This window comes from Grampus griseus, assembly GCF_964374135.1.
Source record: "Grampus griseus genome assembly, chromosome: 6".
Classification (NCBI taxonomy): Eukaryota; Metazoa; Chordata; class Mammalia; order Artiodactyla; family Delphinidae; genus Grampus; species Grampus griseus.
In genome coordinates, this window is record NC_139000.1 from 1,392,088 (window position 1) to 1,461,017 (window position 68,930).

Genomic DNA, 68,930 nt, shown 5'->3' on the forward strand with positions numbered 1-68,930 from the left:
GGAGGCGTGACCAGGGGGCTGGAGGAGGGGCGAGTCGGTGCCTGGCGCTCAGGGTCCGGGACTGAGGGGCGCCTGGGAGCCGGGGCCGGGAGCGGGCGGAGCTGGGGGCGGGGCCTGGTCTCCGGCGGTGGGGGCGGGGCCGGGCGCTGGAGGAGGGGCCGGGCGCGCGCGGCGCACGTGACGGCGGTTGCCAGGGTGAAAGGTCAGGCGCGGCGCGGCACTCCCAACATGGCGGCGGCCGGGGCGTCGGTGTCGGCGGCGCGCAGCCCGGGAGCCCCGGCGGGGTCGGAGGCCCGAGTCCGGCGCCCGCCCCCGGCGCGGCCCTCGCGGCTGCCCCCACTGCTCGTGCTGCTGGCGGCGGCGGCGGGGCCAGGCGCGGGTGGCGCGGCGCGGCTGTACCGCGCGGGCGAGGACGCCGTGTGGGTGCTGGACAGCGGCAGCGTGCGCGGGGCCACGGCCAACAGCTCCGCCGCGTGGCTCGTGCAGTTCTACTCCTCGTGGTGCGGCCACTGCATCGGCTACGCGCCCACCTGGCGGGCCCTGGCCGGGGACGTGCGAGGTGAGGCGCGCCCCCGCGCGGGACTCGACCCCGGCCGCTCGGCCTGGCACCTGCCCTCCGGCTCGCGGCAGCCTCTCAGGCCCCTTTCCCGTTGCCCTACGGGGGCACCTCGCATAGGCCGCCGCTGGCCCGCACCCCGGGGTATATCTCCCATCTGACCGGTGAGATCTTGGGAAGTCGGTCGTCTTAAGTCAGAATGACAAGAACCCTTCTCCTCCAGCCCTCACTCCACAGCTAGGGACAGGGAGGCCTTCCCATTATCGCCTAGCTCTCCAGACCCCTAGTTTTGAGCCCCTAAGACCTTCATTAACGCCCCAGGCCTTTATCCCAGCTGTGTCCCGACGTGCACGCCATCCTCAGTAATTCCACTCCAGTGCCTAGACGACTCATTCTTTGAGCATCCCCATTCCTCTTCCAAGCTATTTTCCCTGTAAGTCCTTCTTCCTCCTTTTCAGGTTTGGTTAGCTGAGCATATATAGTGGATACTCAGAGTGTCCACAACATAGATGTCCAACTGTGCTGGAGACTTCTCTATAGAAGCAGAAAAAGACCTTCAAAGCCTTTCATTGGTTGGTTCCTTGTTCATGGACGTGCAGCCTTGGATAAATCTGTCACCCACCAAACTTCTGGTCATGTTCCCACAGTTTATTGATGTTTGGCACCTTTGTCACGTTGCAAATTGCTAATCGGTCACTAGGCTATTGGCCGCTCTAAATGGCAGAGTTGTAGCCAGTTAGGCGTTTTGCTGCAGCCTCCCTGCAAGCGGGCCACGCTTCAGAACGGAATGCGAATTGCTCTGAAGTGGGAGCTGGTCTCCGGCAAGAGCTGGGTTTGGCAGGGCTCTTGCTGAGGTTGAGCTGACCTCTAATTATGTATTTCAGCGGGCAAGAGAGCAACAAATTGCTAGGTTCTCTTCCTGCACTTTAGTTTTACATCCAACCCTGTTGTGATTTTTTCATATCTAGACAGACTCATAAGGAAACTTTAAAAAAGTCTAAATAGGGCTTTTGTGCATGACTGTAAATGATTATTTTTAGATGCGCCTCCTTTTGCCTTAGGGTGTTGGGGCCTGTTGATTCTAAAGGGTCTGTTCTTTGATCTAATGTTTTCTTGAGTCCCTAGTGTTTGGCACTGGTCAGAACTGAAATCAGAGACTATGAAACGGACGTTTTACTCCTTAGTAGGTTTTTTTTTTTAAGCCTTTGCTTTGACACCAAACAGAGGACTTTGCAATTCTCTTTTGTCACTGGGCGGCGGAAACACAGGTAAATTAAAACGCGGGTTGCTCTGGCAAGACGTTTGTCACCTATTCTGTGCATATTTTGATTGTTGCAGTTTAGTGTCTGAAATATAAATGTTATAAACCAGCTTTGAGTGTCGCAAACTATTTCATAGTTGAACCAGCATGTAAGGAGCCTTGAAAATTGTCCCTGGAACTCAGAAGGAAAGTTGTTTTTGGAACCGAAACTAGTAAAACCCATACCTAATGGTGTGATTAACTTAACTGTTAGCTAAATAAGGTTATCTTAAATGAGTTGGACATCCTACAAGTCAAAGCAGGAAGAGCAGGCCTGAGACAGGAGATGTGGCTGAGTGAGAAACAGCTGTGGCTCGGAAGACAGGGCAGGCGGGGCAGGGTGAGGGCAGCGGCGGCCAGGGGGCCCTGAGAGCCAAACTGCCTGGGGGGCTCCCGAGCACCAGCTCTGACTGGAGGCAGAGCCTTGGCACTTGGGGTCCCCAGAGAGAGCTCACCTGGGGACTTGGTCGGCCCAGCCCAGGCCTGCTGGATCAGAAGCTCTGGGCGTGAGGCCTGGCGTCCCGTCAGCACGAGCCCCAGAGGTGGAGGATTTCTGTGCTCAGGGACAGTAACCCTGCAGGACAACTGCAGGGATGGGCCTGTGCCCAAAGGGGGCGGAAGCGTGGCTTATGCAATACCCCCTCGTGGCTGTCCACACACGAGAACTCCCCAGTAAAGGAACCCGTTACTTGGCCCTGGGGTCCCACGTGACTGGCCACAGGGCCCTTCCGGTGCCTCATTCCCGCGAAGTCCCCGTGGAACGCGTTGGGAAGAAGTGCTCTCGCCCTCACTGAGGAGGCTGGCGCAGCCCCTCTGCCCAGCGTCTTCTTCTGGCCGCGGGCCGCCACGCAGGGGAGGGGGCGCCCAGCGCCCACAGGGGCCAGTCTGAGCGCAGTCATCACTCCCGCTGTCACTGCTTTGGGCCGGCTCAGTCACTTGTGAATTGGAGTGTCCGGTGAGTCCCCGGGGCACGCAGGCCTTGGACTAGGCCCGTCAGGTGCCTCTTCCTACCCCTCTTGAAATGCAGTGTCCAGCCAGCTTGCCCCATCTGCCCCCCACCCCAGTCTCGACAGCACTGTGGCTTCTAGAAGGTGGGTGGTTACAGTACAGCCTCTACTCCCTGGCTTGAGATTGCCTGGGGGGGTGGTCACTGAGCTAGAGGAGCACCTGCTTCCCCTGCTGTCCCCCCACGAGCGCCTCCTAAGTGGCCTCTTCCACTTGCTCAGAGTGGGTGGGGGTCTGCAGAAGGCGGGACTCCTCCGCTCGGCAGGGCCTCTCTGTGCACAGCTTAGGGACACCTTTGTTTTCCTAAAAGGTTTGGATTGAACTTTAGCTCTTCGCTGATATTTTCAAGGTTTAAAAATAATTGTTTTTCCTTCGAAGAAGATGGCTTAACCAACAGAAGATCTGCTGTTGGGTGCCAGCTGTCCTCCCAGCGTTTGTGTAGATCTGGCTCAGGCCTGTCACTTCTAAGTCCTTCGCAAAACAAAACCCTGCCGCGTCCCTGAAAACCCTTTTGCCCAGAGCTGTGATGTTAGCTCAGCTGGTGGTGCTGCTTCCTCTTGAGGTGGGAGCTGAGACACCTGTGTGGGGGGCAGCCCGCCACCGCCGAGATTTGTCAAGGCAAGGAGTGTCCCTGTCATCATCACCGGGTCCTGGTGTCTGTCCCGGCCCATCTCTCCTCCGCTCTGTCTTTGGGGAAGAGCGCCAGGGAAGCAGGGACAGGTTTTCTGTCATTGGCCCCAGAATTCTTGATGAGAGACTCAGAGGGGCGCCCGGAGCTGGCAGGCAGGCACCCGCCGCACACCCCTTCTCTTCCCGTCACCCACGTGTGGTCACACGGTTGAGTGGCAGGCCGGGGGCACCAGAGCCCTGACGGCTCGCTCCTGGCATCTGCGGGGACAGCCGGGCCCCTTCTTGCTGCCGGGCTTGGTCTCACCTCCCAGTGAGCTCTTCATCACCAGCAGTCTCCTGGTCAGCGTGGCCGCAGGCTTCGTGGACGTGAACTAGACCACCTGGTGTTCCCCACGGGTCATTACCTGTGCACCGCAGAAGGAAGCGGGACTGAGGGAGGAGGGGGTGCTGTTGGAACGGGAGCTCACCTGGACCCCAGAGAGGTGGGTGGGCAGGGGTGCTCCCCCTCCCTCCCCCGTTACGGGCCCAGCAAAGCTTGTCGTGGGCTCCCGCCACCAAGACTTGTCTGCAAGACCCAGACTTCATTGCGACCAGGTCCAGAGGGACACCGCCGCTGTGTGAAGCCCGCGACACTGAGTGAAGGAGCCCTGGTGGTAAATGCCGCCGGCCTGCCTGGGCTTTGCAGGCGAGTCAGGGACCTTACCCATCTTGGGGGCTTTTCCTGCCTCGCGATGCACAGCCTCCAGCCAGCAGGAGCCTGTCCGCGTCCAGTGGGCTCACTGCAAAGCCTGCGGGACCACGTACAGTGTCAGCTTAACCACACCGGGTGAACTCGGGGGATGAAAGGACGCTGGAGACCCAGTCCCGGCCCTCTGCCCCGTGGCGAGGCTGAGGCAGGGCGCCCAACTCCAGGCTGCTCTGGGGGCTCGTGTGTAACGCGTGCTCCTTAGCGTGAGGCTTAGTTTCTGCCGAGGCCTGTGTGTCCTGGTTTGCAGCCTGAACTTGGAGCTTGTCTAAGCAGCCCTTTGCTCGTCCAGGAAGGGGCGTGTGCAGGGACCAGAGCGTCCTCCAGCAGCTGGAATGTGGGATCAGAAAGGCCAGCGTTGCCCTGACTTGCCGAGGGCCAGGAGGGCGAGGAGGCCGGGATGGAGCCGGGCCTTAAGCACTGCGCTCGGCTGCGCCCGTTCAGGCCTCGGAGGTCACTTCATCTGCACCGTAATCATCTTCTAGAGCAGTTGTTGCTTAACCGTAAATCAGACTTTTATAGATGTTTTATTAGAACTTGACAAGTAACGGTGAAAAGTTTAATCCTGTTAGGTTAAGTAATATGGTTACTTGACAAGGAAACTTGAAATAAATTTTAGTCCACTGTGCATAAAAGCTTAATTGTTTCACGAGTATTTTTTAAGCCTGTGGTACTGAAAACAGACGGGCTCACGAGTGGGAGTGCGGAACGGGCGCGGGCCTCACCACTGCTCCCTGTGGAGGCTCTGGCGGCCTCCCTGCCTCGCAGCTGGCGCGCTTCACCCCCGTGTCTAGTTGGGGGTGGCTGACGCTGTCTCGTGCTGAAAGCAGGCAATTTGCATTCGGTTTAGAGCGCTTCTCTCCTTTGTGTGGTGGGGTCCCAACAGGTGGGAGAGGCAGGAGGAGGGGAGGGTACCAGCTGAATGGGCGAAGACCCTGAAGCTCAACCTCTGAAGTGGTTTGCATTTTATTTGATAAAATAGACTGTCTCCCTTTTGTGTGGCGTGAATGCCGTCCATCTGCTGGGATACTTGCAGTGGCTGCTGGCGCCTCTATAACCGAAATTCTCCCTCATTTGCCTCCTTCCGGGCCTTCCCACGGCTCCGTGTGTGGTGTGGGCAGGCCCCGCCCCAGGCTGCCCCCCGACGGGGTTCGCCGTCTGGAGTGGAGCCCCGGCCGCCTGTGGACGCGGGAGCCCTCGGGCCGGGCAGGGGGCTGTCCTCTGCCCGCCAGCGTGCGCCCTGCCGGAGCAGCGTCGGACTCCGGCTCTGCATTAATCCAAGTGCGTTCCCCCTCCCATGGACCCCGTCCTTGGGGGGAGGTGCGGACAGTGAACAGAAAGCGGGCAGCACGGGCAGTGGGTTGGGGGGGTAAGTCCTGGGAAGGGGAGTGGGGCGGTGGGAGCGGCGCAGGGCAGGGCCGCTGAGCGAGGGGCCCGCCACGTAGGGGCACGGCAGGGCTGGGGCGCGCCCAGAGGGTCCAGCTCGAAAGGGGCCGGGGGAGCCGTGCTCTCCCTCCTCCAGGCCAGCAGAGGAGGAGTAGCTTTCAGCCGGGGCCGCACAACCTGCTTCCTCTGGAGGATCCCCAGCTGCTCCCTGGAGGACTGAGGGCCAGAGGCCCACTGGCCGGCGGGAGTGTCACGGGAATGGGAGGTGCCCCACCCCGCGCCAGCTCACTTCGTGAGGGGCTGAGGGGCTCGGGGGGTGGGTTGTGGAGGGTAGTAGCGCTTGTCGTCCAGAGCGTTCAGGTGTTTGGGGGGTAGCGTCCTTTTGCGAACGGGAGGAAGGACGGCCTTCCAGGTGGAGTGCACTCTGGGGTAGATGGGGTTTGGCCCAGACTTGCCAAGTGAAACAGCTGGCAGCCCGGGGCTCTGTGGCCGCACTGTCGTGTTCGTTTCCAGGGCCCAGCTGCCGTTCCTGCCCTTGGCCAGGCACTGCCCAGTCGGGCTAGTTTTCTTCCACATCCTGCTGTTGAGACACACGTAAAACTTGGACAGAAGGGTGGGACTCGTGTCCTCTCAGTGTCATGTGGCCTCATCCCCAGGTTCTGACCTTTGCTTAATGACTGTTAGTTCAGGGCTCAGACCCAGCCTCAGTGAACTCACAGACCTGATTGGGCAGAGATGCAAATCCCTTCTGTCCAGTGGGAAAGGGAACCCTGCTGGCGCTGGCCAGCTCTGTCTCAGCTGGGCTGGTGCTGGTGGCCATGTGCTTGGTCCTCTCTCACCCCGAACGGGTCCTTCAGTCACCAGGTCAAGGGCATGTGTGACACCTGTTCCCTCTGCAATGTATGAGTCATGCTCTTAGCTTTTTGAAACTTATACCTGATACTGACTTAGGATGGACTCAGTGTAGGGACCCCTCATGCTAGTAACTTTACCGAGCATTCCATCTATTAGAGGTGTCCAAGGAAGGACTAGGCCAGTGTAAGTTTTTCTTAAACGTCCCACAAAGCATTTCAGCGCGGCCGGACTGCTCCTGAGGCACCGTTGCTTTTTCAGGTAACACCTCAACTTTTTTTTCTTTTTCATTTCGAAGCCACTGGCAGCTGTACCCTATTTTGAAGGGCTGGGTCTACCTACTGGGTGCCTGGGACACTTGAAGGCGCTTTGGAGGCCAAAAACCTGAGTAGGAAGGTGTAATCTAGTCTCTGTTTTACAGCTGGGGTGACACAGGCACAAGGAGACTCCTAAGCTTCCCAGCTCCTCGAAACCTGGTGGCAGAGTGGGTGTGGGCCGGACGCTCTGCCTCTGGCCGGGTGTCCTTATGCTGTCCGGCACTGCCTGCCGCATTGGGGTGGGACACAGTGAGGCTGGGGGACCTTCGGGGTCCATTCAGGGCGGCGGCCCGGTCCCAGCTTGAAGGGATGGTGGGTGCACACTGACTCCCTCCCAGGAGGGCTCCTAGGGTGCCGGTGCATGCGGGCGCCCACCCCCAGCAAAGCCTGTTTCCCCACCCGAGCATCCCCTGCGTCAGGCCAAGAAGAATTTTCCACCTTTTCACTGGGAAGGTGCGAGTTGATGCAGAGCTGGACGAGGGTGACCTGCCAGTTGAGGGCGGGCTGCCCTGCCTGGAGACTTCGTAGAGAAGCACGCTTGGGCCTTCCCTGGCAGTCCAGCGGTTAAGACCCTGCGCTTCCACTGCAGAGGGCGCGGGTTTGGTCCCTGGTCGGGGAACTAGGATCCCACATGCCATGTGGCCAAAAGCAAGGAAAAGCGAGCTCGAGGTCCGTGTGTCATGAATGTAACAGGAGGTGGGGAGGTTCCCTGCCTGGCGGTCTCCTCTGCCCTCCTGGCTACTGCCCAGAGGTCCGGCCCGGCACAGCTCCAGGGCAGAACGCCCCGCCCCCCTCGGCCATCCCGTGGGGACCTGGAGCCGCTTCCTCGCCGGTAGAGCAGGAAGGGAGACAGTCGCCTCCCAGGCTTGGCTGTGAGGCTTGCCCGGGGTCGCGAGCAGTAGAGCTGCCTTGAGAGCTGAGTCCTGAGCAGGAGGGAGGAGGTGACAGCGGCCCTCGCGGCACAGGCGCGTCGTGCGGGTCGGCCTGGCCCCGTCCATGCGTTCCGGCCCGTGACGTGGCTGCATCCTGTGGTCGGGGTGGGATGCCACGCTCGCGAACGGGCTCCTGCCCTCTGGGGTGGCCCACGTCTAGTGAAGAGAAGGTGTGAGATGTGTTGGGAGTACAAGGGTTGTCTGTACGTTTAAGAAGGGGCCACGTTGTGCAGGGCCTTTTAAAGAAGTTGTCAGAGGAAACGGCTGCTTCATTCCACGTGTGACCGTCTGAGGGTTTGGGGGGGCGGGCGTTAGGGTGGCAGCGTCGGGGGGTGCCGAGTTGGAAGTGGAGCATGTCTTTGTCTGGAGGCAGCAGGACCAAGCGTGGAGAAGATCCTGGGGGGACCCTCCGCTTCGGTGGAGGGTGGGCCGGGCGCCTGGGGTGCGGCGTCTTCTCTGCCTGCCTGGACGGCGGGCCGCGGGCTCTGCAGCCACCGAGCCGACTGGACCTCGGGCGGAGCTCCAGGACCCTCCTGCGTAAGAGCCAGCTGCCCGCCAGGCAGGCCCCACAGCGCGTGACCTGTGAACTTGCTCCGCTTGGGAAGAGAGGCTGGCGGGGCTTCTCTTGCCCTGGCGACCGCTCCTGGGCAGGGCCAGGGATGGCCCCTGTGAGGAGGCGACGTGTGTGACACTGAGGAGGAACGTGGCCGGCCACTCAGAGGACAGCGTCCGCCCGAGGACTGTGTCCTGTGGGCTGAGAGCCGGGCGCGTCGTGGTGGGGCCGGTGTCCCCGCGCTGGCCGGGCAGAGTCTCAGGCTGGGGTGGGCACCGGGCCCCGACTCGGCTCTGCGGGCCAAGCAGCCCGTGGAGCCCGCGGTTCTCGTTTGCAGTCGCGGAGCTGTTGAAGTGGGGCCGTGTGTGAAGCCAGCGCCGTGTTAGAGTTGGGAGGGCCGGCACCCGGGCCTGCGGCCTCCTCTCCCTGCGGCCGCGCGTGGCAGCTGTGCTGGGTGCTGTCTGCAGCCTCCTGCACCGGGAATCCTGGGAGGTGTGAGCTGAGGAACAGGACGCGCGGCCTGCGGTGCACAGACGCGTAACACGCGGCCCCCGCAGGTACCCTGAGGTTCCCAAGTTTTCTACATTTATTTCTATAACACATGCTTATTAAGAAAAATCTGAAAAACAAAAAAGTGGGCCCAAGTCCCACCGTGAAAACTGCACCCTCGTGAACGGCTTTTTCTGTCCGGGGCTGGCTTCCTTGTGTGCATAATGTCAGCTCTTGAAGCAGTTTTCCGTTTTCTTTCTGTCTGGGTCCTAGAGCACTTTTTTTGAAGATGGAGTGAAAGTGTGCCATGGAGATTCTCAGTAAGCCCTGAAGCCCTGTGTCTGTGCGCCGGGGAGGAGGTAGCAGGAGCGCGGTGGCGAGTACACCCACAGCCCGGCCGCCGGGGCGGAGGTGGCCCTGGGAGCCCAGCAACCTGCCAGCCGTGCATCTTGTCCTGCGTCTGGGCCTCTGCCGCACTAAGTGGATGAGAGTATTAACTGTTCTTCCTCAGGTCCTTGTAATTGGAGACTGCAGAAAGATGTGACCTGTGATTTGGGAGGGCTCTGTGATTTTTGTTTTCCATCCATTTAAATGTCCTCGAGATGAACCGGTTTCACTGAGGCCACATTAAGTGCAACACTATTCGGTCATTGACTGTGAAAGCAGAACTTTGGTTTTGTTTTTTGTTTTTACTTGATTCTTTGCATTATATTAACGTCGGTAAATATTTTGTATAATTACAGAGGAAAAAGGCATGTTTTTTTATGATTTTTTTTTTTAATGTGGACCGTTTTTGAAATCTTTACTGAGTTTGTTACAATATTGCTTCTATTCTGTGTTTTGGTTTTTTGGCCCTGAGGCATGTGGGATCTTAGCTCCCCGACCAGGGATCGAACCTGCACCCCCTGCATTGGAAGGTGAAATCTTAACCACTGGACCTCCAGGGAAGTCCCAAAGGCATGTATTTTTAAGCAAAAGTAGTGTATGAGGTGGAAAAAAAAAGTAATGATTGAATTGCTGGTATGTAGAAGCCGTCATGTTTGCATAATACTTAGTGATGGGCAGCATTTTCTCTCTCCTTCCAGGCATGCTTTTAATACAACCTCTGGAGTCTCAGGTCATAGCAACACTCAGAGAAAACCTGTTTGGCGTGATTTATAACCAGATGACTAGTTTAGATGGGCGGTGTCTGTCGGAACTCACCAGCGCCTCAGGGATGGACCGTTGTCAGTTCCCACTCAGAAGTCACATGGTGCAGACGGCAGCTAGCGGGACTCGCCCCGTCCCTGGCCCGTCCCCTCCGGCCGGTCCTGCCCGGGTGCTTCTCTGCTCCTCTGTGTGTCTGCAGAGGCCGCCAGCTCATCTTGCTTCCCCTGCAGCCCATCCCCCTGTAGGCAAGGAGCCAGGAAACATTTGGGAATCTTACCGTCCCAGAGGAAGGGAGCAAATCTTTAAAGGGAAAACCTCACTGGAGGATGCTGGGGAGACCGCTCCTTGGAAGCTGGTGACCGAAGGGACGAGCTCCGCCCTTACCGCTGGGTGAGCCGCGCCTCGGGGTCTCCAGGGCACAGCTTCGTCTGTACAAACTGCCCCCGCCCGCCGTCTGGCCTGCAGCGGGCGGGGGAGGGGAGGTGTCAGCAAGAAGGAAGGCAGCCAGAGGTCACCCATCTCCTGTTGGAAGGATGCCACACCACCTGGGAACTGTTCTCCCCCAAAGCTGAGATCTAGGTCCGCGTGTTTACAGAAAACCCCGGGGGCAGGGGGTACTCACAAAATCCAGATGGTGGGAGACCGCGGGTGTAGAAGACGGGCCTTGTTTGGACGCGATTTAAACAAAGTAAGCAAAAATGGGACAGTTAGGAAGATTGGACTCCCGACCAGATGTTTGTTGCTGCTGAAGCATGTTGGTCTGAGCTGGTGTGGCGCCCGGAGGACGCTTGTGCTGGGAAAGCAGCTCTTCCCTTTTGGAGGCGCGGGGTCGGCTATGTTGAAACGACTGGCTGGCGGAGGCCCACTTGGCACCGCTGGGAAGGGGCTCAGGGTTTGAGTGAAACAGGACTCAACTGTGAGCTGGTTAAGTGTTGATATTAAAGGTAGGAAAAAAGATATTTGAAACCGCTCCTTTTCTACTCCCGAGAACGGCAGCAGTGTCTGAGGGTGTGGGAAGGGCCTCGGGGAAAGGGTTCGGAACCACTTCCTTGGTGTTTGCACACAGCTAGCTGTGTCTCTGGCCTGAAAGACCGGGGGCCAGACGCTGCCGGCCTTTCCTTTCGTTCGAGTGAGTACACGGGAACGTTCTGGCTAAATGGCCTGGACCACGTGCGTCCAGTTAAACTGTAAACACTGGCTCGGTGTCCCTGACGGAGGGCCGGCCACGGGCTGATGGCCGCCCTCTGTTCCCAGCGCTCTCATCCGTCTCGGCGTCGTTTAATTAGGAGACCGAGGAGGCCGTGGGGCGATTTGCAGGTTAGGCAACAGCGCTGATGAGGGTCCCATCCTCTTTCCCAGCTCAGCTCAGGACTGTCCCGAGCGTGGACGGGCTTGCGGAATGGCCCGCGAGGCTGCGGGCCTGGGTGGACCGTGGGGACGGGCCCGCACTGACGGTCTCACTCCTGCTTTTCAGACTGGGCCGCTGCCATCCGAGTCGCCGCCCTGGACTGTGCGGAAGAGAAGAACCACGAGGTGTGCCGCGCCTACGAGATCCACTTCTACCCCACCTTCCGGGTGAGAACCTCCTCCCTGCGCGTGGCGGCGGCTTTAGGTTGAAACCCACCAGCTGTGTAATTGCTGCGCTTTCAGCATTTGGGGCGGGCGTCTTGAAACGGGGGGGGGTTCTGTTTGCAGAGGGGCGCCTCTCCTCCCACCCTGCTGGGTTGCCCGTGTCGTGGTGGGACGGTACCCGCAGCTCCTGCTTTCACCCAGCGAGGGGAGGTGGGTGAGGCCTGCGGGTGGGGGAATGGCCGGGGGCTGCCCTGAGAGCCGGTCTGAAGCCCCCAGGTGTCGGTGTGCGGCGGCGATGGGTCTGGGAGCCGGCGTGTGGCCGGCCTGCCCGGCCGTGTGCCTGCACGGCTGTCCCTCACACAGGCCTGTCCCTGTCTCTCCCACTAGGGGGCGGACTGGAAGCTGAGAAGCAGACCCAGGTCTGTGTGCGCACGTGTGCGGTCACTCGCCTGCACCCGAGCGCATCACGGTGACTTTACATCTCAGGGAACATGCTGAGCTTTTGGAAGTGACCTCTGAGAAGCTTGGAGACCCCCCAGCCTCTCAGCCCTCACATCCCACGCTCTCTATTGTGCAGCATCAGATGCTTCTCCTCTAAGTGTTGACCTGGTGACAGCCGTGCATCCGTCTCCTGGCTGGGCCATGCCCACTGGTCGGCCTGGTGCCCCAGCCCCACCAGAGTCACCCTCCCCTTGAGCCCCGTGTCGAAACGTGTTACTCTTTTATTTTCCTGTCTTACTTTGTTTCAGCTTTACACACAGGGCTCTGTGTGCTGTGTGTGAGCTTCGGGCCGCCTCTTTCCTAACAGGACGTTGCTAGAATCACCCGCACGCTGGGTGGGGCTGGGCTCCGCCAGCAGCACGGTTTACCGCCACGGGCCCTGAGCTGCCGGGCACTCGTGTGTGTGTCCTGTGCCGCCTGGCGCCGGCCTGGAGTGCGGTGCTGGGCCTTCCCTGCTGACGGGTGACAGGGAGTGATCACTACTCCGCGGGTGGCCCTGTCTGTTGGTGTCATTTGCCCGTTTTCCTCTCCCCCGTGTGTGCTTTTCTGACTGATTTACAGGAGTCCTGTGTCTTCCCGACACTCGCCCTCCTTCAGCTATGCGTGTCCGGGGGTGTCAGCACCCAGCCTGTCACTGTTTCCACTGTCTTTACTGTGTCTTTTAACGAAGAAAGTTTTTAATTTTGATGTAAAGTCCTTTTGTTCTGCTCAGAGACACTTGATATAGTGCCTGCCCTCGTCCCTAGGAGTTTTTGTGTCGTTGAGCGGACATACCGCGAACATGTAGCACCAGGAGCCTTTAGGGGATGCGCCGTCTGCCAGAGCTCCGGCCCTAAAGAGCGGGGTTCCGCTCGGCGCTGAGCAGCCGCTCGCGAGTCTGGAGGGAAGCACTGGCGTCCACGGAAGCACACAGAAATGTGGTTCGTCGTCAGTCAACGGCACGTGTCTGGAACAAAGGGACTAAAGCTCTCAGAGACGACGGTCGTTTTGTTGCTTAAAGATTAAACGTTCACACAGACGCCAGGCAAGGCTGTTTCTTATTTGTTCTGTTTTTCTTCTTAGTATTTTAAAGCATTTGCAAAGGACTTTACAACTGGAGAAGATTTTAAAGGTAAGGACCTAAGTGTTCTATTCTACCGTCCTAGGTTCCTTCCCCCTTAGATAAATCTGTTCACGTGAGACGAGAACACGCCCTGGCTGGGTCTGCCCCTCACCCCGGCTTTGGCGCGTTTACATCGGCACATCGGCCCTTCCTTTCCTGTAAGGGTTCAAATGGTCCTAGTTTCAGCGAGAATCCTTTCTTCTGTGCTTTGCCTTCCTTGGCAAATACGGTGGGAAATTTATTTTCTTAAGTAAACTTTTCTGGAAAAAAGAAAAGTTTGAGAAGTGCACACATCACAAGGGCACCCCGATGAATTTTTGTCAGTGATCCCCCCCAGCTCCCCCCAGGAGCCCACAGTGAGGGCAGTCTGCCTGCCTCTGAACTTGGTGTAGATGGACACATGCCTCTGTCTCCAGGCCGAGTGCGTGTGCGTGGGGGGGGGGGGTGCCCCCCCGTGGCCGTGTGTCCCTGGAGCCCACCGATTCCCACGCTGGTTGCTGAGAGGCCTCCCGGCATGTGCATCCACGGCCGTGTGCGCTCGCACTATCGGGGCCCTGGGGTGGGACGGGCGCTCGGCAGGCAGACGCGGCCGTGACGGTGGGTGCCGCCCTGCAGGGCCGGACAGAGAGCCGCAGACGGTGCGGCACACGATGATCGACTTCCTGCAGAGCCACACGGACGAAGGCAGGCCTCCCGGGTGCCCGTCTTTGAACCCCATTCGGTGCGTAGTGCTGTAGAAAGGTGGCGCGCTGCAAGCTGAGTGTAATTGTGTAAAGTAGCGACTTGCATTAAGTGGCGTGGGCACTGGTCTGCGATGGCCTTGAAAGCACTGAAAGCCTCTTTTCCTCTTCAAAGGCCCAGGGACGTTCTTTCTCTCATTGACAACAGCGGCGGCCGTTACGTGGCTGTCTTATTTGAAAGCAACAGCTCCTACGTTGGACGTGAGGTACTGTCTGCGCCTCTTCCAGTGTCGGGTCTGTGTCAGATTCCTGTGAGGCAGTAACTACGTCCGCCTGATCTGTCGTATTCTCGGGATTGGCGTTTGTGTTATTCAGCAGACGCACTGGTTACAGAGAAGCCTGTTGGGGTGAGGCTGTGCCTCCAAGGGCAGAGGAAGCAGCTCCCGAGTGCAGCCTGGTCCTCTGGGTGGGGGGGCCTGGTCCCCCGGGGGGTGGCCAGGAGGGACTCACGGCAGACCTGGCCCTCGGGACGCGCGTCTTCCCTGAGGGCATTCTCTCTTTCCTAGGCGTTATTTATTTATTTATTTATTTTCTGGTGCGCGGGCCTCTCACCGCTGCGGCCTCTCGCGTTGCGGAGCACAGGCTCCGGACGCGCAGGCTCAGCGGCCATGGCTCACGGGCCCAGCCGCTCTGCGGCATGTGGGATCCTCCCGGACCGGGGCACGAACCCGCGTCCCCTGCATCGGCAGGCGGACTCTCAACCACTGCGCCACCAGGGGAGCCCTCCTAGGCGTCATGATCAAGATCTTTTCTTTGCTGTGTTCTGAACTCCCAACTTTTTTGCCAAATCCCAGGTTCTGGAAAACAGTGTTTCTGTCGTGAATCTTTGCTTTGTTGTCACTTCACACGTGTGGGTCTGAAGCCCTTGCCTTTGGCAAAGTCTCAGTAAAATCCAGGTGCCAGGAGCCGGGCTGGAGGACAGGGATCCTTCACCCCGAGGTCTCCTAGGGATGAGAGAAGACACCTCACTCCGGAACTTAGCCCCGGGTGCCATGTTCCTCCCTCTGCTGGCCTCTCGACTGTTCTTCCGAGGTTGGGGCTCTGGGAAGGAAGGGTGGTGGTCCCGGTGGGGCTTTGGCTGCCAGGTGGGTGCCCGGTTCCTACTCTCAGCAAGGCCCCTGGTTGGGACACGGCTCTGTCACTCCTGAGAGAGAGGTGGTTCCGCACCCGACTGTCCGGGTGGCATGCCTGGGGCTTGCTGTTAGTCTTTCACTCTCTTCTAGCTCCTGAGATGCCACCCGGGGGTCCCACTGCCACTGCCCCCCACCACTGCGCCTTCAGCCTCAGCAGCCCTGGACTGGGCAGCTCTGGAGGGAGGAACGGCTGACCGGGGACGCTGTCAGCCTCCCAACGCAGGCCCCGAGGGTGGAGGGGAAGCTGGAGGCTGGGGCGCGGCCCCAGCTTACGTGGGGCTGACCGTCCCTGTCTGACGACTGAGGGCCTTGGAGGATGTGTGAGGAGCACAGCACAGACCCCTCTGATGGTCTGCTCGGTGAGGAGGCTGTAGTTCCTGCCGTGCGACAGTCGGGGGCCTGAAGGGGCCACAGAACAGGGATGTCGGTGGTCTGGCTTAGAGGGGATGAGCTGCGATGCTGTGAGAAGCTGCGTTCGTCAGTCCGTTTCCGGAGGACCCTGCCGTCCACAGCGAAGCAACCTACTTTCTCGTTGCCCAGGTGATCTTAGACTTGATTCCCTACGAGAACATCGAGGTGAAGAGAGCGCTGGGCTGGGATAAAGCCTTTCTGCAGAAGCTCGGTGTTTCTTCTGTCCCCTCGTGTTACTTGATTTACCCAAACGGGTCCCACGGATTAGTTACCGTGTAAGTAGAGTCTGGCTTCAGGGATGTTTGTGACGCCACCGACACCCCCAGCCCCTGGGCGCTCACTGCTGTGTGGGGTGGTGGGGGAGACCGGCTGCAGGCCCCACACGGGCGCTCGCCTTGCTGACACCAGCAGCACCATCGTGAAAATGCCGCTGGCCTCTGCGCTGGGTGCCTGCACGCCCGTAAGATAAGCTTGGCTGGAGAGGAAGCAAGTTGAGGCGCGGCTGGGAGAGCGTCACAGGCGGGGAGGTGAGCTGCCTGCCTGGCCCCCCAGCCTCACGCCGGAGGCCCCAGGCCAGCCTCGCCCGCGGCCCCGGAGCTCTTGGCGAGGCACCGCGTGTGGACACGGCGGCGAGAAGGCGGGCACTTTCCTCCCTCGGGGCTCCTGTCTCAGTCTCTGGGAAGTTTAGCTGGGGCACCGAGGGTGCTGCCCCCAGGAGCCTCAAGCATGCCGTAGTTCCTTGGGTGTATTTTCTATTCTTTAAAAAAAATGGAATTCAGGGTAAGCCAGGAGGTCTTACCGGGGGCGCCCGGCTCTACAGCAGACCTTCCTTGAGCAAACTGCTATCTTGTTTCGGAGAAAAAGCTCGTTTTACATTCAGAGCGTCACCTGTGCACCCTCAGCACAGAGCGTCATCTGTACACCCTCAGCACAGAGCGTCACCTGTGCACCCTCAGCACAGAGCGTCATCTGTACACCCTCAGCATTTTCACATTCAGAGCGTCATCTCTACACCCTCAACATAAAGTGACGTTGATATTTTTACCAGTAACTGCTGCGTTCTCCTTTGGGGAATGAAAATAAGCTCTGGACCCTTTGGGGGGCCCCTGAGCTACCTGGGGAGGGCACAGTAACGGCCTTCACAGCCCTCCACTCTCCGCCAGTGGAGGGGCCACTCTGCAGTGCCCAGGAGCCACCGGGCTGTGAGGAGGGGCTGGGCGCTCCTTCCCCCTCCCCGCCCGGCTCCGGACGCCCACGCGGAGCTGGCAGCCTGTGGGCAGAGGATGTCGGAAGCACAGGGTAAAGCTGATCTTGGCAGGTGCCGAAACCAGCGTAGTGCTACGATTCATTTTTGTTCGGTGGGGATGTTACGTTCTCAGGTGAGGGGCCAGCTCCCCAAGGCCCGGGCTTTGCCACCATCCCACCCCGCCCAAGATACCTGCAGGAGATGCCCAGAGAATGGCTGGGCTGGGTGGTGCACGTCACCCTGGAGTTACAGAGGGAGGGCTGCTCTGACCCTGGGGCCACAAGGCGCCTGCGGACGGGGGCCGGCCCGCCGAAGCCCGCCTCCGAGCCCGTGCCCTGCCCTCCTCTTTCTCGCAGCGGGAAGCCTCTCCGATCGTTTTTCTCCTCTTACTTGAAGTCATTGCCGGATGTGAGGAAGAAATCGCTTTCATTGCCTGAAAAACCAAGCAAAGAAGACACCTCTGAAGCCGTGGTGTGGAGGGAATTTGACAGGTGAGCGAAGCTGCCGGGAGCGTGTGGCTGGGGGTCCGGGGGTCACTGCAGGGCCGCTCGTTCAGAAGCCCGCCAGCCGCCCGCCAGCGCTCGGGGATTCTCCGCGTTGTCTCCCCGGGGTGGCGTCCCTCTGGGGTAGGAGCCAACATGCGGGAATCTACGTGAAGAGAGAGGCGCCCACACTGACCTTGTAGCGTTTCCTCCCAGGTCGAAGCTGTACGCGGCTGACCTGGAATCGGGGCTGCACCACCTCCTGAGGGTGGAGCTGGCAGCCCGCAGGTCCCTGGCCGGGGCCGAGCTGAAGACACTCAAGGACTTCGTCACCGTCCTGGCCAAGGTGCATGGGCGTCTGGACTTGACCACACGACCTCGCCCGTCTTCCACTCACCCAGACGCCTGCCGTGTGCTGGGGGCCTGCGGGGCACAAAGCTCCTGGCCACGTGGAGACGCCCGCGCACTCGGCCGGGGTGGGGGGGGCGGGGGGATGGGGACTGGGCAGGGCAGCGCCGCGGTCAGAGGGCCCTGCCGGCTCGGGGCGAGCGGTGCCCGGGGAAGGCCTGAGGGCCAGCAGGACGAGCGGGGAGTGGGCAGGAGGCCTGTGCGTCGGGAAGCTGGGAGGAGAGGTGGGGAGCGGCGGGCCTCCGGGCAGGAAGACGGCTGCGGCCTGCGGTGTCGTGTCGGGTGGGCCCTGGGCGGGGGGCACACGGTGGCTGCTGTGTCAGCTCACGTTTAGAGGGGAGCGGCTGTCGGGGTTGCATTCCTGCCAAGAACTCATAGCTCCAGAGCTGCAAGTCCAGGCTTGTGGTGTTTTTCTGGGCCCAGAGCCCCTGCGCTGGGCAGAGGTTGGAGCAGTCGGTCATCCCTCTTCCCTGGGAGTGGACCTGGGCCCCTGTTCTGTTGGCCCAGCAGCCCTGGCCGTGGCCCTTCCTCTCTCAGGTCTCTCTGAGGTAGCCCAGGCCCTAGACACGCCCCGCGCGCTGTTGGTCTCCTTTGGTCACCTTTGGGCTTGCGCTGGCTACGGCAGCTGTCTCCAGAGGCCACCCTTCATAACACTGTTGTTACCTAAGAGATAAGGAAGCTTAATTCTGAAAGGTTTCCCTTGCCACGTGTGTGCGGTCCCTGCCAAGGTGCTTCACAGCCAACACTTCCGCTGGTCAGGGTTTACTCACGCTGTAAGATCTTTGAAGAAACTCAGGAAGTCGAATTTACGTTTAAGGGAATAAGGAGTCACCTGATTTGTTTCAAATGAATAAACGGAAGCTGTTTAGACAGTTCTCCTCACGCTGCGCCCGCAGAGGTCGGAGCCCCCCACTGTCCTCGTTCCTTAGGGACGCCCCCCCCGCCCTCCGCGTCGGGACAGGGGTCTTGCTGCGCACGTGCCTCGCGTTCTCTGCCCTCGTTCCAGTCCAGCGTCACGCTGGAGGGCTCCACACGTGGGCAGAGCCTGTGAGTCAGATCAGCATAAATTATTCTGAATAACTTTTCTACCCTTTACTTAAACTTTAAATGCTGGTCCGTTGGTCATGGTGCCCTGGAACCAATGTTGGCAAGACCCAGATTTTGCAGAGCTGAAGATGCGATGTTTCCGCTCTGGCTGTTCCTGTAGCTGAGGCAGCGACATCTGTCTCAGCACCGTTGTTAGTAAGGTCTCAGCCCAGGTTTCTAAGAGCTCTTTCAGCCTTGAATTTGCACATTTCATTGGCAGCATCTAATCGAAGTTCATCACAGAAGGACTGCAGGACCGCTGGGATCCTTGCACTCGAGGCCTCCCGGGCCGCCAGCGCGGCCTGAGTGTCGACGTGGAGTTAGCCAGCAGTGGCACTTTGCGTGGAAGCCTCAGGGGTGTGCATACCTTTTCCAGTTAGTCTGACAGTCAGAGCTGGCAGCGGGGGAGGCGAGGGAGTGTCAGGACAGCGGGCGGGATTAGCGTGAATTACCATGAGGAGCGTGGGATGAGTAGGCAGTGATTTCAGAAAGGCCCACAAGCCCTTGACAACGTGATGAATAAGGCCCCCGGCGGCCGTGTGGTCCGTTGTCGTGAAGTGGCCGCCGGGCCTGAGGACGCGTGGCTGTGTCCCGGGTGCCGGGCGGTGGTGGAGCTGCAGGAATGGGGTCCAGTGCGGGCTTCCCCTTGTCTGTGTTCTGGGGAAACTCTAGTTCCCCCAGAGACCCCCACCCCTGTTCTCCGTCGGAGCCTGGGTGGACTGGAGACGCTTGCTCCCTCCAGCTGGTGGGTCCAGGGCAGGGCAGGCCCGCTCTCCGCCGCTGGGAGGCCGCGCCGTGGGGGCCGCTTCCCGACCCGTCCTTGAGTGTGGTCTTCCCTGCTCAGCTGTTCCCCGGGCGGCCACCGGTCAGGAAGCTGCTGGAGACGCTGCAGGAGTGGCTGGCCAGCCTGCCCCTGGACAGGATCCCCTACGACGCCGTCCTCGACCTGGTCAACAACAAGATGCGGGTGAGGCAGCCCCTTCGACGAGCATGGGGGACCCCGCACCTGCCCTCGGCCGATGCACCGCCAGTCTCCCTCCCCGGTTCTGCAGCCCGGTTTCTACGGCAACCTCCAGCTCCCTCTGCCTGGGTCTGGGACAGACAGCCAACCGAGACGATGGGGCTTTTGTCAGGCAGTGAAGCATTAGGGTTTGTTTTCTGTTTTTTTAGTGAACTCATCTAGAGTTCACACTTAAAGTAGTGAATGAAGGTGATGGGCCGAGCTGCCGTGCAGGCCGGGCGTGCAGCCAGGGTCTTGGGCCGGCGTCGGTGGCCACAGGCTCCAGGGCGTAGGCTCCCCGGGGTCTGATTCCAGCGGCCCTGTGGGTGCCGGTTTCTAGCCTTGGCCTCTGCTCCATGGGACCTGAGCCGTGTGACGGGGAAGGTGGCCGAGAGCAGGGGCTCAGACCCGCAGGGGCCGGGCCTGTGCAGTCACCCGTGGGGACCGAGGGGCCGGGACGCCCGCGGAGCGCAGTTCACAGCCCCACTTCTGGGCTGTTACAGCCCTTCGGCCTTCAGCTCGCTGCTTGTAAGGTGAAGGTCCTATTCATTCAGATGGAGAATTGCCTGACAATTGAATTCTTTTGTTATTAGTCTTCTCCTATGAATCTCATTGTAACTAATTCTAACTTTAAAACAAAATGGGTGTCAAAAAAACAAAAAGGCTGGGTGTCTTTATGCTGCCTAGGGCTGCTTCATGAGGACACAGGTGAGCTCTTCCCTTCTCCCCAAGGACTGGAAAAGAACGGGCCACGTTTCCGTATCTTGAGAACTCTTTTAGTAAAATAGAGACTTTTTTTTTCTCTCATTTATTCGTTATTGGATTTAAATTTACACACGGTGAGATATACAGTTGAAGTTTTGAGAGACGTGCTCCCTGTGTAACCACCGCCCAATCAAGACTGACCACATTCACCAACGTTTTTTGGTTTTTTGGCTGTGTTGGGTCTTCATTGCAGTGCATGGCTTTCTCCAGTTGCAGCTACTGGGCTCTAGGCGCGTGGGCTTCAGTAGTTGTGGCTCACGGGCTCTAGAGCGCAGGCTCAGTAGTTGTGGCGCACGGGCTTAGTTGCTCCGCGGCACATGGAATCTTCTCTGACCAGGGCTTGAACCTGTGTCCCCTGCTTTGGCAGGCGGATTCCTAACCACTGCGCCACCAGGGAATTCCACCACCAACTAATTTTAACAATTCAATTATCTCTTATTGTTTTCCTACCCCCCCAGATTTCTGGAATATTCCTTACTAATCACATAAAGTGGGTTGGATGTCAAGGAAGCCGACCAGAGCTGAGGGGCTACACATGTTCTCTGTGGAAATTGTTCCACACTTTGACTGTTCGAGCTGGGACCCATCCAAAAGCGCTGGACGGCACAGGTGAGCTGTCCCCACCTGGGCCACCCGACACGGGTGCTGCGCTACTGCCTGCCGGGGCCGTCCCAAGCTCACGCAGAGGGTGACGTGCCTTAAGGGGGCCCGGGGTCCATTCTAAGGAGGGTGGAGGTGAGCGTCTTTTCTGGAGGTCTGCTCAGCCCCCGTGCCGGCTCGGGGTACCGGAGCCGAGTCCCCACCCTCTTCCCTCACGGCCAGGGCCTGGCTGACCCCTGGGGATGGGAGTCATGGGCGGGGTGAGGGAGCGCTGGCCAGGAGCGCCTCTGGTGTCAGCGCCTCCTTCTTTGCTTTAAAGAACACGGGAGTAAGTGAAAGACATTCGGAGAAGCGTGTGGTGACCTGGTGTTTCTAACAAGTCACCTGGAGCAGCACGCGCTCCTCATCTCACGGCGTCTGTGGGGCGGGCGCTCAGGTGTGGCCTGACCAGGGTCTTCGGCTTTGGGTCTCCCAGAGCCTGGGCGCAGAGTGCTGGCCCGGGACGGTGGGGAAGAGAGGAAGAGACACCCTCCCGACACTTGCGCCCCACATGGGGGGCTATCCTTCCTCGCCGTGTGGCCTCCCCCTAGGCAGCCGGCTTCATCGGGGCCCTCGGTGGTGTTAAGTCCGTCACCTCTGCCATGTTTGTTCGTTAGAAGTGAGCCAGTAGGCCCACGAGGGTAGGCGATGACACAGACGTGGCTACAGGAGGTGGGACCACGTTTATATCCCACGCAAAGCGCTAAAAAACGTGTTGGATTTTTGGATCCTCTCTGGACTGCGTTGTGTGTATGCCTCTCAGTTTCAGCGGGCCCCTGACAGCCATGGGAATGTCTGCTTTTAGTTCCGTATCTTATTTTATTTTTTATTTTATTATTTATTTGTTTGTTTGTTTATTGGCTGCGTTGGGTCTTCGTTGCTGCGCGCGGACTTTCTCTAGCTGTGGCGAGCGGGGGCTACTCTTCGTTGCAGTGCGTGAGCTTCTCATTCCAGTGGCTTCTCTTGTTGCAGAGCACGGGCTCTAGGCGTGCGGGCTTCAGTAGTTGTGGCACACGGGCTCAGTAGTTGTGGCTCATGGGCTCTAGAGCGCAGGTTCAGTAGTTGTGGTGCACGGGCTTAGTTGCTCCACGGCACGTGGGATCTTCCCAGACCAGGGCTCGAACCCGTGTCCCCTGCATTGGCAGGTGGATTCTTAACCACTGCGCCACCAGGGAAGTCCTAGTTTTGTTTTTTTAATCATTCAGGTTCACTGACGTCTGTATTAAGTCAAAGTGAAGTTTTGGGACCCACACTGTCCAAATATTCTTTCCAGTAAAATTGTAAAATTCTTTTAGAGTTACCTTTTGCTGTGTAACAAACGAACCCCAGACGCCGTGGCTTAAAACAACCACCAGGTTTTTGCTCATGGTTCTGGGGCTCGGCTCTTTGGACGGGCTCACCTGTGGCCTCGCTCAGGTGGCGGCGGCTGACTGGTGTAGACTCAGAAGGTCGGGCTCCCAGGCAACGCCAGCTCCCCACGGGGCATCGCCACATCCGGGAGGGGCCTTGGGGTCTGGGCATCACTTCCGCCACAGCCTGTTGCTCAGACAGGCCTCATCCAGCCCAGGTTCATGGTGGGGAGATAGAGGCCGCCTGTCGGGGAGAAGCAGCAGAGAGGCATGTGGCGTCTTCAGACATCTCTACCACCCCCGGCCCTGCTCCAGGTGACGTTGGATTTCCACTCCTCCGGGGTCTAGTGGGAGAGGTGGGCTTTCAATCGAAAATTCTCTTAAGAATCTCACAGCAGAACACGTAGGGTGTGTTCAGGAGAAAGCTCGGGAGCCCAACAGCAGGTGAGATCAGAGCCTCAGCACTGCCCGGCGGGACGCCGGCCGCGGCGCTGGAGCCCACGTCTGAGACGTGAGCCTCAGTTGTGCGGAAAGTTCTGCTGAGAACAGGGAGACACGTAGAAGGAGGTGGGGACAGCAGGGAGGAGGTCATCGCCGGGACGCGCTGTAAAGTCCCGCAGCACCGATGCCGGCAGAATGAGGGCAGCGGGATGACAGAGCACACAAAGAAGGAGGTCTCGAGTGCGCTTTCTCCTCGTCGCGCAAATGAAAGCAGTATCCGAGGAGTCTGTCTCACGCCGAAAGAATTGGGTCAGACTGAGACCCGGATTATGTCTTGGGAGGGTTTTCCTCCTTGCTGCACGCTTAAGCCCCATCGACTGAAAAGCCTGCGCGGCCCCTAATCCCCCACAGGTAGGGGTTTAGGTTCTTGTCCACTTTAAAGATTAGGGTGGCCCGAGCGTGCAGTGGGTCGGTGGGGGCGCGGGAAGGAGGATTACCCCGCCGGGCGCGGCAGATGCCAGCCACAGGCCCGCAGCTGGGACAGCAGCGCCCGGCCGACAGTGAGGCCGCAGCATGTGCACGTGGCCTCGGGGCTGGGTGCCCCCTGGCTGCCCTGGGAGACACTGGGAGCCCGGGGCAGGTGGCGGCGTGCGGCTTCGAGCCTTCTCTGAGCGACCCGAGCAGGACTGCGAGGCTGACGGCCCACGAGGCCTCGCCGGGCGGGTCCGGCTTCCCGGGCGTCAGGACCGCACCGGCCACAGAGAGAGGTGGCTCGTGAGGGCTGCCGTTAAGAGGGGCTCAGCCTCCAAAACCGTGTCTTCTTTTTTTCCAGTTATTTTGCTGGATTCCTTTCAGTGCTGACATTTAATCTGCTTTAATCTCACAGCCTCTTGTTCGCACGCCCAGTCCCCCGTGTTAGTGTCTGGACAGGACTCTGGTCCAGGCCTGTGCTGCTGCCCTCTGCCGTCCTCAGGGGTCCTCCTTTCAGCGCATTGCAGGCTGCGTCGTCCTGCTCTTGGGGACATTGTTTTCTGCAGACGTCTTGCCCCTCGCTCCCAGGGCCTTTACTCGGCACCCGTTGTCCTCCCGTTAGGGTCTGTGTTTACAGCCGGTGATGAAAACCGTCTGTGTGGCTGGTAGATGCTGGAGGGTTTCCTCACACGGAGGGGCTCGGCCTCTTTGAAAGAGTGCAGACCTTCACCAGCCTGCCACCCCGTCGCTCCCAGAGGGAGCCCCAGCAGCTGACCAGCCCGTGACCGTCGCTGCCCCTTTCGTGGAAGATCCGCCACAGGGCGGGGCTGGCAGCAAGCCCGGAGGCCCCTCCTAAGGCCTGGTTCGTGCTCGGGCTTGTGCTCTGCAAGGATCCCAAAGCAGAGCAACTGCAGGTTCCGAGTGAGCGGCTGCCACGCCCGGCAGGAGCTCCGGGGTCCGCGTGTAGGGCGGGGAAAGTCGCACGTGGGACTCAAGCCTGGGGCGAGCCCGGACCTCTGGGCTTGGGGTAGGGGCTCCTGGCAGACCTAATAGCTCCAGGGCTCTGGCTCGTTCTCCTGCGGGCCAGCGCACGTCCTGGAGTGGCTCCGGCAGCTGGACACAGGCGGCCGTCCGCTCTTGGGTTGCGCGCATCTGGTGCGGTGTCGGTCCGGCAGCCATCTTGCGGTCGCGGTGGGCGTCTGGGAAGGAGCCGTCTCTTCCCGTGTCCGTGCGAGGACCCAGGGGGCTGGCCCGCGGCCTGTATCAGGCACTCAGCTCGTCCCTGGCTCCCCCGATGCCACCCCAGGCCCTGCGGTTCTGGTGGAAATAGTCCGACATGCTTTGGTCCCTCCGCAGGGTTTGAAGACGACCCCCAGGCAGTGCTGCAGGCCATCAGGAGGTACGTTCACGTCTTCTTCGGGTGTAAGGAATGCGGTGAGCATTTTGAGGAAATGGCTAAAGAATCGATGGATTCCGTGAAAACCCCGGACCAGGCAATCCTCTGGCTTTGGAAGAAGCATAACGTGGTCAACAGCCGCTTGGCAGGTGAGCGGAAGCCACTCCGCGTGGCCTGTGCCTGGGTGCGGAGCCCGAGCTGTGGGTGGCGGGGATGGCACCTGAGCTGCGCCACTGCCCTGCCTGCCCGCCACGTGCCAGCCTGCCTGCCCGCGGGGCTCACGGCCGGGTCGTCTGCCCTGACCAGATGTCAGTTTCCTGGTGACGTTGGCCAGGGAGCTGCCAGAGACAACAGCCATTCCCGTCTGCCAGTCCCCGGCATTCCAGATTGTTCTCTCACTGCAGGGCTCCCAGGCTGCGTGGAAACGGAAACGTCTGTCCCCCTCGGTAGCCCGCTAGGCCCCTGAGTAAATTCGACAGTGGAAGACTTGGAATATAATTAATTTTCAGTAAGGAAAATTTTAGCGTCGTTAAAACCTGCTCTCAGACCGTAGACCAAACTCCTCAGGGTGGTTTTGTTTAAAAAAAAACTAGGGCGCGTGTATTTTCTCAGAGTTAAGTAATTCAAACTGTTCCTAAATCAATGGTAGATTAAAATTAGGCTTAAAAATAATCCACTGAGAAATAAATCTTACTAGAGATGAATAGAAAATGCCACTAAACTATTGGTTTTACTTAATCCACCGTATCATAAAAACATCTTACAGCTAAAGCACTAAAGAGAATTGGTTTTCCTTTGGACTCGGAGCTGACCGCCGCGGCTCCAGTCACGTGGCCGCGGCCACTCGCGGTGGCGGCTTTGTCCTTCGCCTTCGGCTGCAGGTGAAGGCACTTCCGCTGTGGCCCTGGTACAGACGGCTCCACGGCCAGGGCGTCAGTCTGCCCGCCCTCTCAGGGGCTGCGTGGTGACCCCGTCCCGGCAGTGCTCAGCCCCAGAGCAGCCGGCGAGACTCCAGCCAGGCTGCCGTGTCTGGGCGCCGCCTTGTGCCCCACGAGGTGCTGCGCCAGAAAGGCGCCTTAGACTCTGCGCGTCCCCCCAGCCCCCTCGGTCCCGCCTCTGGCCTCGGGGTTGAGGTCCATGCAGTGCTGCGCCGGACACACTCTGGCATCTCCTCCCGTCTCGGGGTGTGAATCCAAACCCCCCGCTGGATGCAGACCCCAAAGGGGCGCGCCCAGGCCCTGAGTGGTGTGCGTTGCCCTCCAGCTTCTGCCCAGCCGCGGCCCGTCGTGCGCACGGCGAGCGGGCCGGAGGAGAGCGCCTCTGCCGAGTCAGGAGGCCCACAGACTGACCGATGCCCTTTACGTGTGCTTCCGGAAGCACTCTGAGGTGGCGAGGCAGCCCCAAGTCGGGTCAGCGAGTTCCAGGAGCCCGGAGGGCCACGGGCCACGCTTGCTGTCAGCGGGGCCTGTGGGAGCCGGGGGTCCGGGGCTGTCACAGCCTCGCAAGTGGAAGAGAAACAGGAGTTTGGAAGTGCAGCTGCGAGTGCGGGGGCTTCGTGGCTCTGCCTCGAGGGCTTGCCCCCCAGTCGTTGGCTGACAGCCCAGGCAGCACTCTGCCCATGGGTGTCGAACGAGGGAGCGAGGGAGGGCATGGGAGAGGGTCCCCTCGGCCCGTCCGCATGCTGAGGGAGCACCTTGAGGGAAGGGAGGACAGCGGAGGTGGGGGCCCCTCGAGCAGGGCTGCGAGGTCAAGGGCGTGGAGCTGGGAACTTGCCAGCCCGCTTGGGTGTTTGGGGCGGGGTCTGGCCAGGTGAGTGGTGGTGCCTGAGTGTGGACGGCTCCCTGTGCCGTGGGCCGGGAATCCACCAGAGGGCGTGAGGGAGGACGCGCGGTGCTGCGCCGGCAGCTGTGCAGGGAGGGCGCGTGGGAGGGGAGCGTCGTGTGGACCCCACTGGACGGTGGCAGTGGAGACCGTGGAGGGAGAGGGCGGTAGTGGGCAGGCAGGAGGCACGGGGGCCCGCGGCGCCGGGGTGGGCGGTCAGATGGCCGGGAGGCCTCTTCACAGTGGCCCTTCCTCCTCACAGGCCACCCGAGTGAGGACCCAAAGTTCCCAAAGGTTCCGTGGCCCACTCCGGACCTCTGCCCGGCCTGCCATGAGGAGATCAAGGGCCTGACCAGCTGGAACGAAGGCCAGGTGCTCCTGTTCTTGAAGCGGCACTACAGCAGCGACAACCTCGAGGACAAGTACTCCTCGGACTTGGGAGACGCTGGTGAAGGCGCCCCGGCCACGGGCGCGGAGCGGGCGGGGGGCCATGCTTCCCCAGGGCAGCCGCCGGCAGACCAAGGTGCCGAGAGTCTCCGTCCTCCCGGCGTGCTGCTCCCCAGGCCTCGCCTGTCAGAGAGGTCGCAGCAGGCGCTGGACGTGAAGCTCGGGAGTCTGAGCGGGGCCGAGGGCCGCCGGGGGGCGGGGGCGGGGGCGGCCTTCCTGGGGACGGGCTTCTCCAGCCTGGACATGAGCCTGTGTGTCGTGCTCTACGTGGCCTCGTCCTTGTTCCTCATGTTAATGTACTTCTTCTTCCGGGTGCGGTCCAAGCGGTGGAAGGTCAAGCACCACCACCCGTCCGTGTAGGACGCGGCGAGGCCGCGGAACCGCCTTCAGAAAGCCTGCAGCTTTAATCTTCAGATCAGGGATTCGGTCAACACTCGGACCTGGTGTCGCCTCCATGGCGCCCTCTGCTCCCCCACGTGCTCTCCCTGCAGGGGCCGCACCCGGCACGTGGCGAGACTGTCTGCACTCCTGGGGCCCTCAGGTGGCGCCTTGCACAGATCCTGGAGCGGAAAGCCTTGTCTGCTCTTACTCTTCCGGGTCTGAAAAAGAAGTGGGGAGGCCAGGCCCCGCGAACAGAGCTTTGCCGCCCGCTTTCAGCTCGAGCTGCTAGACTGCAAGGCCTCGCTCTGGGGTCTGGAGAAAACGCACTCTCTTCCCTCCCCCGCTGGGGCCTCCGGACGCCTCCCCTTCCCGCTGCTCCTCGAAGCCAGTGATCTCAGTGGTTCACTCGCCGCTTGATTGTTTCTGCTTGAGGCAAGAGAACATCTCCGGGCGCCAAGGCAGCTCCGGACCGGGGAAGGGAAGCCCCTTAGTCAGTCGTCCCGGGCTCTGCAGACGTGGAGATGAGAGTGTGGAGGGGAAGGGGGGCCGGTGGGTTTGCGGGGCAGGGTGGTGCCCCTCTAGTCTCCAGGGGCATCGTCTGTGCTTGTTAATCTGGTGACCAGAGGCCGTAAGCGAATCCCAGTCTGCGTCCACTGTGGGAGGGGAGGGCCTTTGGGGAGGGGGCTGCCTTCAGGATCTCTGAAGAGATCCTGTGTCGTCATCCTCCAGCACCTGCCAGTCCCCGTGAGAACCTAGGGCTCGGTGTGAGGGAGCCGGTGGCGCCCGGGGCAGACTGTGGTCTGGGCCAAGCTTCATTTGCCTGGGGCTGTTTCACCATGGGTCCTGGTGCAGGGCCCCAGTGCCCCAGGCTTCGATGATGAATTTTCTAACATTGAATGGTTTTAACACATTATTTGTAAAACCCAAAACATTTGGAAGTAAATTTGCCTCTGAAAACGTAAACAAAGAAACAGAACAAACTATGGCAGGGAACGTTTCCTTTGAGATCCTTTGTGGCTTTGTTGGTTTGTCTCACAGGCTCAGATGTACCCATGTGCGCGCGCGTGCGCGTGTGTATGTGTCTGTGTGTGTGACTGTGATGGTTGTAACAGTCTTTCCTACTCTGCCTGTTCCAGTTGTGTGTTTACTAAGTACCGTTGACCATGTGACCATGTAACGCGGATGTGACCGTTGCAGCTTAGGGAGAATAGGGGGCTGATTCCTTGGACAACTCGCAGGAGCTTCGTGGTCACCTTCAGTGGGAGGCGTGGTCACCTTCAGTGGGAGGCGTGGTCTGGAGGCCTCCGGGCAGGAACCTGCTCCCGAGCCGCCGCTTCCCCTGCACTTCTCTGCCGTGAGAGGTTTCTTCTTGTTTGACACTTTTTTAACCCCTGGGAGCCTTTGTGTTTTAAAAGCCAGGAGCTTGTCTTCGTGGCGAAGTTGTGTGCCTGGGTTACTGAAGACACCTGTTGTTTCTTTGCAACTTGAAAACCGGGCAGATTTACAGAGAACCGAAAGGGAAATACTTGGAACCGTTAATTAAACTGCCTTTTGGTTTGTATTGAACGTCTTTTTCTCCCCTAAAGGCAGTTTCTTTCGACAGTGGGAACTGGGTGGTTTTGCAAGTGTCCCGTCTTACGTACTTTACAGAACCTAGCTGAAGGGCGCCTCTGGCTTCCGCGTTTGTAATAATACTGCAGCTTGAGGGGCAGTAGGTCAGGGAGAGGACATGCCAAGGTGGCCCACGGGCGCTGTGTCCCGTCGCTGATCAGAACTGGACGCTCCCTCTAGGCAAGGGTTAAGTTCTGTTTTCTGAAGTTGTAAGTATTGAGACTAATGAATATAATAGTTCGGTAATTTAAATGTATATTTATTTTTAATGGAAGGATTTTGATTAAAAAGAAGCTAATGGACATGGAAATGTCCGTGAAATTTCTTACCTGCAAGGAAAATGAACATTTTGTATTTAAGTAAACTATAACGTGCACATTTTAAGAATAAAGAAATCCGATGTTTGGAAAAATTGTAATTCTTTTGAAGTGAGCACTAGCTCTGCAAGGGATGCGGTGTCGGGCGGGAGTGTCAGACGAAGCCTCCTCTCCCTTCTCGGGTGTGTGGACAGGACGTCTGAAATCCCAGAATTTCTTGTATTGAACCAGAGGCTTTTTGGAAGATGGCCCAAGGGTCAGGTGGAAGGTGAAAGATGAGAAATCGATGATGAATGATAGATGGTCTTCTTGGAGCTGAGCTAGACTGAGTGGGCTCAGGACAGCACCCTTCCTCCCACGAGAGGGGAGACGGGATGGTGACTGCGATGGGTGTAAATCCTACTCACAAGGCACCAGAGAGGCCCCCCCCCCAGGTGAGGGAGCTGCCAGACCTCGGCCTTCCCTGCGCACCACTCTCCTGGGCCGCCCCACTCCTGCCAGGCCTGAATGCCCAGCCTCGCAGTCGGCCACCAGGTTTGCCTCATGCCCACGGCTTTGCCCCAACACCTGTTTGCTGCCTCCGGTTCTGAACTGTTAAGTTATTTTATTTATTTATTTATTTTTGGTTGCATTGGGTCTTCGTTGCTGCACGTGGGCTTTCTCTAGTTGTGGCGAGCGGGGGCTTCTCTTGTTGCGGAGCACAGGCTCTAGGCTCACGGGCTTCAGTAGTTGTGGCTTGAGGGCTCCGGAGCACAGGCTCAGTAGTTGTGGTGCACGGGCTCAGTAGTTGTGGCTCGCGGGCTCTAGAGCGCAGGCTCAGTAGTTGTGGCGCACGGGCTCAGTTGCTCCGCGGCATGTGGGATCTTCCCGGACCAGGGCTCGAACCCGTGTCCCCTGCATTGGCAGGCGGATTCTTAACCACTGCACCACCAGGGAAGCCCCTGTGAACTACTTTGATTTCTTCTCCCGCCTCCCCCGCCTTGCTTTGGTCGAGTGCGGCTTCAGGGGCGTTCTCTTGACTGCAGTTTCTGTGAATTCACCTTCCCAGCCGGTCTGTGCCCCCATCCGGAAAGGGCACAGGCAGCCGCTGGCACTGAGTGACCGGCAGGCACCCTGCCCCCCAGCCCGGTCTGTGTGGTGCCGGTGTAGGCTTACCATCGGGTAACCCCTGTCACCCAGGGTCTTGGCGCTCATGGCTCTTGGGTCCTTCTGAGTAGTTTCTGTTGGGGCGCCCCAGCTGCCCTTCCTCCCCGCTGCCCTGGGGGAGTGGAAGGGGGCTGTGGCCTGAGACCCGGGGGCATTGCGTGTTGGGGAGGTCGGGCGTGCAGAAAGTTCCTCCCGCCTAAAGCAACCGTTGAACGGGGCAGCACCTGGAGCTAGAGCCTCAGTAGGAGCCTGTCTGGAGGCCGATGGGGCTGGAGAACCCTCGGCCTGGACGCTGCCTTCCAGGAGGCCGGGAGCAGGAAAGAGCAGGAACGGCAGGGTGGAGCACCCGCTTGGGGCGAATCCCCAGCCCTTGGGCCGGCCTGGAGCTCAGGGCGCAGCCAGCTGCCGCTGCCGCCCAGGCCTGGCGGCGGAGGGGATGGGGACGCGGCGGGGCGGGCCGAGGGACCGGGGACCTGGGAAGGGGGGCGGCGGGCGGGGGCGGGGGGCGGCTGCGCGCCTCCTTCAGCACCGCGGACAGCGCCCGGCCCAGAGGCTCCTGCGTCTGGCCGCTCTGCGCGCACAGGGACGCGGGGAGGGCCAAACCCTCCCGGCGGGGCCGGGGGTCGCAGAGGAGGAGGAAGGAGCGCTGACCCGCACCACTTGGGCCCGGCCTGGCCCCGCGGCCGCGATGCTGCTGGAAACGGATCTCGAGGGCGACCGAGATCGGCCCGGGCCCCCCGCAGCCGCCGCTCTCTGCACCTTCAGCGGGACTAGGGGTAAGAGCCCCGCCTGCCCGCAGCCTCCAACCTGGGCAGGAAGACCCGGAGGGGAAAAGCAGCAGGGTCGGCAGAGGCAAACAGAGGGACGGCAGGAAGGAATGGGTGCAGCACACCAAGGGCAGGGAGGGAAAGAGTCTGGGGAGACCTCTGGCAGGACATGAGACGGGAACCGGGGTGAGGGGACGGGAGGCTGGCAGAGCCCTGAGTGGGCAGAGGGCCTGGAGCTCCCTGCGATGGTTCGGGAAGACTGGACCTGCGCTCTAGTGTCCGTGGCTTTTTGCGGAGAGCCCCAAGAACAGAAGGGACCTCATAGGCATTTCTAGTGGGGAGGGGATGGGCAGAGAAAGGGCCGCCGAGTAGATCCAGAGACCCCACGCGTCTCAGCTCCCACACACAGCCCAGCCCGGGCCTCGCCAGCCGGCCCAACCGCGCGGCACCGAGACCCCGAGGTCGGCCCACTGCCTAAACCGCCTCCCCAAGGGCCATTCGATCGCAAGGACGTTGGGAAATAATGGAGGCATTGTTGGCCAGCCGGCCAGATGCCGAGCGCATGGGCCCGCCCGCCCCTTCCCCAGTCGGACCACACATGGCTCCTCTCAGGCAGGCCTCTGCAGCAGCTGACACTCAACGGCCGACACCCCAGCGCACCCAGCACCCGCTCAGCTCCCCAGATTGCACGCTCCTTCTCTGTCCCGGGGAGCAAATGCAGCACAGAGTGAAGGGGCAGGCGCTGGCGGCATGGGGCTTTGCTCAGACGGAGACATGGGGTCTGCTCAGAGCTAAGAGGAGCTGTGCTTTTCCTGCCCAGGTCCTTCCAGGCCGGCCTCCAAATTAAAGTGTGCAGACCGGGCCACTGGAGGCCAGGCGGAGGCAGGGTGAGATGGGGCATTACTGCGGGACTCCCAGGTGGAGCTTCTTGGAGGGTGGCGTCCACCTCTAGTCCCCCAGGACTTCCTGGGGTCCCTGCCCTCGCCATGCCCTGCGCTGCCAGGGGCCCACCCTGCTGTGTGCTGACTGTGGGTGACTGCAGGGGGTGGCCTGGCCTGTGGCCAGGTGCTGGATGCCCTCTGGGGTAGGTGCGTCTCTACCTGCAAGGATGGTGCGTTCCCGCAAGCTCACCTGTTTGGACTGGGGGCAGGGTGTGGGAAAATCGGGCATGGGGGCTTTCTCCTGTGCTGGCAGGGGTGCTGGCGGGTGGAGGGACGTGAGAGTGGATCCCGGCTTTCCCAGCTCCATCCCTCCTGACCTGGAGTCTTGGCTTCATCCTGGAGTCTGAGCCGAGGACACCGGGTTTCCCTCCGGAGACTCACCCTGCTTCCCTGCGCCCACTGTGGGCTGCAGTTCCAAGGGTGGGGCCCAGAAGCTGCTCAGAGCGGGAAGGTTGGGTCCAGCTCCTGGTGGCTTCGCTGTGAGCCCTTTGGACGCCACACTCACCCTCCCTGGGTGTTGGGTCGCGCTCACGCGACCAGACATTGTGACCAAGCCTCCCAGCTCGTACGTAGCCTCTCACGTCCGAGCCTCAGCGGCGGTAGGACCCGGCTCCCTCCCTGACCCCCAGCCTGCCCGCGGGCTTTCACGCCCGAGCCCCAGGCCTCAGCCCTGAGCCGGCGCCGGGGCAGGAAGCTGCCGGGCTCGGGCAGCTCCGGCCCGGCTCCTCCCCTGAGCGTCCCCACCCTCGGGCCGGGCACTCGGGGTGGCGTCTGGGCACAGCAGTTCTCCGCGCAAAGGCGCGCGGAGTCCGCGGCCGCCACCGACGCGTCTCGGCGACCCCGGCCCCGCCCCGCGCCGCGGCCCCGCCCCCCGCCGCTCCGCCTCCCCGCGGCCCGAGCCTCCGGGCCCCTGGGCGGCCCGCGGGCGCAGCGCCCAGCAGCGCCGGGAGTCGTTCAGACGCCGGCCCGGGGCCTTTGAGGCCGTGGTCTCGCCGGGCCCCTGGAAAGTTCAGGGCCGGAGAGCCGCGGCGCCGGGCGGCGGTAACCCATGGAGGCGCGCGGGGAGCTGGTCCCGGGCCGGGAGTCGGCGGGCGGCGACCTGCTGCTGGCGCTGCTGGCGCGGAGGGAAGACCTGCGCCGAGGTGGGTGCCCGGGCCGAGCGGCTGCACCCGGGAGGGCGGACCCCGTGGAGACCCAGAGGTCCTCGCTCCCTTCCCGGCCTGGCCACGGAGGCGGCGGGAGCCGGGGAACGCCGGCAGGAGTAGGTGCTAGGTCCCCAGCACAGCACGACCCAGCAGCGAGGCTGCCTTTGGGCCCCTGGAGCTGTGTTGTCGGATGTTTGGTCGTGGTGCCCAGGCTGGGGAGGGAGGCGGGCCTCCGGGTCCCAGGACCGGTTCAGGAAATACTCGCCCTAATCGGGAGATCGCACAGAGAACAAACGTGAGACCCAGTGACGACGGCGTAGGAGGATCTGCAGCAAGGCTGCCTGCACCCAGACCCTACACACTTTCCAGGGGAAGAGAGTCAAATGCAAGGGCCCGCGTGGAGCTGGAGCCCGGCCGTAGGACACCCCTAGCTGGGGTCTAGGGGTCTGCACTCACACGCACCTGCTCCGTTGGCCCACTCGGGGCTGGTCCTCCTACAGGAAGGCCCCCAACTTCCCGGTGGCACCAGTCTCGCCCCCAGCGCCTTGGCTTCCTGTGAACTGGGATGGTTCTCCGCGGGCTTCCAAGCAGGCGGGACCCGCAGGATGGAGATGGAGGTGGCCCTGGAGGGGCGGGGAGCAGCAGGGATGGAGCAGGTGGGAAAGGGGTTGCATCCAGGCTGCGGGGTCTCATCCGCCTCCTACTTACTTATTTATTTATTTTCCGAAGGTTCCTGGGAGGGGTGGCCACAGGGGCTGGGAGGAAGGGGCGGGAGGGCGGAGAGAGAGGAAGGGAGGGGTGCGGGCTCTGGGCGAAACGGCTCAGGAGAGCCGGCGGGGATCGGCGGGCGGGCGCAAGGCTCTGCTGGGCCTCGCCAGCGCGGACGGTAGGAGACCCCGCCAAGTCCGGAGTCGCCATGCAACGTAAGGCCCGGGTCGCCAGGGCTTCGCGAGAGTGCGAGGGGCGCGGCGGGAGCGGCTTTTGCCCGACGCGGGCTCCGCGGGTAACACGGCCGGGGCGCTGTCCGGGCCGCGGTGCTGAATCCGCGCTGCGCGGGCCTGTCCAGCCACCAGCTCTGTGCCGGGTGTCCTGGCCGCCCTGCCACCGCCGCCCGGGGTTGGGGGGTCAGGGCAGGCGGCAGATCCCCAGGCTCCACACCCAGGGCTGCGGTTTTGCCCGACGCGGGACCCCGTCCTTCGTGGTTTCCTGGGGCTGAGGGAGGTCCCTCTCCGGCCCTCTCGCTGCTGCCAGGCCAGCCTGGGGCCGGAGGAGTCCGCCGTCAGTGAGGTGAGCGTGGTGCGGTGGTGCTATATTCTTGTATGTTCCAGTTCCTGCTCGTGGCTCTCTTCCCTCCAGAGACCTTTTCTAATGTAACAGGGAGTCCTCACCCCCTGAGCACCCTGCAAAGCCCCTCGTGGACCTGTGGCTCCCTGCGTTTCCCCAGCCTGGTTCCCCTGGAGGCCTGCAGGCCCAGGGGAGCAGAAGCCAAGTGTCTCTGTGGGGAGGGCAAACTGCCTACTGTGAGTTCAGGCATCCACGTCTGAGCATGAGGACAGAGGGTCCACGTGTCCATCCACTCACAAGTACCCTCACAGCCGCCCAGAGACAGGGAGGGCAGCAGTGTTTACTCTGGTGGCCTGCAGACAGGGCCCCGGGGCCAGGCAGCCACCCCTGCAGGGACCCCCTAGCCGCCATGATGCTTAACTGTGCAAGTGATGAGGGCAGCTGGGTGGCGGGTGCCCCACGACCCACACGTGCCTGGCCTCCAGTGATGGTAAGGACCCGTTTTCCAGCCCAGCCTCTAAGAGAGCCCCTGGGGCGGGGGTTTCATTTGAGCTCAACGTGCGTCCTTCATGAACTGGAAACGTTTTGCAGTTGAAGGTATCTGGCCTAATGGGATGGCCTGGGCACCTTCCTACTCATGGGCAGGTTTCTAAACCTAGTTTCAGTTGTCGTGAATTTCAACTGTGCGCCGGGCTGTGGACTGCAGAGTCATGCACTGCCTGAACTTGGGGAGCTAGGCAGCCGCTCACGCTGGCCGGGGAAGAGGGTGTGCGGGGAAGGGGGTCTCCTGGCAGCCCCGGTCCCGGGAGCTGGGGGTGGGGGAAGGTGAGGCCTCTCCCTCTCTGTGTGGTGCCCATGACCACTGGTGGCTCCTCTGCCTGCAGAGATCCCACTGTGTGCTGGCTGCGACCAGCACATCCTGGACCGCTTCATCCTCAAGGCTCTGGACCGCCACTGGCACAGCAGGTGCCTCAAGTGCAGCGACTGCCACACGCCGCTGGCCGAGCGCTGCTTCAGCCGCGGGGAGAGTGTCTACTGCAAGGACGACTTCTTCAAGTGAGCCCGGCTGCCGCCTGGGAGGGAAGGGCTGGCTGCAGGCTGCCCAGTGGAAAGGAGGTCGAGAGCGGGCCACCCTGAGGGACTCCCCCGGCCCCCACAATAACCAAGTCTGGAGCCCCGAAAGCCCCCATCCCCAAACCCCTCCTTTTCCCCAGGCAGGGCACTCTGGGGCCTCTCCGATGGCAGCTGGGCTAGCACATTAGCAATTTTTTAAAGTAATTAATTTTGTGAATCATTGAAGCAGTCGTTAAGAAGGTAACCCCAAGTTTGTAGCGCTCTATTGGACTGACTCCCTCTTCATCTTGATCTTGTTTTTGTCCTTAATGCTGGGGATGGGGCGCCTACCAGGATTCACATTCCCCTTCCAGCACAGAGGACCGCCGTGCTCCCCGGGGCCTCCGGATCCCCTTCTCGGTAGTCTGTGCGGCTCTGCTGGAGCTGCCGGGCAGGCGACCAGGGGCAGGGCCCGGGGGGAGCCTCCCTCCAGAAAGCACCCTGCGCGGAGGCGCCGCGTTAGCTGCTCTCCTATCCGCCCGCCGCGCTGAGCCGCGCCCTGTGCGTCCCGCAGGCGCTTCGGGACCAAGTGCGCCGCGTGCCAGCTGGGCATCCCGCCCACGCAGGTGGTGCGCCGCGCCCAGGACTTCGTGTACCACCTGCACTGCTTCGCCTGCGTCGTGTGCAAGCGGCAGCTGGCCACGGGAGACGAGTTCTACCTCATGGAGGACAGCCGGCTCGTGTGCAAGGCAGACTACGAGACCGCCAAGCAGCGAGGTCAGTGGGGGGGTGGCGATGGTCCCCGGGATGGGCCTGGGCAGGGCCCACCCTCCCCTTTCCTCGCCTGCAGAATGGGGCTAAGGCCAGTCCGGATCGGGCGCGGAGGGATCCTTCCCCTCCAGGGTCCTTTGCGAAGCACTCACCACGGGGCGAGAAGTTAAGCGCCTTCCCACCCCCAGGCCCCGGAGCTGGAGTTGGCGGGAACAAGTATCAGACCCGCTCCGGGGAAGCCGGGGTCTGGGGTCTTAGTGGCCGCCGCCCTTGGGAGCGCAGGGCTGTTGGTCTGAATTATGTGGATTAACTTTCCGCGTCTGAATTATCTTCCTAAATCCTTGACCGTGAAGATCCGGCCCTACCCGCACCCTTGGAACAAAGAGGAACCCGGGGGGTGGTGGGGGGCACTTGTCAGCGAGGGGCCGAGGCTGGAGGCGCCTGCGCCCCGATCCAGGGCCGCGGGGTCCCTAAAGAAGGCCGCCGCAGGGCCGCCCCTCGCAGGGCCCGGACGCCCCCCACCGCGTTTTCTCCATCGCTCCCCGGCGCCCGCGTCCCGCGAAACCCGCTGGCCTCCGCGGCCGAGACGGGCTGTCGCAGCGGCGGCGGCGGCCTCAGTGGCCCCGACGTCCGCGCGCCTGGAGGGGGGTGGGACCAATGGGCAGCTGCAGGAGCAGACCCAGGCTCACGGCTCCCCGCGGTGCAGAGGCCGAGGCCACGGCCAAACGGCCGCGCACGACCATCACGGCCAAGCAGCTGGAGACGCTGAAGAGCGCCTACAACACCTCGCCGAAGCCCGCGCGCCATGTGCGCGAGCAGCTCTCCTCTGAGACCGGCCTGGACATGCGCGTCGTGCAGGTCAGCGCCCGGCGCCCCCCGCCCGCCCTGCGAGCCGCTGGCCGACAAGGGCCACCCCGGGTCCCAGGGCGCCGGCCACTCACCCGCCCCCGCCCCCAGGTGTGGTTCCAGAACCGCCGGGCCAAGGAAAAGAGGCTCAAGAAGGACGCGGGCAGGCAGCGCTGGGGCCAGTATTTCCGTAACATGAAGCGCGCCCGCGGCGGCTCGAAGTCGGACAAGGACAGCGTCCAGGAAGAGGGGCAGGACAGCGACGCCGAGGTCTCCTTCACCGGTATGGCGGGCGCGGGCGGCCACCTCACCCGCGGCGCCCAGAGCGGCAGCCCCGAACGGGGAAGAGCATTGGGTTGATTGACCGTAGGGAGCCTGGAAATTTGAACGTCCTGGGTCCTGGCCTCTTTAGCGTCACCTATAAAGCACTCGTTTATAGACCCTGGTCCCCCATCCCAAGCCCTGTGGTTTGGCCACTGAGGACCACTGCTGTTCCTCTGGAGGGGGACAGAACCCCTGTGACCCGAGGCCCTGTCCCTCTGCAGGCTTTGTCCTGGTGGGAGGGTGTGGACGGTGTCTTTGCCCCGCGGCACTTGCAATGATTTTTAGGAAGGTGGCAGCACAATTTGGGGGTGATGAAAAGTCCGAGCTGCTTGGAGTTGCGGGAGGGTCCTCTCCGGAACCCGATTATCTCCTCCCAAAGCAGGAAGACCCCCCCCCCCTTAATGTCCATCCTCAGAGAGTTTGTGCAAGAGACTCTGCCAGCATTTGTGACCTTAAGCTGCTCACCTAGCCTCTCTGGGACTTAACTTGTCTGCATAATTGGGCAACCTTGGGATCGTACTGGAGCCCCGGGCGCTGACTGGACTATTCCTGGCCCTGATCCCACCAGGGGAGCCCACCATTCCTTAGGCATCAGGTGGGATTGAGCTGAACAAGCTCAGGGGTAGAAGGGGTGAGAGACTTGGGCTGAGCTGTCGTGTGACGTGGGGCAGGTCACCCCTGCAGGGGGCACTGAGCGGGGCCAGAGGTGGCGGACGGTGGGCACCGAGCAGTGCCCTCTGCTTCCGCTGCAGATGAGCCAGCCATGGTCGAAATGGGCCCTGCCAACGGCCTCTACGGCAGCCTGGGAGAGCCTGCCCCAGCCTTGGGCCGGCCCTCGGGGGCCCCAGGCAGCTTCCCGCTGGAGCATGGAGGCCTGGCCGGCCCGGAGCAGTACCGAGAGCTGCGCCCCGGCAGCCCCTACGGCGTCCCCCCATCCCCTGCTGCCCTGCAGAGCCTCCCTGGCCCCCAGCCCCTCCTCTCCAGCTTGGTGTACCCGGATGCCGGCTTGGGGCTCCTGCCCTCGGGAGCCCCAGGGGGGCCCTCACCCATGAGGGTGCTGGCAGGGAACGGACCCAGCTCTGACCTCTCCACGGGGAGCAGCGGGGGCTACCCCGACTTCCCTGCCAGCCCCGCCTCCTGGCTGGACGAGGTGGACCACGCTCAGTTCTGACTGAGACCCTCGGCCCCACCGAGCACCGGACACGAGGGGTCTGGGCAGCAGCACGGCCCCTGGCTGGGGGTGGTCTGAGCTGAGCTCTCCTGTCCCCAAAGCCCTGGACCCCTGCAGGACGCAGTGCCACCGGCGGGGGACAGGATGAGGACTTAGGGAGGGCCCCCCCCGCAGCCCCCTCCCCTAGGCAGAGGGACTCTCCAGGCTCCCGTCTGAGAAGCTCCTCCTGGGACAGGGGCCAGCCCACCTGGTGGCCACTCAGCAAGCCTTGTTTTGTAGGAAGATTTCTCCCTTCATCGACCAATTAACCGAGTGCTCGCTGCAGTTTCCAAACAGGAGCTGACACACACACACACACACACACACACACACACACCCCCCCCAAGGCCAGGCCTTCACTCCGCTCTGGGGCCTCTGCCCCGACCAGCACAGCCCTCAGGCCGGAAGATGCTTTAATTTCTAAAATTAAAAAAAAAAACATATTAATTGTGCTTTCATTTCCCAGGCTCCGTATGTCTGAGTTCTATAGCCCCCTGCCCCCCCCCCTTTAGGTCAGAGATTGGCCTGTCTGGCCAGGCAGGAGGCCACGCCTGTGCCCTTCCTGGTCCCTCTGGGGGCCTCCCAGCCACCAACTCCTACCTTCCCCAGGAACCTCCTTACCCCTCTCCCCTGGGGCAACTGGCTCTAGATATTCCCGTACTTCTGGGCTCCACTACCCTGGGGTGGGGGGAGATGGACTCCTTAAGCCCCTAAGGAGCTCCCTACCAGTCACAGCCGCCCCCAGGCCCTCAGCGTCCAGGCTAAGCCCAGGCCCCCGATTTCCGTTGCCAAACAGCCCCCAGTTCCCCCTCTCCATGGGCTCCAACTGCCGGAGGATTGGACGCCCCGCTGGAGAAGGCTGGAGCAGGGGCTCCGCGGAGCCTGCGCTGCCCTCCTCGACAGCTTTGCTGCCTGCCGCCTGCCACGGACACAAAGGCTGGCTGGGTGTGAATCCAAGTTATTCCTCAAGCCTGCATCCCAAGCTACCTGTTGGTTTTGTGACCGTCCCCTGTCTTTTATTTATTCTCTGACCATTGGTTCTTTCCCAGACTTCAATAAATTTGTCAGTAAGAGTCGTTGGAAAGCCCGTACCTTTCATGATGCTGGGGGGTGCAGGCGGAGGGGGTCATTGGGAGTGGGGGACTGCTCTTTGAAAGCTGGAAGCCCCGTTGGAGTAGTTGTTGGCTCCTTGCCAGGGATGGTACCTGGTGTGAACTGGGGCCCCTTTGTCCCTGGATCTCAGCCAGGCTTCTGAGCACTGGAAGGAGATGTGAGAGAACAGACGGCCCAGCCATGGATGGAGGGGCTGGGCTTTCCCGCTTTCTCCCTGGGAGAGGCCGGTGCCCGGGTGGCCAGGTGACACGACCAAGCAAGACCAAGCAAAACTGCTCGCAGCTGGGAGCTCGCTTCAGCAGGGGGAGGGGGACTGCTGGAGTCAACCAGTCAGGAGATTCAAGGAACGTGGTCACGGGGGTCTCTCCAACTTGGATTCCAGTCCCAGCCATCTGCTCATTTTCTGTGTGACCCTGGGCAAGTGACCTGCCCCCTCTGCGCCCTGCTTTCCTCCTGTGGAGACAGTGGTGACCGCCCCCTCCAACGGGGGACATAAAAGGAGAGTTAGTGAATTTGGGGCCCCCCCAACCTTGCCCGAGGGCAGAGGCCTGGCTCTTGAGTCCTTCACTGGACAACAGGGCACTGAGTTGGGTGGGTGAACAGGCCCCTAGTTGGGGGGAGGGGAGCTGAGGATGGGGGACAGGCTGAGGGTCCCCTGTGTGGGAAAGGAGGAGGGGGAGCTCCCCAGATGTCCCCTCGGCCAGGCAGCCCAAGGGGCTTTGGTCAAGTCACCCCCAGTCCCACTGGCCCTGGCAGGGACAGCTCCCTCACCAGCACCTGCTGCTGCCCAGGACCCAGAGCCTGTGGCCCACCAGGAGGAATGTTGCTGACATCTCCCAGGCACACCTGGGCCTGGGGCCCAGGTGTGGGGCAGGGGCATGCCAGGGTCAGGAAATGGGGGAGGCCCTCGGGAGAAAATTCAGGGGTGGGAGCAGAGGCCCTGATCTCCCTTCAGCCGGGGGGAGCGCCCGGGGAAGAGCCGGCTGAGCAGAGGTGGGGGTGGGTGGCTGCATTAGCCACTGGGGGACCCATGATGAGCAGAGGTGTCCATCGGGAAGTGCAAGGAGTCCCAGGCAAGGGTCTCGGACTCCCAGGGGCGTGGCCGAGCGGCAGGTGGGGCGGGCTCCTGGGGGGAACCACTATGGACTCTTTCTGGCAACGGATACCCCGAGCGGAAAGCGGCTGAGCCCGGGTCGGATTCAGGATTTAGGGAGGGGGCCCTGGCGGCCGCGGGGCGGCCGCTGCCTCCTCCAGCAGCCCCGAGGGAGGTATAAATCCTCAAATCGCGCCCCCCCTCCAGCCTGGAGACCTCCCCAGGCCGCCCGGGACCTTTCAGGCGCTGACAGGTTAATAAAGCGCCGGCTGTCCCCTCGGGGCCCTCCGCCTGTCTGCAGGTCCGGCCGCGCTCGCTCCAGCTGGCGGCGCGTCGGGGCGGCATCGGGGCCCCAGATCCAGCCCCCCCGGCGCGGGGAGGAGAGTGGATGCCGCAGGGGCCGCGTCCGCCGGAGGAGACGCGCGCGCCACGCGCCCCGGCCGGGACTGGGGGCTGGCGGGCGGGCAGCCGGGCGGGGGCTCAGCTGGGTCAGACCCGCGGTCACCGCTACAGTGCCCGTTTGCACACCTCGCGGGTCTGTTTCCGCATCTGAGCTGAGCGCCAGCTCGCGTGTTCTCCCTTTCCGCTCGCCCCACCCGGGCAGACACTCGAGCTCCCACCTCCGGGCCCCGCTCGGCCAGCAGACGTGACCTCGGACTGGAGGCCCAAGCCCGGACTCGAGGCTTGGAACCCGCAGGGAGGAGGTGGGCGGGGCAGACCTCTGGTGGGGAGGACCTCGGGCTGCGGGCTTTCCGCAGGGGAAGGTGGACGCCCCATCTTTCGGGCCCCGTCTGCGGAGGTCACCTGGAAACCACAACTTATTTCCCACGATGGAGTCTGTTAACCAGGCGGGGCGTCTAGGCGTTTGTGGGTGTCACAGCCCAGGATGCGGGTTCCCGGCGCGCCCTCTCGCCGCAGAACCGGGCGGGGGGGACCCAGCTCCGAGTCCGAGGACCGGCCCTGGGGTCTCGGGGCCTCGGAGGGGACCCGCCCACGAGGGGCGCGCCGCACCGGGCCGGGCCACTGCCCCGCCCAACCGGCTCCGGGCGCCGCCCGCGAGGGACAGAGCAGGAAAGGGCGCTGCGAAGCCGGTGGGCCCCGGGCGGGGGCGGGGCGGGGCGGGGCGGCCTGCGGGACGTTGGGGGAGGGGCGGCGCCGCGCCCTCCCGGGACCCCCACCGAATTGCGGCGAGCGGGAGGGGCGCCGCAGGCTCGGGGTGGGAGGCACCCTGGCGGGCACGCGGGACCCACTTGAGCTTTTTTCGTGGAGGGGGGGACGGGGGCTAGGGCTCGTCAACTTTTTCTTCAACAGTAATCTCTTTATCATAATAATTAGAACATTAAATTTTAACATAGAATACTCATCTTGACATATACATTGTCGTTAATTTTTGAACCCGACGCTTGTATACATTATCAAACGTAAATACCTGAATAATAAAAATAATAATTTCGACCAGTACATAAAAGGACTTCTTTCCTTTTAAATATAAAATTTGCACAAGGGATGAAGGACCGTAGGGAATCAGAGGCACACCTCTCTCCCTGAGACCAGGGGACGCGCCACTCCCCTTCCTGCGTTAACTCCCTCCTCCCCACCTGCTGGCAGGAGGGGGCGGACTATCTTGGGGACTGGTCTCCCGACTGGGGCAGGAGCGGGCTGGGGGCCCCAACCCCGGGGGCTTGCCTGGTTGAGTAGCAAAACGATAAATCAGTGGGTTTTCAAAGGAATCAGTCTGGAGCGCTAAATCCCGGGGGCTGTAATGATCAATTCTTTAAGCCCATAATTGTTCAAATTACTCTGAGCAACATAAAACATTAATTTTAAGAAATTTAATAGAAAAAAGCTCTTTAAATCCGCAACGAGATAAATGACACCCAGCATGACGACCTTTTTCCATACCTTGGTGACATTGAATAATCTGAAAGTTATTTACATTTTCATTCTTCGTGGAAAGTGTTGACAAGCTTTTGGCCGTGGGCGAGGTGCACAGTGGCACGGAGGGGCCCCCTCCCCCCTAATTAATGGGGGAGCAGCGACTTCATAAGCGGAATTTTCATCAGTCTGCCTGGGTGACCTGCGGTGACGGCTTCCCCCGCCACCCCCGGAGCTGATGCAACTTGGCTCATTTTTCACCATAAAAATATTCCCTCTTGACCAGCGGAGCCCCCTCAGCGTTCAAAAATAGATACCAGCCTAAGAAGCAAGCCGTCACGGGGCATCACAGGGATGGAGTCCAAGGCCAAACCTGGGAGAAAAGCACAGACTCTGCAGACCCCAGAGTCAGCGAAGCGTGTGTGTGTGGGTGGGGGAGTGCGTATGAGTGTCACAGCGGGTGTGGAGGCCATCCCTGGAGAAGTGGTCACAAGCCCCCAGACACTCACACAGCCCTCAGACCCTCAGTTCCATGTGTTCCCAAGAGCCCGTCCAGGTTGTGGAATGTGACCTGTCAGGGGTCCACCCAGCTGACATCTGCAGAGCTGGGGTGAGGCTAGGTCCGGGGAGCCTGAGAGACACAGGGTAGGGATGACCTGGGCTCCCCACTGAGTCCCACGTCTGTTGTTATGGACCTGGTAGAGCGCAGGCTTGGGTCAATGGACTCAGGGACCCTCCCATCCGTGCTACTTACTCACTGCAGCTGTGTGACCATGGGTGAGCCGCTCAACCTCTCTGAGCCTGCAAAGGGCAGCAAGTGCAACCTCCTTTCCAGGCTTACTGGGAGACTTACCAAGGCAAAGCCGGAAACAAGCATGAGTGAAACGCTCGGCAAACCTTGGGGCAGCACCTAAGCCACCTTCCTCAGGTTCTGAGGGCAAATCCCATTGACCTGGAGGAGGCAGAACCCGCCAGACCCGCCGGACCTGCACATACTCACGACTCAGAACACAGAGCTACGTGCAGAACAGATGCACACGCCAGCGACTCTCACACGCAGGCACGCTCACCCGTGAGCACATTCACCCACTCTCTACACAGCTCACACTCACAACCCCCCAGCCATGCTCTTTGAGGGCAGTGACATGTGAACCATGGGAGGGGCCTCTAGCCTGTTGTCACAGAGGTCAAATACCCACCCGGCCAGGTTAGATCAGACCTGCCCTGAGGCAGGGGCATGGTCAAAGTTGCCCCAGGACTTTCTCCCTAATCTGTAGGTCTGGTGGCTGTGAGGGAAACACGGCTTCCTTCCGTGCTGAGGTTCTGGGGCCCTTGTGTGCCCCGAGCTTCTGAATGGGGCATTTCCAAATCTAGGGGTGGGGAACCCAGACAGGGTCAGAGGTGGCTTACATCCATCTGCCCTGCTCCGGCCAGTGTCTGCCCCACTGGTGGGCGGGAAGGGGGAGGGTGGGGAATGGCCGGAGGATGTCCTCGTCCACGTGGACTGCATCCCGGAACATGAGGCCCGGGAGGGAAGCCCACGTCCATCCCCGCACACTTGCGGTCCACACTCAGCACCTCTGCAAACCCTGTTTCCTCAACCATCAAAGGGGATGATCCTGGTCATTGAGCATGGGAGGAGCCGATCACGGCCCCAGGGAAACAGGAATCAGCCCTGGCGGCACCGCTGCTGGGAATGTTCACAATGCAGCCACTGAGGAGAACAGTCTGTTGGTTCCAAAGCTGTAAACACAGAATCACCAAGTGACCTGGCCATTCCACTCCTAGATCAAACCCAACGGAACTGAGAACAGGGACTCAGACAAACACCTGTACAAGGATGTTCACAGCAGCCAAAAGGTGGAAATGACCCAAATGTCCATCAATACATAAATTAATTTTTTTTTTTTTTGCGGTACGCGGGCCTCTCACTGTTGTGGCCTCTCCCGTTGCGGAGCACAGGCTCCGGACGCGCAGGCTCAGCGGCCATGGCTCACGGGCCCAGCCGCTCTGCGGCATGTGGGATCTTCCCGGACTGGGGCATGAACCCGTGTCCCCCGCATCAGCAGGCGGACTCTCAACCACTGCGCCACCAGGGAAGCCCCATAAATTAATTTTAAAATGTGGTCCATCCATAGCACAGAGTGGGGCATGGACGTGATACAACACGGGGGACACTTGGAAATGTCGTGCTGGGTGAAGGAAACCAGACACAAAAGGCCACACGTTGTATGTAATTCAGTTTCTCTTAAATGTCCGGAACAGGTGGATCCCCAGCAACAGAAAGTAGACTCGTGGCTGTGGGGTGGGCGGGGGTGGGGAGTGGCTTCTGATGGGTCCGGGGTTTCTGTCTGGGGCGATGGCTGCGCCTGTAGGCTTTGGAATGGTTAACTTTGTGTTATGTGAATATCACCTCAATTGTTTTAAAGTCTTTATTGAATTTGTTACAATATTGCTTCTGATTTATGGTTTGGTTCCCCCCCCCCGCCGGGGTGGCACGTGGGATCTTAGCTCCCAGACCAGGGATCGAACTGCACCCCCTGCCTTGGAAGGCGAAGTCTTAACCACTGGACTGCCAGGGAAGTCCCTCACCTCAATTTTATAAAGGGGGCACCACTCACCCCTCCCGGGCAGGCCTGGCTCACAGCCTGTCGGCAGACAGGAAATCATGTGATTAAGGAGAGCAAGCAGGACCAGTAAGAGCCCTCCCTCCTCGCCCCCCGCCCTGCTGGGTCATGGAGTCAGCATCAGCGTCCCACCCCTCCAAATGCTTCCCCTCCCCAGGGTGGTCCCTGGAAGCCCCCCTCCCGGGAGACCCTCCCCTCCAGGGTGGAGCGCACAGAGGGTCCTCAGCGCTGCTGCCCCGGGACAGGGGCTGGTGCACCTGTGGTGGGGTCCATGGCCCCACCTGCAAGGCAGGAGTCTGGCCGCAGAGGGACCCCCCCCAGCTAAGTTCATCGGCCCGGTGTCACCAGCTTCCAGCAAGTGACAGGAATGGATGTGAAGGACCCGCTCCCCTTCCTGGAAAGGGCTTGTCTGGAGAGGAGGGGGGCTTGGGAGACCCCACTGGTTGGGGGAGGCCCTTGGCACAGGCGGAAAGTGCATTTCCAGCCCCCAGCCCCTGGGGCCTGGTGGTCATTTGGGGAGTGGCTGTGTCCTGGCCCCCTGGCCATTGTACCCAAGCTAGCCTGCCCTGACCACCAGCCTTGTTTGACTTCCAGAAAGGTCAGAAGTCGAGACCTGTGATGTTCCCGGGTGACATGGTGATGTGGTGACACACTCTCTTCACATGCTGCCCCCCGCCCCCGCCCCGTTTTCTTTCTTTGCTGGGGGAACAATGCGGGCTGCCGGCAGGGCAGGTGGCCCAGCGCTGGGGGCGGCCCCTGCAGCCTCTGCACTGGAGGGACTCGCCCTGGCCTCTCTGGGGGGCAGGGGAGGCCCGCCAGACAGCCAGCCACCACCAGCTCTGAGCTGTGGGGACCGGTCCCCAGGTGATGGCAGGTGGGTGAAGAGAGAGGCGGGCGCTCGGCCCTCGGAAGGGGGCAGCCACCAGCCTGCGTCGGGCGCCTGGCATCCCAGGTGGGGTGTGGGGGGAGCATTCCTCACCATCCCCTCCAGCGATGGCCCCAGGAGCCCGGCTCATCCTGGGGCCACGAGGCTCTTACACCTTCCGGAAGATTCCTTTTCGGCTGGTCAGGCAGAAGCCACTCAGTAGTTTGCACTCAAGACCTTAAACTGGACTTTCCTTGGGTGGGGGGGCGGCTCCCTGTCTCCCTGACAAGGCTTTGTTCAGAGCTCCGGCTAATCTTTAGAATGACAAGGTTTAAAATTTAATTAGCAAGTTCCTCTTATGCAAACTCTCCTCATTAAACTAAGTGTCCTATTAGTTAAAATGAAGCCCGGTGGGGGGTGGGATGTGGATACAGGCTGGCCGGCCCGGTGGAGACGGAGACGGATAACGAGGCAGGAAATTTTACGGGCGGCCTTGGCGGCTCCACGTCGGGTCATAACTTAGGTGGGCGGAATTCTCTCCTAGTCCTTCAGGTGACGTCAGGCGTCAGAAGCCCGAGGCAGGAGCCGGCTGGCTGGCGGGGAGGCTGTCAGGGAGGTAAAGTATGGGGGCGTGGGATACACCGCAGCCTGGAGAGATGATGTCACCAGCGGGGACCCCTGAGCCCGGGGCCCTACCAGGTGTTTGGAAAACGGGTGGATGGCTGCTGGTGGGTGGCTGCTGGGGCCCTCCTGGGGTCTCCTGGGGGTCCCTGCGCTCCGGTCCCATCTCCCAGGTCCGGGGCTGCCTGCTCACCGCCCCCGGAAGGCAGAGGCCACAGTCAGTGTTTATAGACGAATGCGAATGGCTTATGCTCCTCTTATGAAAGTAACATGCTCTCATCATGCAAACTTTGGAAAACAGAAAAACGCACTTCACCCCACCTGCAAAGGCGCTGAAGTCCTCTAACCAAGAGACCATGTTGGTTTTGCTCCTTCCAGACTGTTCGCCGTGGCGCGTATGTTCTGGGTGGGCTGCACCTGTGCACAACGGCTTTGTGACCTGCTTCTTCTCTCGGGTGTCGCACCACGGCCGCTTCCTGGGCCACCAAATGCCCCTTCTGAGATGTGTCTGCTGGAGGCCTTATCTGATGTCTGACTGGCCGTTCAGGCCTCTCCTACTGTCTGTACTGGTCTCCTGGGGGGTGTCAGCTCCTGGCAGAGCAGACCAGGTCCAGCCTGGGCAGGAGGGGGCCGCTCACCGGGCTGATGGGAGCACGCTGGGACAGCCTGTCCCTACCTGCACGCCCTAGAGTCCAGAGCTGTTGGCCCAGGACCCACTGGGGAAGGGTCAGCATCTTCCTTCTCCAGGGACGTCTCCCTGGCCTAGCGGACCAACCCTGTGTAGACTTCCTCTTCTTTTCTAGAAGGTTCCCATACCAAAGCTACTCCCACCCCCCATCTATAATCCCCCCTGTCTCTGATGGGGCTCTGAGCACAGTTTGGGGGGCCCACAGCCATCTCCGTGGCTCCCACCCCACCACTAGCTCTCTCCTCCTCCCCCGGGGGCCGCTGGCTTGGTCCTGTGGACTTTCTCCAACTTCGGCCAAGGGCCCCCGCTCTCAGAAGCTCCCGGGTGCTCTGCACGAGTGCTTGACATTGTGCATTGTGTCAGGTGGTGGCTCTGGCCTGGGGGTGGGTGGACGTGGTTATAGGCTTGGGAAGGTCCGGGGGGCACTGAGGGGATGCAAGGGGTCTCTCTCCGGGAGCAAATGGGTGGAATCGTTCCATTCAGAGGAGGGTTGGCATCTGCGCTTAGACGTTGGCTTTGGGCAGCTTTCAGCCGGGCGTCTCTGGAGCACACGGTGATGGGGTGACGGCTGAGGCTGGAGGGGACGCCCTGGAGAGCAGCTGGTGGAGGGGCAGCAGGTGGGTCCACACCGGGATGGGTGGAGCTGCAGGAAAACCCAGAGGCAGCCCGGAACCGTGGCCATTGCTCCTCATTGCCCGTTCCTGTAAGTGTCATTTTCGCCCTCCCACAGAGACGGCACGCCTTTCCCAGGCTTTGGGCCCCTCGTGCCGGGTCCCCCACCTCTGTGCCATCCCTAACCGGACAGTGTTCTCCACCACCGGCTCCCAGCCCCTCGTCCGGCCCAGGCACGCAGGCGTATGGCCTCCCAGCTGGCCAATGAGCTGGGGGCTGACTCCAGAGGGCCGGCCCCTGGGAAGAGGCCTGTGCAACCCATCCCGGTGGCCTGCACCCTCCACCCCTACATCTGGCCATCCATCTCATCCATCTGGCCCTTTGTGTGTTGGCTGCAGTTGGCGGGTGGCTGGGCAGGCGCCCCACTAGGTCTAGGCAGGCGGCAGTCCCCTCCCCAAGAGAGCCGGCCGGCCTCCTGTCACCACCTTTAACAAACCCGCTGAGGAATTTTTCAATGGAACCGTCTCCTGACTTCCCCCAGCCGCTGGCCAGGAGAGGGGTTAATGAGCCTGGGGTCGAGGGGGATGGGGGAGCCCGGGCAGCCGCAGGGGGCACAGCCGCCCCCTTCCTCCTGTGCCCAGGCCCAGCGGGACCTTCCGTCCCCGCACCCCGCAGTGCTGGCCCAGAGCCGGGACGTGACCCAGGGCAGCAGCCGAGTGAGGGAGCAGCGGCGGGGAGGGAAGCAACTTTAACTCAGGAAAATGCAGAATTAAGGATGCTTCCCCACTTGGAGTTTAAGGAATCTGTGTGTTTGCTGTTTTCTGTTTTCGTCTGGTCCTTTAGTCATCAGCTTGTGATTCCAGCTGATATGTTTAATTAAATGAACCATTCCAACTTTCAGGGTCAATCTCTTACTAACTTTGTAAACCGCACTGGAAACATAAGAAGACATAAGAGTCTCTGTGTTTCCAAGTTTACTGTGGTTTTTTTGGATATACAATGATTTATGCTTTGGGGAATTTTTCTTTGTTCCGTCCAGAAACTAAAGTTATGAACAAGGAGACAAAATATGAAGGTCGTTAAGTGGATTTTAAATGTTTAAGGACATTTCATTGCGTTGTAGAAGTTCCTTAACATTGTTCTTAGCATTTGCTAAGCTTCATAAGAGAATTATATGTGTAAACTGAACTTAAAAACTTAGCAAACAACTAGAGTTTCGAGTTAATTGAATATTTGAAAAACCAGATTACACTGAATCATCTTTTTTATGGGAAAAAAAAGAGAACATTCAAGAGCACAGGATAAATTAATAGCACTCGGGCTATTTTGTCCTCCGGGCGTCCTCCGGGTCTGGGGTGGCAGACGCCCTCCCCGCTCCTGCTGTGGGGGCTGAATCATGTCCCCCCAAAAGAGGTGTCCGTGTCCTCACCCCCAGTACCTGCGAATGGAAACTTATTTGGAAATCGGGTCTTTGCAGGTGTGATCAAATTAAGAGGAGGCCGGGCTGGGGTGGGGTGGGCCCTGACCCTGAGTAGTTAGTGTCCTTCAGAGAAGAGGGAAATTTGGACCCGGGGACACAGGGAGACACAGGGGAGGATGGCGCTGTGATGACGCAGACAGAGATGGGATGTTGCGTTACAAGCCAACGGGCGCCGGGGACCGCGGGCTCCACCAGAAGCTAGAGAAGGGCCTGGAACGGAGGAACCAGCCCAGCGGACACTGGGATTTCAGACTGTGGCCTCTAGGGCTGAGAGGGTACGTATCTGTCCTTCCGCTGCCCAGGGTGTGCTGCCTTGTCACCGTGGCCCCCTGCAGGGAGGATTCTCAGCTCCACCCCAGGCCAGCGTCCAGAGCTAACCAGCCCCCAGAAAGTCCGCTCAGGACCTTGGTGAGAGGCGCTCAGGGTCCTGTTCACCCCAGGCCCGGGGGCGAAGCTAGTCAGCTGGGTGCAGGATCGGGTGCAGGGCATCCCCAGGGGGCCTCCATCCTTCCCCCACCCGGGCTGCCCCGGATGCCCGCAGCCCCGCCGCCCGCAGCGGGGCCCATCCCCTTTGGCTGCCCATCCCGTGTGGACATCTGCAACTTCACCTATGGCCCAACGGTGCTGCCGACGCCCCCATCACTTTTGTATAGGCAGAGAGGGTGGGAAGCGGCCCACCAGCTGCCCCCTCTCTCCCCAAAGGCCCCAGCAACCCTGCCCGGCCCTCCCAAATCCGCCAACGTTAGAAAGGATTTGTGTCCCCGATAAATAAAGCAAAGTTAAATTACATCTGCTCCGGCTTAAATTTTCATATTCTTATGTCTCATCTCCATAAAGAAATTCCATTCGCCGGCCTCGCAGGGTGGCCTCTGCCAGCTGCCAGGACTCCTAATGAAATTTGCTCCTCCAGGCAGGATGCCCGAGGGGCGTGGGGGCGGCCCGCCCTCTGGGGGAAAAGGTAAAAGGCCAGAGTTCAAATTATTTATCTCCCTAATAACTGAGCAGATCCCCTGCCTTCTGCGGTCGAGGCCGGCGGGGCTTGCAGGGCGGGGCGGGGTGGGCGGTGATATATGAGGGGGCGGGCCATCCTTACGGCAGTGACCCCACCGCAAGGGCACAGCAAGGACGTGCCTTTTCAATGTCCCCAGGGCCGGGGACCCGCCACTTCCGGCGGGGGGGGGCGGTGCGGGTCAGCCTGACCATCCCCGGGGGCAGCAACAAGCACTGACCCCACGTGCCCGCCGTAAACTGCGGGATCGGGGTCAGCGCTGGCTTCTGCAGACCTGCTAGTGGTTTTCCCCGGCCTGGGACACAGCGGGATCTTAGAGGTGTTGGGTGTACGATGTCACCCAGGGGCCTCGAGGGGCCAGGGGTCCAGGCAGAATGGACTGGAGTCCCAGGCAGGAGCGGAGAGGCCCGGATGGCTGGCGTCCGTGGGAGCGCCAAGCAGGGAAGCCTGCCCGTGTGCGACTCAGGGAGCAGCCCTGGCGAGGAAGCATGAGGCCAGAGTGTGGGCGGAAGCGGCTGGACAGCCCCGGAGACCCCAAAACCAGGACGAAGAGCCGCAGCTACATTCTGAATCCCTTTGGTACAATTAAAAACAGGGTGCACGCCCCTGCCCCGCTCCCCGAGTATCCTTCCGGGCGGCAGGGTCCTCCAGCACGAGAACTCACTGGGCCCCTGGCTCTGTGGGTCGGGTCTCTGGGCCGGGACCAGGGTCTCTGCAGTTTCCTAGGTCCCTGGGCCCCAGTGGCCATCCTCTGCCCTCCCCACCTCCGGAGGGGTCATCCGGCTGAGCATGCCAGCTCCTGCCCTGCATCACAGTGCCATACCCTATTCGCCCCCCCTCTGGGTCTAGCCCCCCTGAGGACCCCCGCCACCAGGGCCCGGGAGAGCCCCCAGCCTCGCTGGACGGGCAGCAGGGCCCCATCTTCCGCCTTCCTCTCCGCCGGCCGCCCCCGCACCTCATATCTACGGCCACTGAATCTGTGCGAGCGGCCGGCCCCCAACCCCAATATATCTCCAAGTATTGATCCGCCTTAGGCTGATAGAAGTTCAAGCTCATGGGGTCCCGCTCTTTGACCCCCAAATAGGGTATGAATCTCAATCGAATAGACTGATATTCACACGTGGCTCCTCCCGGGCTGGAAGCTGCGGGAAAATCAATGAAGCGTGCTAATGACCCTCAATTTATAGAACACCTGCCATTTTAATATTAGAATAAATGTTATGCTGCCCCGGGGGGAGGACGCAGGGGGCCCTAAGGAAAATATTTCTTAGAGAGCCTTTTCTGCTGGAAAATGACGTGCGTGGAATTTTATGAAGTCAAATTTATAGACCTCATTTAGGCTTATAATTGAAAACTCCTTATGAGAAGGACATTAAGTAGAGTGCTGGGGGCGGGGAAGCAGGGGCTGGGCAAGTGGGTGGTCCCAGAGCTCTGCGGGGGCGGAGCCGCTGGGCGGCAGGCAGGAGAATTATGGGGGGGGGCGCCCAGGGTGCGGCTCGGCAAGGTGAGGGGGGGCAGCTGCGGGCCGGGCTGGGGGGTACCAAGTCATACCCATCCCAGGGTCTCAGGGCTCCAGAATCCCAGGGCATCAGCCTGGTGAAGGAAGAAAGGACCCAAGGAGGTGAGCCCCCTTGCGGGTATCAACACACGCGCCAGGCAGGTACACACACTCACTCACAGGTACAACTGCCCGCCCCCCTGCAGGTACGCACGCGCACGGCCACGTCGTGCCCACTCATGCACACGCTGTACACGTGTGTGCACACGTGCGTGCGTGCATGGGCACGCGTGCCCGAATCCACATGCCCACAGTGCACCCCCCCCACACACACACCCTGCACACGTGCATAGAGACACGCACACCTGCTGTTCCACAACCTCCCTGCCACCTCCTGCTTCAAAGCCACGCCTCCGATTTCCCTGCTGAGGGAAGTTCTTGGCACCGAGGGTCCCATCCCCAGAGGGGCTCAAAGTCACAGTGTCCTGGGGTGGGCGGAGGGCAGAGGGACACCCTCTACATTTTTATTTAGATAAAGCCGCAGGAAAGCACTGCTGGGTGACTGGAGGAGGCGCCCCTGTTTGACAGAAATGGGCTCAGGCCAAGGGCAGAGCATCATGGCCGGGTCTGATACCGCAGCAGGAAGCAAACCTGCGGCCTGGATGGCGACGGAGGCCAGACGGCCCTCCCGCGCAGTCCCAGGCAGAGGCCGGCCTGGCGTTATGTGGGGGGCCAGGAGGCCAGGTCCAGGGCCTCAGGGGGTCTCTGGGGGACACTTGGCCCATCCCAGCTGGCGCATCACCTCCGAGGGTCTCTGTGTCTGTTGGGGAGAGCTGGGGGCTGCCCGTTGGCTCCCAAGTGAATCCCGCCTGCTCTGGGCCTCAGTTTCCCAGCTGTAACTAGAGAGGTGGCTGGCCAGACAGTCTGAGAGCCTATGACTCCGGGCCCCAGTCTGGACACCCCCGCCCGAGGGGCCAGTTCAGATCTCGCACCACCCTTGCCAGGAAACACCCCCGATCTCAGATGGAGAGAGGTCTAGCCGTGGGGATCAGGCATTTCCTGAGGGGTGGATTAAGGCCGGCTGGGGCAGGGATTAGCTCTTCTCCTAAGGGGTGTCGTCTTCCCCAGGCAGGAGACCCTCCGGGTCTGGGGATCTCCACTGAGAGCTCGGAAGGTTGTTTCCAGGCACGGAGCAGGGGCAGAGCGTGCAGGGGGCTTGGGGAACCCCTGTGCCACCCCCCATCCAGGCCTGCCACCTTCCCTGCCCCGGCTCCGGGCCGCTATCACCCCTAAATCGTAGACGCCCAGCGTGACCTGGGAGCTCCCCACTGCATCTCTCTGTCTCTCCAGAACGGAATGGCGAGCAGTCATGTGTTACTACCCTCCATAAACTCATTGGCCGCTGCCCATGGCTCCCGGGGTGGGACGGGCATATCTTACATTTTCAACTTTATTAAAGCAGTGAGCGTAGCTTGGGAATGTTGCCTTCTCTCTGTGGTCAATTCCGCTCCTGGAGGTGATAAATCTCCCCGCTTATGATTTGTGACTCCGCACTCGCAATAAATTAAACCTTTCGTGATGAAAAGGTTGGCGCTCCCGGCTCTGCTTTAGGTCACGGTGTTTGTCCAGAGTGGGTGGCTCAGAAGAGGCACCAGCCAGGCTGCCGTTCCCGCCCCCGCCAGCCCCTTTCTCGTAGTGGGGATTGGGGGCCAGGGGACGGCTCGGGGGAGCCGGGCAGGGAGGACACTCGGGTCGCGGCAGAGCCGGGCCCTCCGCGAGGATTTGCTCCCGACTCGTGGCTAATTCCTTCTCATCCTCCACCACCGATGGACATTTTGGCTCTCGGTCTAAAATTTCTAGAAATCTCTGTAGTAATAAAGAGCTAGTCATTCTTGCCCTTCTCAGCGGCAGGGTTGCAGGTGGACAGGGGCCGAGCTGGTGAAGACCGTCAGAGCTCAGAGTGCTGCCTGGGCCCCGCACTGTGTGGTGGCCTTAGGACTGTGCCAGGCGTGACCTTCTGGGTGGCCTCAGCGGGAGTGGGATGGACAGAAGCCTTGGGCTTGAACCGCTGGGCTTCCCCGGCCGCTCTCCCAGCCTCGTCCTTAATCTGTAGGATGAAGACACAGCCACCTGAGAGAGACCGCACGGCCCGCGCAGGCAGTGACCACCCGGCCAGCTAGACTGCTATTAAGCAAGGACTTCTGCCGGCCCTAACTGTTTCAGAGCAGAAACGGCTGGACTGTGAATGCCAAACACCTGCGCAGAGGCTTCTAGAACCAGCGAGGAAAGCGGTCGACCCACAGCCCACGCCGGTCAGGGTTGCAGGTGGCACCGAGGACATCGGCCCTGGGCAGAGGGAGGGTGGAGGTGGGCCCCCGACCCCAGGCGGGTCCGCGTCGGCAGTGATGCCATCCGAGGGGGGCGACATTGCCACGGAAGCAATTCACAAACTCATTTAGGGCTTTAACCCCCAGCTCCAGGCCCCCTGGTCTAATATGCTGCAAGTCTGTGTCAGAAACCAAAAGGAATGAGGTCTACATTTTGGAAGAAAAAGACTTATGGCCTCGGTTAGGAGCTGATCCCAGGGAAAGTGCTGGAGAAATTGCTCGGCCAGGGAACAAAATCCCGCAGAGCTGAGAGGAGCTGGGCCTTTGCAGAGCCAGAGTCACCGGGGCAGCGGCGTCGGGTTTCAGGGTGCGACCCGGTCGGGCCCACATTCCTGCCCGGGCAGGAGCTTAGGCGCTGGCACCGGAGACAAAGGCGCTAAGCCCGGCTTCCTCAGAGCCGGGCTGCGGAGCCGTCATGCTGATGAATCCGATCGTTTCGGAAGCACTCGGGCCTTTTTGGTTGATTGCATTCCAGTGCCCCCTCGGAATTCCCATCTATTTATTTTATTTAGGTTTTGGTTGGGAGGGGGTGGGGAGCCTGGGTCACCAGGAGTGGTGCGTGGGAGGCCTGCCATTCTCCATGGGTCTGAACAATAGCGTCTCTGTTGAGCCCAGGGAGGAAAAGGAGGCAGGAAGTGGCCTGGGCAAGGGTCAGGAGGTCCCTTGGATCCAAAGCCCCCCGCTGGGGAACTCAGTCCCCCGCCCCCAAGAGCTGCCCCAGGAGGGAGGTCCATCTTCAGGCTCCGGGAACCCAGGTCCCATGGGTCAGCCCTGGGGCATGGCTGCTTCACTAGACAGCCTGGATGAACCCAGGTGGTCAGGAAGGCTGGACCAGCTGCCCAGGTAGCCTGTGGAGCCTCCTGACTGGGGCTTCAGGCCGTCCAGGGGCTGCCCAGAGTGGTGACCTGGAAAGGGCCCTCCCCCGGCTTCCACAAGCATCTGTTCACACCCGTTACCTGGCTCCCAGGGCCCCACAGTCCTGCCCTGCCCTTGGGGAGCTCCCAGCTGGGAGCAGGTGTACCAGCCAGGGGGCCACCAGGTAAGAAAGAGGACTGGGCAGTCCCTGGGGCTGGCCCTCTTTCCTGTTCTCCAGCAGTGCTGGCGACAGCGCCCCACCCACTCCAGCCCCACTCCAGCCCCCTGTGACCCGGCTCCTTTCTGAGTCTCTGGCCTCAGGACCTTTGCACTTGCTGTGTCTTCTGCCTGGCACACTTTCCAACTGTACGCTGGGACCCCCTCCCCAGGCCTATGGGACATCGGCTCAGCTACCCACACCAGCTCCCTGGGCCCTTTCCACGTGGCTCACCCCACTTGGAATCACTGGAGTGTGGTCCAGGCCTGTGCTAGGGAGCCCGGTCCCCTTGGGTCACAGTGGAAATGTCTGAGGCCAGTGAAAGTGGATGAGGGACAGAGCGGGAGCTTGTGATGGGGTTTGGGACACACTACCCCAAAACGCGGCACCTGGACTTGATGAATGTTTAAAGCTGACGGAGTCTGAGAAAACTGTGGAAACAGAAGGTCACTCTGACCTTCCCCCACTTTCTCCCCTGAACCGTCGGGTGAGATAGGCCCTCCCAGCAGCCGGAGGACAGGCGCATCCTCATCTCTAAAGACGAGGGACCCGGGAGGAATCCTCACCAGCGGGCCTTGCTAAGCGCCCCGTTTACCATGCTCACCTCACGCTCCTGACCCTCCCGGCTCCTCCATGACTGCCCGCCCCCATCACACACGCCCCCATTGCATCCCGGGGCTCACTGTTTCTTCAGGTGTTCACTTCCTTAGCAGGACCCCATGTCATGTAAAACTTATACCAAATAGACTGTGTGCTTTTCTCTGTTCCTCCGTCTTTGTCAGTTCACTTTTCAGACCCAGCCAGGGGCCCTAAGACAGGGAGGAAACTTGTCCCTCCCTTGATTCCTGGAGCAACGGGAGTGAGGAGGGGCGGGGTGAGAGGGGCACAGACATAGCCGGGGTCGCCACACCTGGGGCCGTGAATCAGTGTCCTGGAGCCACTGTAACAACTGTCACAGACTAGAGGGCAGAAAACAACAGGAATTGGCTCTCTCCCGGTTCAGGAGCCCAGAAGTCTGGAATGAAGGTGCGGGCGGGGCCGTGCTCCCTCAGGAGGCTCCGGCGGAGGCTCCTTCCTGGCTCTTCCAGCTGCTGGGAGCCCCAGGTGTCCTTGGCTTGTGGCCACGTCACTGCAGTCTCTACCCTGTCTTCACCCGGCTCCTCTGGGTTTGTCTTGAATCTCCTCTGCTTTTCTCTTATAAGGACGCCAGTCATTGGATGTGGGACCACCCTAAGCCAGGACGATCTCAAGATCCTTAACTAATTACATCCGCACAGACCCTGGGTCTGCTGTTCACCGGCTGACAACGAGCCCTGGGCAGCCTCCCCGGCCTCTGTGTCCCTTCTGGACGTGGCTGTCCCCCCTTAGAGGACCATGGGGAAGGCCAAACTCTAAGAGGCTCCCTGCCCACCTGCTTGAACTCTGGACCCAGAGAAATGCCCCAGAGGGCCCAGGAGTCAGGGCCGAGCTGACAGCGGTGTTTTCTGCTCTCCCAGGGGAAGGATTTCAGTCTGAAGGATGTCTCCAAACGTCCACTGGATGCCCCCAGGTGCAGCTGGCGGGGGAGCCCTTGATCGTAGTGAATATCCAGCCGTGTTTGCACAGTTGAGGCATCCATGGCAGGGGGGATGGAAGAGCTCGTGTCGTCAATAGCGAACCCGTCGGGGCGTGCTTGGCGCCTCTGTGGGGCGTTACCAGGACCCTTGTCCCTGCCGCTCACCTGGATCTCACCTGCGGGGTTTGGATGGGGGTCCAAAGCTGTGCTCAGGCCCTGCAGTGTGCCCACCACCGCGGGAGGGACCCCGCATTCCCAGGCCCGGAGCTTCTGACCCCACCCGGCCCACCACACGCGCTCAGCCAGTTCAGAAGCCGGAGCCCCATGGGGCCACGTGGTCGCCGCAGAGCGAGGCCAGGACGATGCCTCCTTTTAGGTATGGGCGTCCCCCCTCCAGCCCTTCCAGCAGCGCCAGTGGCAGGGGTCCCATTCCCACCCCCGGAAACCTCACTTGCACATGGGGGCTTCCCAACCCTGACACTGTGACCACTGCCACCAGGCACAGCTTCCGGCCACGCAGCCAGACGCTGCCGGCACCAGGCTTGGTGGACATCTGGGCCGATCCCAGGGACCATCAGTGCAAGGGGACTGTCACCCACTTCCAGATGAGTAAACTGCGTCTCCCAAAAGTGAGGCCACTTGCTCAAGTTTACAAGTAGCTCCTGGGCCTGGGTCCGGGGTGGGGGCCAGGCCCAAGGCCATGACCAGCTGGCGGCAAAGACTTGCTTCCCACCCTGCTCATCCTCCAGGCCCTCCAGCCTAGCGGGAGCCCCTGGGGTGGCCAGCGCCTCCCCAAAGGCCCCCAGTAGCCTCCCCGGGGCAGCCTCCGAGGCTGCAGCAGGAGGGGACAGGCTGCAGGGCACGACCTGGAGGGGGGATTCCAGAGGCCCCCCGAGCGCTGCGTGCGGGAGGAGGGGCCTTCCCACAGCCCACAGCACCCCTCAGTGCCCTAGCTCCCCCAGGGACCCCTCGCCATGTCTGACCACCCAACACCCGAGGGGCAGGTGCAGGTGCCACGTCCCGTCAGGGGTGCCTCTGCCAGGGACCGTCGGTGCCAGCCCCGAAGGGAGGGGTGCTGTCCACGGGTTCCCGGGGTGGCTTTAAGTTGCACAGGATGGAAATCAGACTCCACGCGGCTGCACCTGAGAAGGGGACGTGCTTTGTTTGCTCTGGGGGTAAATTCCAGCCTCCCAGCCTCCCCACTGCAGTTCTGTCCACTTAATTTGGCTTTTGTTTGGGTGGCCCCCAGAAGGGATTACCCGGGGGTCCTGTTACAATTCCCAAGTCTTGGCCCTGCTAATGAGTTCAGGGCCAGCGGCAGAGGTGAGCTCTCGGCCTGTTTTCATGTCGTCCTGGTAACAACCTGCCGTGGTCGCTCCCAGACTCAGGGAGGCCTCCAGGTGCCGCTGCCCGAGCGGGGAGGGCGGTCAGCCCACAGGCCAGGCTACAGGCAGGCGGCGTCCCTGTGCTCGTGGGGCTGACGGCCCGGCAGAGAGGTGGGTGAGAAAGCCCACACGCTGGGAGATATGCCAAATGGCGACAAGTGCTTTAAACAAAAACAGAGGTGGGGTGAGCGTCCCAGGGATGGGAAGGAGGTCGCCCACGCGGAGGACAGAGGGAGCTGAGAGCCTGCAGGGGAGGTCAGAGATGAGGCATAAGATGGGCTCTGCGGGTGGATGGGCTCCACTTTACAGAAGAGGAAACCGAGAGTCAGAGAGGCTCAGAAGCAGTGCCCGGTGATGCAGCTGACGGGGGCTGGGCTGGGATCAGATCCTGGCCTGGGGATTTCAACCTGCTTTCGTGACCTCTCTGGCCCCCACCCCCTCTTCCATGAGTCCCTGACCCGAGAGGGAGACCCCATTGTAGCCGGGCTCCCAGCCTTATACACACCCCCTCCCAAGGCAGTGAGTTCCCCGGGGTGGGCACAGAGGAGTCTCAGCCCTGGCCTAGCTGTGTCCACCCCACCCCACCCCCAGCCCTGCCGACCCCCACCCCCACCCCCCAGTGGCTGGCTGGCCTCTGCTGCCCCCTGGCTGCCACCCTGGCCTGGCCTGAGCGACCCCACCATATATTACCCTGAGGCTCCGTCTAGGGCCCAACCTGGGATTTTGCAAACAGGTTCACCAAATTGTCAATTAAGTGAAAATCAATCCTGAGTCATTCATCACAGGCTGCTCGGGCAGCGCGCAGGTCTTCATCGATCGGCGCCCCCAGGGAGTGATTGAGGCCAAGTGCAGCCCCGCATCTGCTGCATCAGGGCAGCCTCTGCGATCCATCATCTAGATGGTCACTGCCCACCCCCAGGGGCACAGGGCCCCCTGCCCGCTACCCGGAGGCTCCGCTCCCCAGCAGCCCCCACCTTGCCCCCCCCTCCTCCCAGCCTTCCCTGGGGACCAGAGCCCCTCGGGACCACTGCTCCACGGTGACTCACCTTTCCTTCCCTGCCGTCTCCCTCTCCCAGCACCTGGGGACACTTTGGGGGTCTCTTCCTCACGAGGAGCCATGGCCCTGAGGTCATGTCAGGGCCTGGGGGGAAATATGTGGCGGAGGCTGCCTCCCCCCATTCTCAGCCTCCTCTCTCTGTCTGGCCTCCCCGTACTGGGGGCACCCTGACCTTGTCCCCCTGACTATTGCCCTCACCCCCAGTGAGGGGCTATGACCAGGCGGAACCTTAAATGTGCTGAGCTGAGCTCCAGGCCCCCCTTTAGGGACAGGGTCCGGTGAGGCCCCCATCTAGGGGCCGTGCATGGGGACAGCAGGCTGGGGTGCTCCCTGGACTCCCCCGTGGCGCCCTGCGCTCACGTGGGAAACCTGCAGGCCCAGGAGAGCCTGAGCCGTAATTCCTTTATAATGCAGCACTCAGACCGTCGTCTTCATGTCAAGAGGAAATAAAGCAACTCCACCCCGCCTGCAAACAGCCTGTCTCCAGGCCCCTCTATTGGGAGCCTATAGTCCCCACCGGACAGATGAGCACGTGACAGGGAGAGCTCTCAACCCCGCTTCCTGGGCTTGAGGCGGAAACCAGCAAGGGCTCACCGCCACCCAGAGCCCGTCCTCTCCTCGCATGCCCCCCGAGTACAGGAGTCCAGGCTGCACGTAGGGATCATTCCGTGAGGACTTGGGAGGCAACTAGCCACACGGGTCAAGGGCCTTACAATTGTCCGTACCTGTTGACCTTTCTGGCTGCACTTCCAGGGGTCGATTCATCTGCCTACCTGGGCCAGATGCTGCAACGCAGGGGCGGACAGGACACCCCAGCCCTCATGGAGCTGAGGCAATAGTAACCAGCCTAAGTAGGAGGAAGGCTTTCTGCTCAAAGGTGTAATTGGAGCATTACTCACTCACTTATTCATTTATTTGCTTCGAAGTATTTATTAAACCATTGGAGGACTTTTGCTTCTAACCGTGAAGGAGTAACAGGGACTGAAATTACCTTCATGTGGAAAAGAAGCAACAGCAAAATATGTAAAATGTATGAAACGATGGTTGTCTCACATTGGAATGTAGGCAGCACAAGACAGTGATCCCCAAGAGATGGGGAGCAAGCAAGGTGACCCCACAAGGGCCAAGTACCACAGGGGCGAGGGCTGCACGGAGAGCTCCAGAGAGCTGCAGAGCAGCCCCTCAAGTCCCAGGGGGATTGAACAGCACACGTGTGTGTAAGGAAAGCACGTGACACTGGAAAAGGAACACAGGGTAACCCTCAGAGCTCACACCTGAGAGTGGTTTATGTTTCCACCAACTAGAGTGAGAAGGTCCCATGATACACAGGACGTTGGGTGGGGCACTCAAGAGGGCATTGCCTCAGCTTTGGGGCAAGATTATTCCCGAACTAACAGTGCTGTGGTCTAACAGACTAACAGAGATCAAAGGCCAGCCTCCAAAGGACCACACTGTTCCCAGTAATGTAAGCACACCCCAGAAAAGGCTCAAGAGGAGCTGCAGGGACACAGAAATACCCAACACACGAGAAGACAAAACTCACAGTGTCTGGCATTCAAGCAAAAATTACCAAGCATGCAAGGAAGCAGGGAAACGTGGCCCACGATGAGGAGAAAACTCAGCACAAGGACACAGAAATGACACAGATGAGAGTCAGTATACGTGGCCACTAAAGCAGGTGTTATCACCCTCCTTCCTCCTCCCAGAAGGTAGAAGGGAGACTGAGTTCCTCACAGAGGAACATGGACAATATAAGAAAAGACCTGCATCGAATTCCTAGACATGAGAAACACCGGATGGAATTAACAGCGGAGTAGGCACCAAAGAAGAAAAGATGGCAAGTGAACTTGAAGACACAGCAAGAGAAAGTGTCCGAAATGAAATACACAGAGAAAAACGACCAGGAAAAGTGGCACTGATTCACCTGTCATGGGGGCTCTTGGGGGAGAGCAGAGAGAATGGGGGATAGAAAAATACACGAAGAAATAATGGCTAAACCTTTCCAAAATTGACAAAACCTGTAAACCGATGGGTCCAAGAAGCTCAACAAACCTTCAACACAAGAAATATGTAGAAAACATCACTGAAGCCTGTTACATATCTTAAAACCGGGGATGACGAGTACATTTTAAGAGCAGCTAGTGGGGAGAGTACCTAAGGGACAGAGGAAGGAAGATGGACAGCCAACAACCTGCAAGAAGCAGTGCAGGTGGAGGACAGTTGAGCAGTGTCCCTCAGGCTCTGGAAGGAAAAAAGGGTCCATCGACATTGAATTCTACGACTGCTGAAGGCTCTTTCAAAAGTGAAAGTGAAATAAAGGCTTTTCAGGCAGACTAAAGCTAAAAGAATTCATCGCGAGCAAACCCACCCCACAAGAAATGTTAAAGGAAATCCTTCAGACAAAAAGCACATTATTCCCAATGGAAAGAGACGTCTACACAAGGGAATGAAGAGCACTGGAAATGGCAACTGCATGTCTAAATATAAAATGATTTCTTTCTAATTAAAAAAAAATCTTTAAAAGGAATTGATTGTTTAAGGCAAAAAAAACCCTGATAATGTATCATGGGGTTTACGACATATGGGGAAGTATGAAACAGTAGCACAGAGGCCAGGAGGGGGTTACTGTTGTGAGGTTCCTACACATATGTGAAGGGGTTTAGCGTCACCTGAGGGTAGATTGTGATAAGTTAAAGATGTGTAATCCTTAAAGAAAGCACCAAAAACACAAAATAAAGAGTCACAACTAATAAGCCAATAAAGGGGATAAAATGAAATCCCCTTTTAATCGTAAAAATACTTGATTAATCCAAAGGATGGCAGAAAAAGAGGAAAAAGGAAACAAAAAGCATCGGGAAGAAAGAGAAAACAAAGAGCAAGTGATAGCAATAATCACATTAAATGTAAATGGTCTAAACACCCAACTAAAAGACAATGATTGTGCTCTTGGTCCATAAAAGGGAATAACATCCTGACACATGCTGCAAAGTGGATGAACCTTGAAAACATCATGCTAAGTGAGATAAGCCAGATACAAAAGGCCCTATATTGTAGGATTCCATTATACAACATACAAAGAATAGTCAAATTCATAGCAACAGATAGTAGAATATAGTTATGAGGGACTAGGGGCAGGGAATGGGGAGTGAGTGTTTAATGGGGACAGACTTTGGGGTTGGGGTGATGAAAGAGTTTTGAAATAGTAGTGATGGTTGCACAAAATAATGAATGCAATTAATGCACTTAAAGATGGCTAAAATGATGAACTTTATGTTGTATATATTTTACCACAATTTTAAAAATTAATAATGAAATGTAACAAACTTCATGGAATTGTACAATTTAAATGGGTGAATTATATAGTATGTAAACTAATATCTCAATAAACTGTTTAAAAGAAAAAGGTGGGGCTTTCCTGGTGGCGCAGTAGTTAAGAATCCGCCTGCCAATGCAGGGGACATGGGTTCAAGCCCTGCCAGGAAGATCCCACATGCCGTGGAGCAACTAAGCCCGTGGGCCACAACTACTGAGACTGTGAGCCTACAGCCCGTGCTCCACAAGAGAAGCCACCGCAATGAGAAGCCTGCGCACCGCAACAAAGAGTAGTCCCCTCTCCCCACTACTAGAGAAAGCGCACACGCGGCGACGAAGACCCAACACAGCCAAAAATAAATAGATAAATAAATAAATAAATTTATTTTTAAAAAGTTAGAGTTAAAAAAAAAAAGAAAAAGGCAATGGTTGTCATAATCAATTTTAAAAATCACTGTGTGCCAGGCACCGTTGTTGACAGGGACTGAGCAAGTAACATTCAGCCTGGGCCCTGCAAGCTCACCTTCTAGAAGAGACCATGAAGAGGAAAAGCTGTGAAGAGTATTGGAAGAGGGGATGGATGTGAGGGGAAGGAGGAGGCTTCAAGGAGGGGCCGTGGGGAGGAAGTTCCGTGGGCATCAGGGAAACAGGGCTGCAGGCTGGGGAAATTGCAGGGCTGCAACCCGAGTGGCCAATTTGAGCGACATTATTTATAATAGCAGTGAAATAGCATCCTCCTAAATGTCTAAATGTCAAGGAAACTATTAGGAGTTTTATGCTACCACCAATCCATTGAACATTTTGCAGCCATTAAAAAAATATTTTTCAAAAAGAATGTTGAATAACCTGGGGAAATGTCTGTTGCAGTGGGTAAAAAACAGGAAATAAAGTCAAGCATGTGATGCAATTATAACAGGGCACAGGGGGTATGACAGCCGCTTGCCCAGGGCTGGCCAGTAACCGCGAGTCGGCCGCTGGGATTATTCCATCCCATCCTGAGCGGCCTCCTGCCAGCTTCTCCCAAGGTCAACCCAGCCCCATTCGGTGACATCTCTCCGTCGCCGCTCTGCGTCCCCTGGTGCCCAGAGCCCCTGCCCGTGACCCCATGTAAGGGCATGAAAACGAGAAGGGCTTGGCCGTGCCCTCCGTACGCTGGATCCCGTGTCCCAGGGACAAATGAGAATCTTCCTTGAATATCCTCATAAATCTTCCATTCCAGACAAACCAGAGGAAGCCCAGGGCCAAGGAGAAAGGAGGAGGGGAGAGAGCCGTGTCCTCTGCTAATTCCTTCCAACTGCTGTTTATTGAAATGAGGCACCAGGGATAAACCAGAGCCGGATCGATGATGGTCTGTCTAATACAATCAGCTGAGGGCCACCCGCCTCCCGCCCCACAGGCAGCCCCTCCTTCCAGGTGACGGTCCAGAGGAAAGGGGCCTGGACCAGCCGGCCCCAGGCCCTGGGAACCTGCCCGCCTGCCCCCCCCACCCCCACCCCCACCACCAGGGGAAGCTGCTCACGAGGCGTGGGGTCCATCTGTGGAAGCAGAGTGAGGCTGCCCTCTCTCAGCTCTGGGCTGACCCCGGCCTCCTTGCCCTCCAGCCTTCCGGCAGGGACCCCCAGAGAGGTGAGCACGGGCCCTGGGCCCAGCCACAGGCTCGTGGGGAGTAGGGCTCCGACCCACGGCCTCTGGCCGCTGCAGTTCCCAGCTGGCCTGCACCTGGCCCGGGTCTCCGCCCATCAGCTTTTCCTGCCCTGCTCCCCACAACCGCAGCCCCAGCCCTGGGTACCTGGGGTCCCCGGGACCTGGAGTCTGTGATTGCCCTCGCGCGAGCCCTGCAGCCCCGCAGCCCCGCAGCTTGGTGCCTGGCTCCTGGCGGCGTCTTCCTTCTACGTTGAGTAACCAGAGGCTGACAGGGGTCTCAGCCTGGCTGAGGGCAGAGTTGCCAGGAGATTTCACCAAACACGGACGCCCTGGAGACGGATCACACTGGGAAGGCCCCCCAGGGGGTGGATGGGGAGCTCTGATCTGGGGAGGGGGTGGCAGGATGGGCTCACTCAGGACCCCGCTGGGCCTCCATGAAGTGGATCTGATGGTGGTGGTGGCACAGGTGGCCACGGCTCTGCACCCCCTGCTCAGATCCAGGCCACGTGGGACATCCACCAGCTCCACTTAGGGGCCAGGCAACCTTACCTGGAGACCCAGGGGTGGCGCTCCTGGGCCCCAAATTCCCCAGGAAGTGGGCAGACATGGGCTCATCAGGTAGCCAGCTTTGGGGGGTGGAATCGTGGTGCCCCAGCCCCCAGCTTCCTGATGACAAGCCTGCTTTCCGAGCGCCCCCCTCACCTTCAAAGTTGACGTCTGAAAGCAACTGTGATCTATGACCTCGGCCAAGTCGAGAATTAGTCGTTTCGAGAGAGCCTTCCAGGTTCCACCCCTCAGGTGAGGACCGTTAAAGGTGGGAGGAGGGACAGAGTCACGCAGGGCAACCAAAAGGTGATGTACCGCCAAGAGGTTGTCACGGAAAACCATCAGATTTTTGAAAACTAAGCCTGTGCGCATGGCCAGCCTCACCTGGCTATAGACTGGCCCAGTCCATCGTCAGGAGGCAATGGAAACAGACCACAGCGGGGGTGGGGGGGCAATGGAAATAGATCACGGGGGGAGGGGTTGTCTGCATCCCTCACCCCCACCCCAAGTGTGAGGAAGAGCTGGGCACACACGCAAGGAGCCACCGGCCATGGAGCGCCAGCCCTTGGAGATTGTCTTCCCAGGAGGCTGCTGGGGACCACAGGTCCTTCCCGGAGAAATGGAGGGGGCTGTTGGAATCCCCCATCCTGCCCAGTGGCAGGGTCAGCCCCCCTGCTATGGCCAGGACCCCTGCATGGGGGTCTCTACAGTGTCACGCATGAGGTGGGTTCACTCAGTCAATGAATGAATCCTGGTCCAGGCCTCGCCGGAACTTGACGGTCAGGATTCGGCTGGCCCTTGACCTTGGTGGGTGAACAACTTGGAAGGTTTGTAGCCAGTCACCTCTTTCCAGAGACAACTTCATGCTTTGAGCTCAGGGTCAAGAACATAGCTCTGCTTCCTGGCGGCAAAAGCAAAAAGAGAAACGGATTGTGTGTCCCCGGGTTTCACGTCTGCAGACACAGCATTTCCTGGGCCCAACTGAACCAGAGCAGGGTTTGCCCGTGTTCCCTCTGCAGGGCCGGCCAGCAAGGCAAGAGGCCTGGCCTTTACAGGGTCACAGGGCAGCTGTCCATCACCCCCCGCCCGCCCCCCGTCTCTTTCTTCCTCAAGGAATGTCTTCCCCGTGACTTGTGTCGCATGCTTTCCCGCTAGAGGAAAGACACAGGACGATGGTGTTGGAGAGACCCTGTGACCTGAAGGAGGGGGGAGCCCACCCAGGCCACCTGGTGAGCCCACCAGCCACCTCTAGGCACTGCTTCCGGAGGCCCAGGCTCCCGTGCCCCTCACTTAGGATACCTCCCACAGACAGCAGCCCCATGCCCCTAAGAACGTGGTGGCTGCCACAGGGACAAGGAGGCCGTAGGCAGCACCCCTCTGGACCCCATTACCTGCAGCCCTTCATCGCGACTCTGACCCAACCCAACATCCGCAGCTCCACGGAGACGTCCAGTGAGGGGATGTCGTTGTCCTCACAGTACGTGCTGAGCACGTGGCTCCCCAGGAGAGCGTGGCCTGCCTTGCCCACCTGGAGACCCCGACCCAGTGGACCAGGTGTCTGTGGTCTCACGAGCTCCGGGCGGGAGTAGCCCTGGCCCGGTGCCCCCAGGGCTCACAGCCCCGTCCCTCACAGAGGCTTTGCCCAGGTGGGCAGGGGACGCTCCGGGGGGCAGACCGTCGGGGCTGGAGTCCAGGACTGCGTCCCCACTTTCCACAAAGCCACGCCCCCTCCGGGTATAGCTCCACTTCTGCCCCTTTCTGACGACCCTCCCCTCTGGCCTCAGCCTCCCCACCTGCAGGAGGAGGGGTGCATGCTGAGACTAACCGCTGATGGAATCGCGTCCAGCGTGTGCAGGAGAGGAGCGGTTGTGTGGTTTCCACAAGCTCTCCCAGGAGATAATGATTCGCTTTTGTGCTTCTTCTTGAAAGTCCCCGGCGCAGGGGATACTGAGGGGGAGGGCTGGGGGGACCACGGGGGGTGGCCGGGCTGGGCTGTGTCCACTGAGGAGAGACCCTCGCTAAGTAGCCCTCCAGACACAGAGTGGGCGAGCCCCCCAGTGAGCAGGGAGCCCGGGTCTCCCTAGATGGGGAGAGCCTTCCCCACGCCCAGCAGGCCTGGGGCTCCCGAGGAGGGAGAGGAACAGCAGAGACTAAGAGGAAATCAAAAGCAAATTATTTTCGGGATTATAGCTCTCAAGCCCCAGCAAGCTCATGTCCATTTTTCATAGCAGACAAAAACATTTTCCAAGGGATCAATTTTGCCTGTAAAAGTCGCCTTCTTTCAACCCACAATCCATCATATTTCCCCATTTGCAATTTCTCGGTGTCTGAGTGTTTTAAGTTTCCTATGAATTATTTTGCAAAGCTTTCTTTCTTCTGCTGAAATGAGGTGACCCAGCTTGGAGGCCCAACACCCCTAGGTGTGGGCCAAGGGACCGGCAGTGTCCACCCGCAGGGCCTGGTAAGTCCCGGTGTGCGACGGACTTCTCTGTCAGGGGGTCCCCGTCATCCCCCAGCCCCCGGTCAAGGCGGCCGCAGCCACCGGAGCCCCAGGGTGGACACAGGCCCAGCTGGGTGGGTGGGGAGCTGATGGGACGGGCTGGCAGGGCGCACGGAGGCCGCCAGCCGCGGGGCAGGGTGGGCAGCGGGAGAGGAGGCTCGCGGAAAGTTTTTGAAGAGATTTATTCTGATGTGCTGCTGAGGGAGGGTCATCCTTCAAGAGGCAGCGTGTATAAAAATTTCCCGGCCTGTTGATGGGTCTGTCACAGTGATTTGTGGCTCTTCCCCCGAGGTGCTGGGGAGCAACTGGGCCCGGGAAGGCGGCCGGACAGATTGCTGAGCAGAAAGGGAGGGAGGCCGCGGCGGCAGAGGCAAGATTTATTGACCTCGACCCATGCAGGTCCCTTCAGTGCTTTTAATCTGGCCTTTCAGCCTGTCACCAGCGCTGATTACAGCCCGGCTGGCTCCCCGGGGCCCCGTGGGGCAGAGGCACGGGGGGATGGCCTGCCATCTGGCCGGCCGCCCCCCTTGGGTGCCCCTGCCCTGGGAGGAGGAGAGGGGACCCATCCCCTGCTGCCCTGATTTGCCATCGGCGGGAGCTACTGCTTAAACAAACAAACAGAAAACAACAACTTTCTTGAGACATAACTCACGCCCCGTACCATTCCCCCCAGCAAAGTACACGATTCAGGGGTTCTCAGGGCATTGGCAGAGCTGTATAACCAGCACCCCAGTCAATTTTAGAGCATTTTCATCGCCCCGAAAGGAAACCCTGAAGACAGATTGGTAGTTTCGTACAAAAAACACTCTCACCATATAATCCAGCCATCACACCCTTTGGTATTTACCCAAAGGAGGTGAAAACATGTCCACCCAAAACCTTGCACACGTGTATTTATGGCAGCTTTATTCCTACTGGCCAACACTTGGAAGCAACTGAGGTGGCCTTCAGTAGGTAAGTGGATAAATAAACTGGGGCACCCAGATGATGGCATATTGTCCAGCGCTAAAAAGACAGGGGCCATCTAGCCAAGAAAAGACGCGGAGGAACCTTAAATGCTGTTAGCAACTGAAAGAAGCCAATCTGAAAAGGCTGCATTCATGCAGATCTAAGCCACAAGTACTATCCCCCTCGTCACACCTGTTAGAATGGCCATTAGTAGAAAGATAAGACCTGAGTGCTGGTGAGGAGGTGGGGAAAATAGAAACTTTGCGCACCGTTGGCGGGAATGTACATGGGCGCAGCCACTGTGCGAAAGCGGCTGCAGGTTC

General features: G+C 60.2%; 2 protein-coding genes across 3 annotated transcripts; both read left to right on the top strand.

Annotated features, from left to right (window-relative positions):
• Positions 1 to 228: 228 nt before the first annotated feature.
• QSOX2 (quiescin sulfhydryl oxidase 2) lies at positions 229 to 29,286 on the top strand (the record flags this gene model as incomplete). The annotated part of the gene is made up of 12 exons (XM_082657468.1): positions 229 to 559; positions 11,389 to 11,489; positions 13,050 to 13,098; positions 13,705 to 13,810; positions 13,945 to 14,035; positions 15,503 to 15,648; positions 16,976 to 17,110; positions 17,318 to 17,447; positions 19,440 to 19,562; positions 20,819 to 20,969; positions 24,617 to 24,805; positions 26,740 to 29,286. The coding sequence occupies 12 exons, from the start codon at positions 229 to 231 to the stop codon at positions 27,282 to 27,284; spliced, it is 2,097 nt and encodes a 698-aa protein (XP_082513594.1). The 3' UTR covers positions 27,285 to 29,286.
• A 1,781-nt stretch (positions 29,287 to 31,067) lies between these two features.
• Positions 31,068 to 38,681, top strand: LHX3 (LIM homeobox 3; the record flags this gene model as incomplete). 2 transcript variants are annotated; one of them, XM_082657515.1, is made up of 6 exons in its annotated part: positions 31,068 to 31,155; positions 35,401 to 35,572; positions 36,144 to 36,346; positions 37,047 to 37,198; positions 37,298 to 37,469; positions 38,263 to 38,681. In XM_082657515.1, 6 exons carry the CDS (start codon positions 31,068 to 31,070, stop codon positions 38,679 to 38,681), a joined length of 1,206 nt encoding a protein of 401 aa, XP_082513641.1. The 2 variants fall into 2 exon arrangements, with proteins under 2 accessions (XP_082513641.1, XP_082513640.1); XM_082657514.1 differs by lacking the exon at positions 31,068 to 31,155 and adding an exon at positions 33,136 to 33,229.
• Positions 38,682 to 68,930: the final 30,249 nt, after the last annotated feature.